Source organism: Numenius arquata, chromosome Z (assembly GCF_964106895.1).
Source record: "Numenius arquata chromosome Z, bNumArq3.hap1.1, whole genome shotgun sequence".
Taxonomy (NCBI): Eukaryota; Metazoa; Chordata; class Aves; order Charadriiformes; family Scolopacidae; genus Numenius; species Numenius arquata.
This window is the reverse complement of record NC_133616.1, coordinates 70,780,914-70,850,743: the sequence shown is the minus strand read 5'-3', so window position 1 is coordinate 70,850,743 and position 69,830 is coordinate 70,780,914. Positions and strand designations below refer to the sequence as shown.

Genomic DNA, 69,830 nt, shown 5'->3' with positions numbered 1-69,830 from the left:
GGAAAGCCCTGCCTTTCATGGCAGGGATGATGCCACCTCCTTGTGCAGTCCCAAGACTTTCCCTGGAGCAGAGCAGCTCCTCAGGGGTGAGAAGATCTGGCCTGCCTCCGGTCTTTGCCAGGCTCTTTTTTTTAAAATGTACAGTCTTTGCTCTCTGCATGTTTGGTCTCTAGGTCCCTGGAAGCCCCAGAGTTTGAAATTCCATGCATCTGGGTTTCTTAGGACGTAACCTGGGGTCTGTGGTCATCTCTGCTGCCTTTCTGCTTATCCCTTGAGTTACCACTTCTCTCTAGGGCTCCTCCCCTGTGTCCACTGCAGATTACATGGTACCTCCAGAGAGGTGGGGCAGGTTAAGCAGCCCCAAAAGAAGCAGCAGGGTGGTGGCAGCAGAGAAGATAATGGGAAGGCTCTGATACGGCAGGGTGGGCCAGGAGCATGGGTGGCATAAAGAGATGTGAGGCTTCCAAGTCATTCACAGGGGAGTTTCTCAGTCACAAGTGAAGTCAAAGTGTCCCATGCTGGTGAGGGTGTCCATGTTCTAGCACTGTGTGATGCTGCGTGGCCCTGGGGTCACTCTGCCTCATGCAGACATCCTGAAAACTGTATCTTACAGGATGCTCTATCATGCAAAGACAGTGCTTGGGGAGGATGAAAACCTATCGCACCTTGAATACTGTGTTCAGTTTTGGGCCCCTCACTACAACAAAGATATTGAGGTGCTGGACCACATCCAAAGAAGAACAACAAAGCTAGTGATGGTTCTAGAGAACAAGTCCTATAAGGAGAGGCTGAGAGAACTGGGGTTTTTTAATCTGGAGAAAAGAGGCTGAGGGGAGATCTTATTGCTCTCTACGACTACCTGAAAGGAGGTTGTAGTGAAGTGGTTGTCAGTCTCTTTTCACAGGTAGCAAGTAATAGGATAAGAAGAAACAATCTCAAGTTGCACCAGGGGAGGTTTAGATTGATTATGAGGAAAACATTCTTCACTGAAAGGGTTATCAAGCATTGGAACAGGTTGCCCAGGGACGTGGTTGAGTCACCATCCCTGGAGGTATTAAACTTACGTGTAGATTTGGGGTTTAGAGACATAATTTGACTTGGTAATGTTAGGTTAACAGTCGGACTCGATGGTCTTAAAGGTCTTTTCCAACCTAAATGATTCTATTCGATGATTGTCTGACCATAGGGGGATATCATGTCTGGAAACACCTCTACAAAGAGCTTGACATATTCTGGGCTGCTTGTAGGTGATATGAAACATGGAAGAAAGGGTGGAAATTCCTGGGTGTTTCAGTGTGGAACTGGGTGTGTGCTCAAGCTGTGACTGACTGACTCAGCTTCTCACCCTCGTGTCCGCCGCCCCCCCCCCCCCCCCCCGGCATTTACTCAGTCACTCCAAAGCCTGGTGAGGTCTGATAAATCACTCTTGACTCAGCAAAACATTGCTATATGACACTGCAGAGCTGGTACTGTGGATGTTTCTTCATTCCAGCCATCTCCTGGCGAGGTAGAAACTGATAGATTTGTAAAGCAAATTTGTAAAAGAAAGAGTCACTGTGGACTCAGAGTCTTTAGAGGTGCTTAATGGAATAGACTGGCTTTAAAATCGCACAGAGCCTGCACTTGCATCTCTCAGGACCAAAATCTTTGTAGAGATTTGGCTCTTGTGTGTGAATTACTTTAAATCCCAAGGAAGTGATTTTATTATCCCCTGGGAAGCCTTTGGTGAGGGGTAACAATGTGGAAATCACAGACACCAGCTCCTAGTTTTGAGTTGTCTCTGTCCTGAAGTGGAGAGACTAAGAAGCAGAGACTTGCCCACAATGCTCATTTTAGAGCCCAGTGTCACTTCCCTGTCTCCCACCAGCATCAGCAACACAGCAGACTCTTCTTCTCCAGCAGGGCTCTGGAGCAGGTGTGAGCAAAGCTGCATCCCCTTTGCTATGAGTGAATTTGTGTAAGTAGGTTAAACTTTCCGGGCAGTCTCAGTTGCATGAACTGTTGCAGCTGGACGTTTTACAGTGTGCCAGGTGCTGCTTTTCTCCCCTTTATCTCCACATTTTGGTTCAGCTAGCCCTGGCCCACCTCCACTGATGCATCCAGTTTCCTAAGTGAAGGCCTGGAGGAGGTGAACCAGGTGTCCAGCAATCTCAGCAGCTCCAGTGTCACAGACTCCTGGAGTGTCACTGGAGCCGCTCGGTAGGGGAACACCCCCAACCTTGGGTACATCTCACTGTGCTGGCCCCCTACGTGGCTTTCACCGCCCAAAAGCCCTGAGAATGCTTTGTCCAAGGGACAGCTGGACCTAGGGCTGAATTCTGCCACCGGCCCGATTTCCTGGCACTGCTGGGACTGCTGTCACTACAGACACAGCCATACTGGGCTTTGGATCTATATCTAAGTCAAAGCTTTTTACAAGCCTCAATGATATCTGTATTTACCCCTGTCTGGCATTGCTACTGCAAGGCAATATATGGAGACCTGCCTATCCCTCCCTGCAGTCAGGGACATGGCCCTGAACCCAAAGTTGTCTGGGGGATCAACACAGGCAGCTGGGGGAGCTACGCCGCTGTCACTCCAGCAGGATGTGGGAGGCCACTTCTTCCAGTTTTGTCTTGCATGAAAATGACAGAGAAGTAATTTTCAGGCTTGTCCTTCACTCGCTGACTTGAGGCAGGTCTGGGGGCAACTTGCCTGGCTGCAGCATGCTTCTCTGGGGGCAGGACTACCAGTAGCTCTGTGTGACGAACTATGGTGCCTGTGAAAGCAGGTAATCCTTTCCTCCCCCTGCCTTGACTGAAACACGAAAAGATGGGAAACGGATAAATTCTACAGGCAAAACTGTAGGCAAAAGTGCAAATCCATGTGCACGCACCCTGCCACAGACCAGTGTGTTGCAGTTTTCTTGACGTCCACCAGCTGCTTCCCGAGTCTTGCCTGGCCTTGCCTGGATCTGCCAGGCTTCAGAATCAGGATCCCTGCACCAGGCTGGATCCAGCCCTCCTGCACCAGCCCCTGAGGTCTGTGGTGGTGTTAAATCGCTCCCTTCGCCTCCCCTCAGTTTGCCGCTTGCTCAGCAGATAATAATAATAAACAGGCAGATCCACTGGTCCCCGGGGAGGATGGGTATCTCTGAATTCACTGTGTGCAGAGTCAGCGCTGACCCCGTCCCAAGGCTGCCTACGCTCTGACCTTGCAGGTCTGGCCCGCAAGTGTGTGCTTTAGCTCTGCAGTTCCTGAATAAACACTCCACGTTGTGCTGGAGGCGTGCGGTTTCCCTCTTCAGAAGAGCCCCTGAATTGTCTGTGTTGTTTTTTCCTAGCCTCTGCAAATAAATAGTCATGGCTCTCCGGGGAAATGCAGTGATGGGCTGCAGCCACTCTGCCTGCACGGCTGGAGGCACTGCGTGGGGCTATCCTGGTGTCCCCCCAGTTATACATGCCTCCAGCACTCAGGCAGTGCCCTCTGATCTCTGCCACAGTGAGCAAAGGGAACCCCTTGCATACTGAAGTTGTACAACCTCATTACAGATATTTCATGAAAGGTGAGTTGTATCCTGTCTGGTAGACATGGGAGATGAAAGAGCAGAGGGAGCACCAAGGAATGCTGATGCACACTTATGCGGTTGCCTTGGTGGGACTGTGCCCTGCCACCAGAAGAAACCTAGACCTGAAATTTGGCAACTGGATGGGAACCTGCAGTTCCCAGAGAGCATTGCTGGGTAATTAATTCAGTCTAGGGGTTGCTCTCAAGTGCTGGAGCAGACATCCAGTGTCCCTTGCATTCAAGGTCTCAATTCAGGCTCTTTCCATGCTCCCATGTGGTATCTGGGCTGCTTTTTGTTGTGAAAGGCTCTTGGATAAAAAGCTGAATGTGAGAAGTGCATATCTTACTATTTTCAATTTACATCAGCTCTGGAAGTGGTGGTGTTTACAGAGCCAGGGAGTTGTCTTCTCCAACGCTGAAGAAACTTTGCTTTCCCCTTGCTGGATTGCCTTCAACAGAAAAAAGAACTGCACTTGTTCAGCACCTTCTTCACCAGGATCTGTGTGTTTTCTTGCTATTCCCACATGGCCTTTCTCACAGGAACGTGGGTGAAATAGTACTTACAGTGCAGAGCCCTGGTATGTGATGTGGATTTGAAATGAATGTTTTGACTGCACGCTTTTAGTAGCCCTTTGTGGGAACTGGCTTCCTCAGCCTTGCATAAAAAACTGGTGTTGAAATAAGATTGTGCATGTCATTTTATTATTCACCCATCACTAATTTAAATGTGCAATCAGCACAGAGAACACAGGATCAATTAATCACCTGTTTCTAGGCTCAGGAAAGCTACCAGAAAGCTCAGATATCTTGACACTCCCCGTCTTTCAAAATCCGGATATCTTGCCTGGTTTTCCTAGAATAACATAAGAAAAAAGAGTAAGAGCTCAAAAAAATATTCCCCGAGCCATACTTTGGCTCCCATCCAGCCCGTGGAATGGAGCTGACTATTGTAAAATTGGCTTGCTCATTTTCCTGTCTAAAAAGCTGAGGTGACTGCAAGCTGTCCTGGCCCACAGATGTACCCTCCCCAGGCATGCAGCACTGGTCGTGGGTCTCCAGCCCAACCTGTTCACAGCAGGGCTGTCCCCAGGGTGAGGTGATGGTGGCCATGGCTCTGTCTGAGCCCTAACCACCCCCACTAAGGATGGAGACCCCTCCTACCTCCCTGGGGCATGACCCTCTTGGGGAAGGGGTTTCCCCTGTGTCCAACCTGTACGCTCTGGGACTGCTGCTTGCAGCTGTTGCCCTGTGTTGCATCACCTGCTACCACCAAGAAGAGTGTGGCTCCATCCCATTTGCAACCATAGGTTGCTGCTAGATGCCCCCAAGCCTCCCCTTCCCCAGACTAGCTGGATGCAGCTCCTCCATGCCTCCTTGCATCTTCTCTTGACAAGCTGGTCATCCCTCTCCTCCTGCAGCCCAGCACACAGTTTGTGTTATGTGCTGTGAAAGTGCACTGCTGACCTGTGTTCAACCTTATCTTCACCCTTGGTCCCTTTCTGGCAGGAACCCCTGCTCAGACAGTCACTTCCCAGCCTGGATGAAAACACTACCAAAGCAACCATGCACTGCTCATGAGGTCCCTGTTGCCCTGGTCCTCAAGTTTATGGTGGTACCTTTGGTGTGAAGTTCTGCCAAAAGAGCAGTGAGGCACATAACTGGGCATCTGCATTCACAGAGGTCACTTTGAAAGAATTAGTGGTCCCATTTGACTGTCCAGACTAGATGCCTAGTAGACCTTTTTGCCCATTAAGTTCAACCATCCCTTCTCTAATTGCAGGCAGCACAGACAGTGAGACTTTTGCCCATCCTCTACATAGTGTCTGGTTTGTTGCCAGCTTGCAGGCATTGTGCTGAGAGGTCTCCTGCCATGGACTCCTGACCTCACCTTTTGGATCTGCTGATCATGAAGCCACAGGGTGGTCTGATTTAGCAAGCTGATCCAATAGATGAGTATTCAGCTCTTCTGTGGGATTAGTCCCCTGTCAACACAAACAGCTAAATCCCTCAGCCTGCACCTGCACAGTAGTCACCAAACATGGTGCCAAGGACAGCAGAAACCCGCAGGGAAGGGCTGGGACCATGCCTGCACCTATCTGCAGGCACTGCCAGCTCAGGAGTGTAAAGCTCACAGGCTTCACAGCCCAGTGCCTGGCTCAGCTGACGTGAAAAAGTCCTCTTCACTTTGCTAGCCGGAACACCTGTGCTTCCTGTCTGCCATGGCTTTTCCCAGGCATGGAAGAGCCTGAATGACAATATTTCGCAAGCGTCCAGTTTCAGATGGCCAAAATGAAACTCCTAGTAGTCTCTGCCAGGGGCATAAGCTTACATTTTCTCCACACAGAGCTGGCATTCATTGGCGTAGGTGTTCCCGTCAGTCCCACAGACAGGCAAGTGCAGAAGGGGGCAGGCCTGCAGCTCAACCATGTCTCCACACACCGGCTGGAAAGGAGAAACACAGCACACATTTCAATGCCAGCAACACCCACCTCTTACTCCCATGGCATCTGGGCAGGAGCAAGTGCCACTGGTGACCTGGTTCCCTCTGCCCTGGACAGGGGGAAAGCAGGGAGGAGAGGTCACTGCATCCCTCAGTGGGACTCCCACCCTGGGCTTTGATACGGGTTTGATGCTGGAGCACCAGTACCCATGAGGCTGGGGATGACTCCTGGGAACAGCCTTCCTCCCAGGCATGCCAGGCACTAAATCCCATCTCAAGCCATGAGCAAGGAAAAAACCAGAAACCTCTTACCCTTCTCAGGCCATTCCCTTCATTCAGCTCTGCCCCTGAAACAGACCAGAGACCTGTGAGAGTGGCACATCTGTGACTGGCAGCAGGAGCATGAGGCATTGACAGGGGGTCACATCTCAACCAAAGGGAAGGCAGGGCTGTGCAGGGCCCCCTCAGGACCCAGATCAGCTGTGTGGGTTTGATGAGAGGGGATCAGTTTTCTGCATGCCCCTGACCCCCTCCCTTCCAGCAGCACAGTGCACAGTCTCCATCTGCAGCTGAGCCAGCTGGGACAAAGCTGGGAATGCCTGTTCCCAGCCCCTATTCCCTCTCCTGACAGCCTTCTCTTCCAGTCTCTGGACCAAGAGCTCCACAGAGCATCCAACACATCCCAGGAACTGTGAACCCATGCAGTGCTGCACGGGGGCATGGGGTGTCTTCAGAGGGCTGAGGCTGGGTGACGCTGCACCGTTGGACAACAGCTGTGCCCAGGGAGAGCTGCTTTCAGTTGGTTCCATTTCTGCAGTCAGGCAGAGCATGTCCTGGGAGCATGAGGGCTCATACACAAGACCCTGCAGGACCAGCACTATGTGCAACTAGGTAGCACTGGTTTGCCAGAACATCTATGGTTTAGTGATGGTTTTTATCGGAGTTAAGTTGATGTTTGGACTAGATGATCTTAAAGGTCCCTTCCAACCTAGACAATTCTATGATTCTATGAATATGCTGCAAAGACTTAAGGGAGACAGGAACAACAGTAGCTGCCACCCCAGTGTATGTGCTGCCCTCCCAGATCCTGGTTACTGTTTGCATTGTGGACTGTCCCCTATCCCACCCATCTCTGGAGTGGAACACAGTTGACAAACCAGCCAGTAACTCTTGCCTTGAACTGCTGAGAAGGCATGGTGTGTTTGCTCCAGTCCTTCTCCCACACAACACTGCCACTGTGTTTGCTCGCCCTCCTCACCTCCTCTCCAAACCAGAGTTTCTGGGTCTTTCTTCCCTCCCACCCATTTTTGGTCCCTCCATGGTTGCCAACCCACCACCAAAGAGCTGGCTGCCAGTAGCAGAGTGGACTTACCACCGGTGGTGACAAGAGTCAGCAGTGCCACTGCCACCACCACCACCACCAGCTCCCTTGCAGGCATGGTCAGTTCAAGCACACGCGCTCGTGTACCTCGCTCCACTCATGGCTGCCTTTATAGGGGAGGGCACCAGCTTATCTCAGAGACGCTGGGAAAAGCAGCATTTTGAGCAGCGTCTGATCTGCGCTGGGAACAGCTGGGCTGTGCACCTAGCAGGACCACTTGGGCGCTCTCATGCAACTGATAAGCCACCCAACTGCCACCTGACAGCTCCAGGTGCCATCACGGGAGGCTGCTTTATAATCCCTTCACACTGTAGTCTGGGTTGGGCAACTCTGTTTACCTCTGCTTCACCCAGCCAGTTTACCTCCGGCAGTATCCTGCCTGAATCAGCCCTCCAGCTTTGCAGCGGCCGTTCTTCATGCATGGCAGGTATCTCCATTTGGGTTGGGAGACTTTTACTGGGGTGCATTAAAAAGAATGTGGCCAGCAGGTCAAGGTAGGTCATCCTCCCCCTCCACTCTACCCTGGAGAAGTCACACCTGGAGTACTGTGTCCAGTTCTGGGCTCCCCAATTCAAGAAAGACAGGGAACTACTGGAAAGAGTCCAGCAGAGGGCTAAGGAGATGACCAGGGGACCAGAGCTTCTCTCTTGTGGGGAGAACCATCTGTTCAACCTGGAAGAGAAAAGACTGAGGGGGGATCTCACCAATGCTTTTAAATATCTAAAGGGCGGGTGTCAAGAGGATGAGATAATGCGACAGGGGGCAACAGGCACAAACAGGAAATTCCATCTCAACATGCGGAAGAACTTCTTTACTCTGAGGGTGCCAGAGCACTGGGACAGGCTGCCCAGAGAGGCTGTGGAGCCTCCTTCTCTGGAGATATTCAAAACCCACCTGGACATAATACCATCCAATCTGCTCTAGGTGAATGTGCTTTGGCAGGGGAGTTGGACTAGATGATCTCTGATGGTCCCTTCCAAGCCCTGCCAGTCTGTGATTCTCTGATTCCGTGACTTCACATGAAAAAGCCAGGAGATTTAGGCTGATTTGGGTGTCTGCGCTGTGGCCACTGTGTTAGCCCATGAGACCCAGCCAGCCAGATGCTCAGCTGCCTGATGCACTGCTCAGGCCCCAGGAGGGAGATGTCAAGCACACAGGAGGCCTGCTGTCATACTCTGGCAAGCCCAGCCTGTCACTGGGTGGGATGGGACAGGCTGGGGGCACAGAGGGGCTGGAGGGAATGGAATTCAGCTGAGTGGGAGCAAGGAGCTGCAGGTGCAGCCCCTGCCTGTGCTTCTCTACCCATCCTCATGGGCCACTCACCAGCTTGGTCACATAAGCGGTTGCAGCTGAGATCAACAGAGCAAAATGATGTTTACGATAAGATTCAGTGTGCCAACTCCTCAGTTAAGGACTTCTCAGCAAGCACCACCATCCCAGAAGATGCCGGCTCCTTCACCTACAAGACCGGATGCTCGACATCAGTCTTTCCGTGTGTCCTGGTTTGTCCTGGTCGCTGCGTGACATCCTCATCAGCTCTTTCTGGGAAGCTGAATTTTCCATATCTGTCCCCACTTTCATCTGGTGAATCAAAATCAATTGCTGAAGGATGGCGTAGAGTACCACGAGGTGGAAAGCTGGAGATGTAGCTGAAGACTAGTGCTGACCAAAAACTCCTTTGGGACAGGCTTGCTGAGATGAAGTCTGGGCCACAAGTGACAGAGGGCCTCCTTCACCCTGGGAGCAGGCAGGAGATGCACAAGAGGCAGGTAGCTGTCGTACAGGAACCACCAGCAGGCTGGGAGAGCTCCAGACACCCGCAGCGTACACATTTGCCCTTGCTGAGGAGCTGAGCATGACCGTGCTGAGGACATTTCCAGCCCCCGGTCTTGCCTGAGGCTTAGGAAGGTACACGCTGGCCCCAGCCGGCTGAGAGAAGAGGGAGCAGCTTGGTGAGCATCCCCCATGGCCAGAGGCGTACGGGCCCTGCACGGGGCTGCTTCCATCCTTGCCCTTGGGTGGTCCTTCCACCCAACTCGGCAGAGCTGTGGCTGGCTTTTGGGAAGGGGGAAGGTGACCAATTCAGCATTTACCTTGCGGAACCATTCCTCCCCTCTGCTGAGGTGGCTGCGCACATGTTTTATATTTCTTCTTCACAGAGTTTACACAGTTCAATAACCTTTGGCTTTCATTATTATTCCACTTTGGAAATCCCTCATCTAAAGTAAATATTTAACTGCATTAGCAGTTGTTCCTGAGGCACATGGGGGCCTGTTGGGCTTGTTTAGTCTAGTACAGGGGAGGCCAAGGGGGGATCTGATAGCTGCCTACAACTGCTGGAAGGGCAGCTGATGGAGCCAACGTCTTTGTAATGCCAGATGACAGAATAAAAAGCAACAGGCACAAACCACAGTCCTGAGATGTTCAGGTTGGGAATTAGGAAAGAAATCTTACCCAGAGGGTGAGCAACTCAGACCAGCAGGGAGGTGAGAGATACCCATCCTTGGTGGGCCATGTACAAAGCCGCAAATGCCCTCACCAAGCCTTTCTGTGCATGAGGTTTGGTGGGTCCTGGCGACACAGCAGCTCTCACTCTCTGGCACATGTGGATGTATTTCCTTGGGCACCCACCTTGCAAATCTCATCCCAGTCAAGACTAGACTACATGGAAATCATGGGGCCTGCAAGCTGCTGCCACACCAACATCAGCACAGCCTTGGGTGAGGGCTATCATGGGCCTTTATGGCCTTCTTTAATGTTTTTACTACCAACCCCCCCACCCAGATTCTGATCATAGTGCCTCTGGTACCACTGCTGTGCAGAACCATGCTGTGCCACCCGACCTGAGAATGGCCTGGCTCTTTGGGTCATGCTGGTGGCAGTGCAGGAGCAATGGGCTGGGGCTGTGCAGCTGGGACACACTGTGTGCTCCAGATCGCCCTCCTTGGATGGAAGGGAGCAGGAAACATCTGCATCCCCTTAGTGGTGGAGGCAGCAGGTTGTGTGGTGCTGGGGAGAAGCTGTTGGCCAATATGAGGCTTGATCTCCCTCCAGCTGGTTCCTCAGTGGTATTCAAATGCCGCTGCCTTCACAGAGCAAATTAAAATGACACATCAAGAGATGACAAAGGGGAAATCACCTCTTGCAATCTAGTTTTGCCTTTTCCTGCTTTTCTCTCAAGCACAGGCTTGCAGCCCCTGATGAAAGCCCTGCCTGCTCTCCCCCTCAAAGAAGGGGTGGGGAAATTCTTCGTCAGGTGGGACAGGAGATGTTCTGGTGGCTGCTTGACCTCACACTGGCCACGCAGCTCCAGCTGCCTGAGAGAGTCGTGCATTTGAGCCTGGCTTTTCTCCTCTGTGTTGCAGGTACCACAAAGAGGAGCACCCCTCTGCTGTATCGAGGGTCCCTGGTTCCCAGAGGTACAGCAGCACATTGGGGAGCTGCTCCCCATCCCCTGTATCTGGGGCTGCCTTTGGACTCCCCTCCAGCTTCTCCTGGGCCAGGAGTGAGGGTCCTGGCTCTGCTGCCTCCTCCCCACAGCCCTGCCAGCTGCAGCCCTGCAAGGAGGGCAGGAGGCGCAGCTATGAAGGTCCTGGGCTCGCCTGCAGAGCTGGAGACGTAGTCTCACTGCAAGCAGGGCAGAGAAGCTCTGCTGCAGGTGGCGAAGACAAGGAAGGAGACTTCTACTTCCAAAACTGATCTCAGGCTTGTTTCCTCATGGCATTGCCCCTGCCTTTGTGCTTGTTCCCCCCCAACCCCACACACACCTGCCTGTGTCCACAGCACCCGCCCGGGATCATTCATCACATCGTGAGCTGTTATCACGCCTTTGCCTCCCGGGTGACCACGGCGCTGTTTGCAGGCTTCCCATCTGGCTGGGCACCGATGGCAGGAGGCCAAGCCGGATTGCATCACATTGCTCTTGCTCCATGTCAGCCTGGTGGCCTTATCTGTGGCGTGGCCTTGGTGGCGTCACCGCTCCGCCCAGCACCTGCCCATTCCTTGCTGTTATCTGGTGCCTTTCCTGGATTTCACAGCTGTTCTTGGCCTGGTGGCTCGCTGCACTTATACTGATCTTTTAACTCCTGTTCTGCTGCTCCCCCCAGGGCTCTTGTATAGCAGCAAATGCCAGGGACCCACAAACACGGCAGTACACAGGAACAGAGAACTGCCTTGCTCGGGCAGCCCTAGCCCAGACCCCATAGTCTGTCCTCCCGTTGCATGAGGGGGCAAGTCAAAAGTACCACACTCATTTTCATCCTTAACTCCCTCCCTGCCTCCAGATGGGTTTTACAGAGACAGTGGTAGTCTCCGTTCTGCCTGTCCGCTCACCCCACGAGTAGGAGGGAGAAGGAGCGATTTGTTCTTCTCCTTTGCATGCAAAAACACGTGGAGGTGCAGGTGACCAGAGATTTTCCTTTGGATATACAGGGGAGCCAAAACCTCACACCCGAGGAATTCTCCCTGCGTAATTGGGGCAGGGATCAGCTGTCACCACTTCCTGGCAGTTTCACCAGACTTTCTGGATCCAGACCACACCTTTGGCTGCCTCCTTCCTCTCTTTATTACTGTGGGTAAATACTCCCACATGGCAGGCAGTGTGTAACGCTCATTACTTCTTCGACGATTCAAAAATTTCAGAGTGACACCTTTAGCTGTGAGGATGCATGGACAGGTCCTCCTGCCTGCTGGCACTCCCACCAGCAGAGGAGACAGGGCCACGGTGGAACCGATCTGGAGAAGATCAGAACTTCCCACCAAGCTAGGCTGGACCTCAGAGGTGCAGCAGGCTAGAGCCAGCAGCCACTGCACACCATTTTGCCCTGCTTCAGCTGCCAGCTGGAGTCACTGCAGCTGGGCAGGAGTTGCCACTGCTCACCCTAATCCAAGGACACCTACCTCTCCTCTGCCTTGCGTTTGCCTCTGCCCATTCAGGCCTCTGGACTGCGAGACACACTCTGATTGCACCCACAGTCTGCAAATGCCCTGGAGCTCCTTGGCAGCTTAAGGATGGTGTTGATCTTCCTTTTCCTATGTGCTCCCACATGAGGGATGGGTGTCCAGATCCTCTGTGCAGCAGATAAAACAGCAGAAACCTATGGATTTTACTTTTTTTACGCAGTAAATGCTCAGCATGGGTGTAAGGGAAGGGGTGACACCATGCTGGTGTAAGGGAAAGGGTGACGCTGTGTGCCTGGTCTGGATGGGCAGAGGTCTGAGCTAGCTGGGCTGGGACCACTGTAGGACTGTGGCCTCTTACTCTGAGCTGAGACAGTTAACCTGGATACTGGCAGCAGGGGTAGGTATATGGCTGTCCTAAGCATACCAATATTCACTCTTGTTTATCTGGGAACTTGCACCCACTGTAATTTACCAAAAAAACCCCAGATTTTGGAGTCTCTTTCTCCCTGGAGTTTGTTTCTGGGTGAGCAAAAGTGTACTGGGCCTCAGTCTTTTATACCTTCTCCTTTCTCAGCTTGTGTAGGACTGAATGCCATTGTCATCCTGCATTTAGCACCATGCTGGAGGAAAATGGGTAGCGCATATGCCACATATTCAAAGTGACAGTTGCTCTTGGCAAGCATTTGCGGAAGAGGTCCCTTGGCTTTTGCAGGAAAGGCTTGGTCTTCCCAGTCTGCCAGTTGCTGAAGCCCCTGAAGCTACACCAGGATGAATTAATGTAAAGAGGGATGCAATGTAAGAGAATCAGGGAAGTATTTTTATCTCTCCGTGCACTGAGGGGATGTTGTTCGGTGACGCTGCATTTGCATGGATCTTTGGCAGCAGGGTCCCCCAGTCGTGCCCAGCCAAATTTCCACATCGCTGCTGCAAACGTTCACACCTGTCTCCACTTTCTTTTACACATCCAGGGGTGCAGCATCCATCTGAAGAAAATTCAAGGAATGAAATGCTCTCCAGTGCACTGTTTATACAGTGAGTGTGCAGGCACACACACTGCTCAGCACTTTCCCTTTACCTAAGTTGCCAGGGAAGAAGCAGGTCTTACATGTAGATACTAAACGCAGAATTGTGTGTCCCTGCAGTTGCCTGCTACTTCTGACTTCAGAGTCCATCCCCTGTGCAGGTATCATTTTTTCCAAATGACCTATTAACTACGTGGGTATGTACAAATTAACACCAGGAGGGAGCCACAACAAAAATCATGGAACAGAAGGGCACCGTCACCCCCAGCGAAACCCATCCTGTGTCTTCCAGCGCATGCCTGCAGCTTTGGGTTTCTATTCCTCGTAAAAGCTGCAGAGTGAACTTTGCAGTTTGCAGACCAAAGTTCTCTCTGAGAAATCTCATTTATGTTGAGATAGCAATATCCTCAGTTAACTCATATCTTTGCATTAGCGTCTGGCTACTCAAAAGTAAGCTGCTTGCAATGCTTCTAGTTCTGCTCTGATCTGCCAGGATGGATATAGATGGTCATAGTGTGAGAGTAAAAAAATAAGCAAAGTTTCTCCTTTGTGGACCTGTTGGGCAAAATGAGCTTAACAGTGGCACTAAGTCTCATCTTTGTGCCTAATCATCAACCCAGATTCTGCTCTGGAAAATACACTGTTCAAGGGCCCAGCCAGGTCCTGGCACCTCTGGACAGGTGCTGTTCTTGCTGCTGTCTGTCCCAGGAGGCAAAGCAGTGCATAAAGTAGAAATGCACTGCTGACAATGACAAGCACAAAGCCTGAACACCCTTGTAATGGATTTATGTTTAAATTGCTGTAACACCCGATTCGGGCTGTATGTTACAGGAATTACTACAGCAGGAGCCACCCAAACCAACTCACAAGAACTGGGCAGGTGCAGCAGTGACCTAACCAGAGCTGGCTTTGGAGCCAGATTTTGGTAAGGCCCATTTAACCTTATTTTGGTGGCTAGAACGGGATGTGTATGGAACCATTCAGGTTAAAAATGCCAGAGACTGTAACTAAGAAATGGTGGAAGTTTCTCTTCACTTGGATGAATGTAACTGCAGGTAGAATATGGCTTCTTGCCCGGTGAAGAGTTTCTCTGCATATAAAGTTATTTTTTTCTCTCCTTGTGCTTCTCGACCCACATGCAACCGAAGCTTTGCAGGCTCCTCCGTGAACTCTGACAGGCCTGACTGTGTGCCTCTTGCAGAAGATTATCCTCACTTCTCTGCCAAGGTGAGCACACAAAATGGGACCTGAGACACGAGACACAGCTTAGCACCATCCAGTTAAAAAGAGGCACACGTGCATTTGTCACAGGACTGGCTACAACTGAAATATAAAGGTGATTCAGGCCCAAAGGGCTGGTAAGGAGGGACAGGCTCCTGCACCTTTCCTGCCACAAGTGTGGGACACCCTCAGCATGCAGCAGGACCCTCTGGCACCATGCAGGAGGCAAGGAGCTGGTCTGTGTCAGCACCTGCTATTTCAGGGCTGGTGGCACCCTTCCCAAATGTCTGCACTGTGCAAAACCACCCCGCAAAACTGATTCATGGCTGGCAGCAGAAATTAAAGAGGAACTGTGCAAAAAGACTTCCAGGTTTGTAAGATGATGTCAAATGTGAGTCTTGCTCTCTTCCAAGCTGAACCAGCTTCAAGCCTTTATTTCAAGAAACAAGCATTGCAAATTGTAGACAAAGCTTGTTGTCTGGTCTCTCATGAGAATTTTTTTCCATGGAGACAGTGCTGTTCCTGATTTGACTCTTCCGGGCTTTCAGCAAAGGGCATCTGGATGTTGCTGTTGGATCTCCAGAGCTTTCTGCCTCTCCCCACTTGTCCCTCTGCTATCTGCCTGTCTTGTCCGCTACCTGTCCTTCCAGCTGAGAGGAACAGAGGAAAGTGCCTGTCTGGTGTGGTGTTGTGCAGCAGTGATGCTCGCCCACCCACATGCTCAGCATGCCCCAGAGTCGGGGAGAGACGGGGGGAGAGAGAGACAGACACTAGGGATATCTGTGGGGTTTTGCATGCCTTGAAGGGAGCAATAACCTCAAAGAGGGTCCCCCCCATCCCATGCCGCTGGAGAGGGATCATATATCTGTCCCGCTGGCACTCTGGGAAGCAGCATTTCCATTAAGGAAGCTGCACTAAATTGACTCAAGAGTGTAGCTGCACAGAACAGTGCAGGGGCTGGAGTCCAGAATGTGCACGCACAGGCAGGGCCTGTCACCAGCACTCAGGGTGGTGACTTGTGAACTTGGGCACCCCATGCAGTGCACGGCCCCACGGCCACCCACCACCTGCCCTCTTCACCTGGCCCTTCCCCAAATCCTGACCTTCACTTCCCAACTCTCATCTTGCCTGCTTCTTGCCCGAGCTGTGCTCATCCTAGGCACCACTTTCTTGCCCTGGGAAGGTGCGCTGCATGTTTTTTGCTTTTGTGAGCAAACCAGGCCTGGGTACTTCATCCCTGTGCAATCCAAGGCTGCTCACATGTGTGGAGCCTGCCTCTGTCCCCAGGGATGCTCAGGGCTGCCACATCCACAGTGAAGAGCGGAGTCACAAGCCTAAACCACTTGCCCTGGAGAAGCCAACAGCATAATGCAGGCTGAGTTTGGGGTAAGCTGATAGGAGACCTGCTGCAGGGGCTGTGCTTCTCTGTGCCCTCCCTGACCAGAAGAGGGCTTGTGAGGCTTGACACAGAGGTACTCAGAAGGGCTAGACCAGCTCCTGCATCCCTATTTGTCCCAGCCACCTTCAACTCCACAAGGCCACAGGCTCACAAGGGTCACATTTTGCTGTGGACGAGGGGACATGGCATTTCCATGTGGATACAACCCTGCAGTGCTGCTGATGACCGCACACTGCTCTTCAGGGGAGGAGTGGTTGCCCCATGGCAGCAGTTGGTACTACCCCCATGGCTAAAACGTTGACCTCAGCATGGACCTGGAAAGCTAGATCACACTGAAACAAATCCTTCTGTGAGCTGCAGGATTCATTAAACCCTGTTTGGCACATATTCACACCCTTTCCTGGATTCTGCCATGCTCCTTGAGAACTTTGCTTTTGTTCTAAGAGTACAGGGCTTATAACCCCCCTCTTTCCCCTCATAATTTGATGCCCAGCTACAAATGCCTCCCACATTACCAGTGAACTTTCATTCTGTTGCACCATGATGGCATGTTTCAGCAAGTATTTTGGATGTTTATGATCTCTTCCAACTGCCAAGTTTAATTAAAATCAAACTTACAAGTCATTAGGCATGGTGGATGGACAGATGCATTCATGTGCAGCAAAGCAGTATAGTCACACAGCAGGCTTTTTGTAGGGAGAAAAAGGCTAAAAATTACCTTCACCAAAAAAGAACATCACCACCACAAAGAGGCCAGGGTTCTAGAAGTTGAGTTGGGTGTGACTGGTAAAGCGAGATCTCCAAGGACTCTTCACAGGCTGGGCTGGGGTGGAGACTGCAATGGTAAAAAGCTGGAGAGGGCTGACGTGCAGTGCGCGCAGCCAGACCTTGCCTAAGGACATGCACGTGTGTCCTTCCTCTAAGGCCTGTATTTCTATTTCCTCAATCACGGATTCAGTAGGACATCTTACCTTTATACGAGGAATAGGTGTGCCATAGTGTACTTAGATTTCTACTTGTATTTACCCATGCCCACATGATTGCATGCTTGTGTGTGTGTAGAGTGCAAACGATCCCTGGCTGTGTCAGAGGCTTCTTTTATCAAAAGTCCGGCTCCACTTCCAGAGCCGTGTTGAGTGCAAGCAAGACAGTGGTCCCACGGAAAAAAATGGCAATATTTTTATACCATTCACACAAAACTTACCAGTCATTCCTGGTAGGGTGCTACAACAGAAGGTGCTACAGGGTGGAAAACAGGGTGCTACAACTGGAAAAATGTGTTAGACACTTCCTAACCCTCTGATGTTTGTACCAAACACTGTGCTGTAACTTCTTTTGCTATTGTTTGCTAAATTTAAGATATGAGATACATAATAGCATCATGGGAAATCAAATTGACTCTACCCTGTGTCACAATCGAGGTCTGACTCTCAATTCACCACAGGGAACTTTCCCTACAAGTGCCCAATTCAAAGCTGAAAGAAAGGAAAGACAAATTTAACTAGCATAAGTCCAGATGTTTGCTGACAGCAGTGAAACATGGAAACTGCAACCTGCAAGTTGTGAAGGGTGGGTTGTCTGCCTAGAGTCACATTCCTGGGTTGCCTTTTGCTAACTGATCCGTAAAAGATGTCTGGAGAGCCTGGAAGCTTTGAAAGCTGGGTTTGCTCATTAAAGAAGGTAACTTACAAGCTGGTCTTTAGTTGAATGTTGACTGAGAATATCAGCATTAGCATCATGGACACCAGCATTGTCATTGTGATGCTCACAACACAAGGTGATTATTTGACTCAGGTGTCAGAAAGAACTGAGAAATGTGTAAGTGAACAGAAAGGAGGAAGCAAACATCTCTGGTCATGGTCATGCACCTTGACTGCAGGATAACTCTTTCTCCTTGAGCTTCCCCACAGCAGAAGCAATGCCCATCCCAAATGCAGCTCCCAAAGGAGCTTTCAGGTGGTTAGGGGAAGCTGCTTGGGAAGGGCAAAGAGACACTGAGACCTGAAGTCAACTCCTTGTCCTGCCAGAAAAAGGAAACTCCTTTGTCCCACAGCGAGGTAGGTTTGTCCAGATTCAGGATTGCTGCCGTAGATCACTCACCATTTCAGTTTTTAAAGATGAGTGCAGACTCTCCCACTCGTAGCAACAGCCATATTTTGTGGGCATTCTCTTCCTGTTTCTGCTCTGTCAGCACAGCATCACAAACCGAGACCACACCCTGCTGGTTTTCACCAGAGCCGGTAATGAAAAAGCATGCATGCTTACTTCCGTGTTAAACAGCTATAGTCTGTGTGATCAGATGACAAAACATCGATCTGGTGGGGTCCAGCTGGTCCAAACCTCAACAGAAACCAAGAGGAACAGCCACATGCAGCATCTGATCTCAGAGAAGAGGATCAGTCTTAAGACTAGGAAACAGCGGTGCTGTCGGAGGTCAAAGGATGGGAAACGGTACACTTCTTCAAAGACCACAGGCGGCATCTTCATCTGGGAGAGTACCTGCAAGCAGTCATTGAATGAACATCGAAGGAGCATCCAAGCACATTGGACCAGAGCCCAGCTCCGCAGACCAGCAATTTGGCAGCCCACCAAGCAGCACTGGAAGCTGCTGAAATCAGCAGACCACGAGGGCTGAGGGAAGTGGGAGTGGTGACTGCCTGTGTTGGGAAGTAGTTTTAACCAATGAGAAGAACATAGATTCACTTCTCCTTGCAGTGACTTTGTTTTCATGAGACACAGTAAACACTAACATTAAATAGTAGCATCAAGGACCACTGGCAGGAGTTATTTATTGCACTTGAAAACCACTTGAGTGTCACCCGGTGTCCCTGAAGCACTCGGGGCTAACCAGATATAGGCAAGTCTGCCAGACTGCCAGCAGGATTTTGCCTGGTCAGCCTTCAGCCTCACCCCGTGAGTCACTGGTGCCCACTGACCCCTCTCCAGTCAGCCATGAGGAGGTTGCCTGCAGTGCCCAGATGAACGGCAAGGTTAATACTGGCTTCCTGACTGTCACTGCTCTTACGAAAGGACAACACTAAACCCTCCCACCATCACCACTGCTGGCTGAGACAGGGTTACAGGGCTGCTCCAAGGAGGTTTCTTTCCAGGTTCATGGACTTGCCACTCATAATAAACACATCAAACTTTATGGGACTTTGGATGGTGCCCAGACCTGCTTGTCTAGGCACTTCTGCTGGCTTGAAAATGGACATGAGGAGACTCCTTCCTCAGGAATGTGGGACAGCTCTGCAACAGGGCACTAGAGAGGTGGAGATCCCCATGCTGGGCAGCTTTCAAGGCTCGGCAGGACAAAACCACAGCTGACCTCACCTACTGCTAGCAATAGCCTTGTTCTGATAAGGACATTTGGCAGAAGACCTCCAGAAGGCCCTGGTGCTGGCACTGCTGGGCTCCTGTGATTTGTTCCACAGAGAGGTGCTCCTGGCCTTTTTTGCTTTTTCAAAACAGCCTCCACTGGGCTGGCAGAAAACTACAGTTTACGCCTAGCCGTGCCAAGTGAAGACTACCTGCAACCCCCGCAACCCTCCAAGGGGAAGGAACCCAAAATACAGCCTGCGCTACTCCGCAGCACTTCCCAGCCTTTTTGCGTGATGCCACAGTGACCCGCATGAAGCTGCAGCCGCCGTTACGAGGCGGTAGGACCGGCTACCGTGCTGGAGAAGAGGGATGCGCTCCCAGGGACCATCCCGCTCCGGTACAGCGGGAGACGCTGCTCAGCCGCCGCTGGCGGATGGCGGGGGCGGGATGCCGGGGCGGGATGCCGAAGGATGAGGCGGGGGGTGGGTGGTCCCGCCGATGCTCCCGGAGGTGGCGGGAGGACGTGGGCGGGGCTCAGGGCCGCCCCCGCGGCGGGCGGAGCCGCCGCCGCCCCCGCCCCGTCCCCGTCCCCCCCGTCGGCGGCGCGGCGCGGGGCGGGCGGCGCTCCCTGGCCAGCGCAGCGGCATGAAGGAGCCGTCTCTGCCCGGCACCTCGCTGCAGCGGGCCTGCCGCCTCCTCGTCGCCTTCTGCGCCCTCCACCTCTCGGCCACGCTGCTCTACTACCTGGCGGGCAGCGCCCTGGGGCCGCCGGGCAACCCCGATCCTCCGCCGCGCCGCCCGCCGCCCGCCAACCTCTCGCTGCCGCTCTCCCGCCCGCCGCCGCCCGCTGCCCGGCCCCGGCCACCCCCGGCCTCGCCGCCGCCGCCGGGACCCTGCCCCGAGCCCTCCCCGCTGCTCAGTGAGTGCCGCCCCGTCGGGGTTTTTGGGGGGGGGGGGGGGTCGGGGGAGCTCCCAGCCCTCCCCTGCCGCCGGGTATCCGCCGCCGTCCGCTCGGCGGGGAGGAGGGGGGACGGGACATGGCGGGCGGCTGTCGGGTCCCGCCGCCGCGCCTGGGGTCCCGATGTCCCTTGGTAGGTGTCCGTCCCCGCGGGGCGGGTGCCCACGCCTGACGGCTGGCAGCGCCCGGCGGAGGGGAATTGTGGGAGAATCTCCGGGGAGACGGTGTTCGGGGGGAAGCGCTGGGCGGGGCGGGGGGGGACGGGGAGGCGCGGATGCTCTGGCAGGAGAAGCAGCGGCGAGCGGAGCCCCGGCGCTTTCGGGGAGCGTTGCCTCCCCGTCCGGCTGGGCGTCTGTCTTGGTTGCCGGAGAGGTTGGGTAATTTCCTCTGGGAGCTCTACCCAAAATACCGCTCTTGCGCAATCTGGCAGGAAGGTTCAGACGGGCTGTTTGTGCTCGGCAGGCTTTTGTGTGCGTGGACCTGCTGGATGAGCGGCATAGGTTTATTTTTTTTATTATTTTTTTTTTTAAAAGGCGCTGTGAGGCAGGGTCATGAATACGGTTGATATGCATCCCAACGGCGCTTCCCACATACTTGGTTCTGTGATGCCGTATCCTGATACGTGGCAGCCTGGCGTGTGTTTTATCTGCACTGGAGCCGTGCTCCCCACAGGCCCTTCCCAGGACTGCTTGGGTGCTGGGAGGCTGGCAGGCTCTGTGCGGGTTTGCAGCCTGCTGGTGGTCTTAATTTTTGCATCGATCACCTGTAGCTGTGTTGATCCAGGGGCTTTGTCACAAGGCAGAGGTGGGGGTGAGGTGAATGTCACCTTTTTTCCTACTCTTACAAGGCTCTCCCACCTGGATGTTTGTAGCGGCTGCTCCCTGAATAGACCCTCCTATGGTGTAGGAAGGGTCCGTTACCGTGACCTGCTGGCATCCCAGTTGATAGTGGCCTGGCCACAAGCTGTTCGTGTCCTGGAGCCTGAGGGTCATCTCCATCCTCATCAGTGGTGCCACGTTAGCACAGGCCACCTTTATTACCAGAGATGACAATGGGGGAAGTCTCTTCAAGCGTTCAAGAAGCTACCTGTGGTTTTCAATTCATGAAACCGACACAGAAATTCAGTTTCTCTCTGCGCTTGCTGGTCAGCTGTTTATGGATCAATGCATCTGAATAACAAATGACTGGTTTGTTATTTTAGGAAGGCAGTTTTGAGGTCACTAAAAGGAACCGTGCTATGTTTTTTTTGTTGTTGTTTTTGATTCGCATCTTTCACTTTTTTTCCCCCTAGATCACTTTAAGTTGAAAGTGGCTGTGCAAGCCTGTCCTCACGGAGTGGATGTGGGAGCCCTTTTACGAATATGGCTTTGCTTTAAATGGTCTCCACTTACTCTGATCCTCTCAGGAGTGAGTCATGTGCTTTTGAAATGCCCGGAGTCTAGAGAAATGCTCTTAGTGTCCCCAAGATTCAAAGCGTTATCGGAGTTAGTCACTGAAAGATCAATTAAAATATTTTATAGCTTCTTTGTAAGATCTTCAGTGCAATTTATGGAATCCACCACAGCCCAAATGAGGCTGTTGGAAGTGGTTAGAGATGTTCAGAGAGCTACCAGGCCGTGTAGAAAGTAGCTCTTTATCATGCAGTAGGCAAATAGTTTCCAGCTGTGTTACCTTCAGTATTTGTGGGGTGGTGCCATCAGATGCAGGCTGGCATCATCATGGCTTCAGGGTCTGCAGCCAGCATGTAGGTAAGGAACCTGGTGGGTATTTATTTTTTTCCTGCTGTTACCAGGTTTTGGTAGCAAACAGCATTTGTAAAACAATCCTGTTGTGCCTCAGATGTTGGTCAGAGCTGCATCCGCTCTCGTCAACATCTCATGTATCTCTAAGGCCGGTGTGGGGGATGGAGAGGTGTATACTCCGCAGACATTTCTGATAATTCACTCACCCAGAATTCAAAAAAACCTCTTCTTCTGGTGCACAAAGCTCCTTATCAGTATGAAGATAGCAGGCAAGAACCTCCCTGTGATTCCCACCCTTCCCATGAAGTGCTTTGATGGGAACAGGTGACTCCAACTTCCCTGTTCCTTTACCATAAGTCTATATTTATTGAAATGAACTTTGTCTTTTTTTTTTTTATTTATTGTTTATTTTCTGCTCCCTTCCTCCCCCTGCCCTGTCGTTGGAAGCATGTGCTGAATCATGTAAGGTATGTGTGACTGAGCTGCTCAGGCTTTTTGAACGGTCAGATAGCCAGGTACTCGTTTCAGAGGCCCAGAGTTTCTTTCTAGCGATGTTTAGAGAGAGTGGTTTACAATCCCTGCTGTCTGGCTCTGCAGCAAACGCATTAGCTGAATTAGGTGTAATCTCTGCAAGAAGCTGCCAAATTGAAAATGCTTTTATGGTTCACTTGCCTTTATTTATAATTTAAAAGCATAAATAAGAGCTGGGGAAATAATACCGTAATTCAACTTTGAATTAAAAGTCTTTAACAGCTATGAAATTCTCTAATGCCAGGTAATATAAGCATTTTGGATTTATGTTTCGGTTGAGAGCTGTGTGCCAATGAGTATCGAGAAGCAGAGCCCACTTGAAGCTGTGAAATTTCAGCCTGTGAGAAGCTGAAAAGCAAGTAAATCCTGATATATCCTGCAGGGGTCCATTCCCCAAACTGTTATGTTCATTAGGAACTGTAGAACAGTATTGTTGGGTTTTTTTAATTAAAAAAAAAAAAGTGAAAAAGGTGCTCTATAGAAGTAGTATATCTGCTAGCCTGAGTGCTTTCAAAAGAATCATGTTTTTCTTTTACCTTTTCTGTGAGGTCTTTGTGTTTTGGTGATGGGGTAGTTTTGTGCCTGCTGTTTTTAGGAAGGAGGGCACATTCTTTGGTAGTAAGATCCCTCTCCAAAAGAGCTCATTGTAAAGCTGCACTTATCTTTTGGTGCCAGAAGTCTGCAAAGGAGAATCTCATGGACACGCTTATCTGTATTTCAGGGATGTAATTCTCAAGTCCTGCCTGATAGGGAGCATGTGTTGTTTGCGGAGGTTATTTTAGAATACAGCTGTCTCCTTAGCTATTTTTGACCATAGTTTAGATACCAAGTGCGGCTGGTAAGGGATAGCAGACTGAAGAGATATGTTCTTACCCTCTGCTCCTTGTGCATCTCATGGCAAAGACGACCCAAGTGCACTAAACACGTTGCAGTCAGGCGTCTGGCTTAATACCTTTTCACCCCCAGCATTAAGTTTAGAAAACTGACAACCCCAAACCCTAATAATTAAGGGATATTGACAAAACAATAAAATCTAGGTTCATATATGAACCGGTGAACTGCCCAAAGCACAAACCATTAGAGTTGCGCTCATTTTCACTTGTGTGTAAAAGGAAATAAAGTTTCCAAGTAGCTATTTGCTGGAAGATCTTGGGCATGCAGGGAAAACGTCTGTTTCTTCAAGATGCCAGGGTCCTGGATAGAAAGTGATGCTCCCACTGTTGGTGAGGCATGTTTAAAGAAAACAGGGATTGAGAAAGAAGTTCCTTTGGCCAGCTTTATGGGTGGGAAGCCGTCAGTCAGTTGGAAGGAGAGGGACCTATGGTGTGGACTTTATCTTTAATGCACTGCTTCTCATGCCTCTGTAGTCGGTGCAAGCAGTCGCTCTAAACTGGAGATGCTGAAGATAAGTGATGAGAGTATTCTGATGCTTTGAGGTTTGTTTGGAAGAGACAGAGGTAGCCTGTCAAATCGATGGTGATGCTTAGTGCCTGTGTTACAGAAGTTTTTAGAGGTTATGTGCTGCCTGAGAGGTCAGTGGATGCACAAATAATCTAGTTTGAGGCCCCTGTATATGTGGACATTGCATGGGCAGAGGCAGAGGATGCTTTAGCACTGGCAGAATCCTAGCAGAGCATAGCTGGGGAGGAGAGAGTGAAAACCTGAGGTGAAGAAAACACCATTTTTTTTAAGAAGACTTCTGGTGGTGGCCATGCTGGAGAGGTTTGGTAGGTTTGGCATGCCTGTGGTCTGGTTCTTGTCGTGTTGCCCACCTTGCCCACCAGGGCTGTGGTCTCCCTGGAGTGGGTTTCTGCCCCAGAAACCGGGGGCCTCTGAATCTGTAGGGTCACTTACGATACCAAGCAGTGGAGAGAGCATTTGCTTTATATGCAGCATCTCCCCCTCCTCTCATCTGGACTTGCTGTTGTCTGCTTTGCTTTTTTTTTTTGTTGTTGTTGTTGGGGTTTTTTTTAACCTTTTTGATACAGCCTCTGTCTCTCCTGCTTCCCCTAAAACCTGGTGCCACAGGCGTTACTTTGCTCAGTGGCCACAAGCTGGGGTTGTGCTGTGTCCCTCCGCTGCCTTCTTTCAAAAAAGTAAAATAGAAACTCAGAGAAGAGCATGGAGAGGGCTAGGGGAGGGGGAGCTAACACGTGGACCAGTTTGCTCAAAGTTAGGCTTTCTTGGCCTCAAAAGAGAGGTTGAGAAACTGCGTTAAGCTTTGCCAAAGAATATGTTTAAGATGTTTGGCAGGGAGCAGATGCGCTATCTTGGCAACACCACCGACAGCTCTGCATCTACCCATGTGGTCGGGAGCACGGTGTACCTCTGAAGCACAGGCTTTTTCGGCGGGCAGGGAGCAGCCTCTGTAGTGAGAGCATCCCCAGCATCCTCTTATCTGGTCAAAGTGAAGGTCAAGGACCGTTAATTGAGCTTACAAACTAACTTGGAAAGGTACCGTGCCTTCCTGGAGAGCAGCCGTTCCATGGACGCGGCCCAACAGATGGGAGGTGCTGGGGAGAAAAGGAAAAGTTTTCTGTCTTGTGCATCTAGTGTTTTATAACATGGTTGTTTCTCTGCCAGCATTGATCTGAGGCAAGAGCTAGTTTCTTTGGAAATGGGGCCAAGTTTGTGTTTGGAAGGAGACAGATGCTTGCAGCTTCCCGAACCGCACTTGGATGCGGAATTTGGTTAAGCCCTCAACTTTCCTCCTCTAGTGTGGAGCTCCTTAGTCTGATTTCACTTAGCAGATGGAGGACATGGTTGCTGTGTTGAAGCCCCGTCCCCCCCCCAAAAAAAAAAAAAAAAAAAAAAGTAGCATGCTGGGGGTGCATGGCCCTCAGCAGGGAGGTGCTCTGGGTCTGGTGTCCTCATGAGCAAGTCCAAGGCGCTGGGTTGCTGTACTCCACCACTCACCTCCTCTCCTCCCTGGTAGACCCTCCTCTCCAGCCAGCATCCTCCAGCTACTGCCCCCCTCCCTCCCTCCTGCACACCCTTCTTTGCGGGGCAGGAGGGGTTTTGGTTGCAGAGGTTTTTGGGGCAGATCTGGCCAGTCCGCAGCACTGCTGCAGTGGTGGGGCTAAAGATCTGGGGTTTTCTGGAACATGGATGGAGCAGTGTCAGTATCCAGCTCGCCCCTATCTCTCTGGGCTGGAGGTGGTCTCACTGTTCTGCCTGTCCCCAGCAGGACAGTGTTTTCCTTTGTGCAAATCAGTGCCTAGAGCCCCTGCCTGCAAGGAGAGGTGCTTTGTGACCCAGGTGTCGATTAGCACCTCCAGACAAGCAAGTGATGGCCGTGGCCACTGCTGATGCTTGGCAGACAGCCTTTCCAGCTGCCTCCCGGCCACAGCCGAGCTGCAGGAGCTCGGGGCAGTCCCCAAGCCCCTGCAGATGTATGCCTGAAAGAGGGCTGCTTTTGTCACCTTCCCTACCACCCATCCCTAGCCGGGGTGTCACTGGGCTCACTTTGAGGGTGCTTACCTGCAGGGACGTCTTTCTGAAGCTGGAAAGACCCCTATAAAGACTTTATGGGACTGGTTTCTGCAAACCTGTGTGCTGGGGGGTCAAGGGGGTTTCAGCAGCAATGCCCGGCTCCTGTTCCCAGCTCCTGTGCTCCCCACTGCTAGTGGCACCCCGTGCTTTCAGGGGTGCACAAGCCCTGGCTGAGTTTTGGCCATACAGAGGCACCTCCGCCCCACCTGGCACCCGGCACTCGCCCGTGATACTTGGGGAACACACCCCAGTCCTGGGGCAGCGCTGGGATCCATCCAGGTGCAGCTATCACGGATGGGATGGGGCAGGGCAGGGGGCTGCCTTGCAATCTGGGACTACCCCTGGCAAGGCCATGTCCCTGGGATGCCACTCAGCCTGGGGGGAGCTCCCGTCTGCCCATCCCATACCGCAGCAGGGTGGGGGGTTCCCGATGGGGGGCAGCTGAGCCTTTTTCTGATCTGGGCCTCTCTGTTTGTTTGTTTTGAGTTTGCTGTTTGAGGGCCTGGAATTTAATTTTGCGGTGGCAGCAAGCAGGGCTAATCGCATGCAGATTGCCCGGCTCAAAGGGAGACGGTTCAAAGCCGCTTCAGTGAGCGTGCGCTGGATTTGAGCCACCGATGAGGACTTTCCTTCTCTCCCAAAAGTACCTCCTTGTAGAAACTACAGTCTTTTTTTTTTTTTTTTTTTTTTTTTTTTTTTTAAAGACGCCATGCAGTGAGACCTTGTGTTGGAATAGGCAGCGTTTGGTGTTGGGTTAAGACATTTTTTCCTCTGTCTGTAATCACTCAGTTAATCATGCAAACCCGCCGTCCTCCAGACCCAGTGTTGCCAATGTGTGTGATGCACCCTCGGGTTTTTTCAGCCTGTTTCCCTTTGGGGTCCACAGTTGGAGGTGCCAGGCGCTGTGTGAGCCTGACCAGGACAGGGCATGTACTGGTGTCACAGGCTCAAGCCTTGCTTTCCCAGAGCTGACGTCTGAAATGGGGTGCAACTCTGCAAGTGTACACCAGCCAAAGAAAACGTATCCCAGTCCTTGGGAAGGCTTTCTTTTCCTCACTGGGATATTTCTAGCCAGACCCAAGGATGTTGTTTTTTGGTTTTTTTAAACGCTGATGGGGGAGTGAGAGCTGCAGGCAGCAAGGGGCAGCAGCTCCCAGCCCCTTTGCACAGAGACAGAGATGTCCCCATGTCCGTTTTGGCTGGTGTGTTGTGTGCCAGGACGGGGGTGGGGTGCTCAGGGGACCCAGCTGGGTGAGGGGTGCTGCGGCTGTCCCTTCCACCGGTCGTGTCCCCCCACCACAGGGCTGAACCCCAGTTTGAGCCTGGCTGGTGCTGCCCGTGTAGGCGCCGGTGCAGCTCTGAAGTTTGGCTGATCTTAGTAAGAAACGCTTGCTCTGCTGAGCCGTGGGATGCAGCTGCCTGCCTGCCCTGAAGCTGCCACGTGGGTCTGGGGGCTGGAGCGACCCCTGCTCCACAGCCTGGGGTGGGACCCAGGGGGGACTTGCCCCCGCGTTTTCTGGGGTGGAGCTGGTTTTGTTTTCCCCAGCCAGGGCGGACTCGGTGCAGCTGACGGGCCCTTCCCTTTTCTTCTGGGCCCCTGCAAAGAGCTATTTTTTTATATACATATATATTTATTTTTTTTTTTCCTTTCTGCGAGTTCTGCTTCTCTTTTCCAGCTTTCCTTTTGCATGAGGTTTGTCTGAGCATGGCAGTGCACGTGGCTGGGCAGCTAGAGAGCAGCGCCCGGCTCTCGGCCAGGGCGATGGAAACGCTCTTTTCTGCTCTGTTTGGGGAGAGGTTTTTTCCAGCCTCTGTGCTATATGCTTTTGCTTTCATTCTCACTAAACTAAATATCTGAGTTTTGCACCCGGCTTAAAGCACAGAGGTGAATTTTGCTGGTTTTTCCAGTGAATTGCTTGGGAGGGTGATTCAGTCTCCTGGATCACCTCTCCAAACCTGCCATGAGCCCAGCTGCCCTCCTCATCTCCTTCTGCTGGGGCTGCACTGCCCTCCTAGGGAAGGGGTTTCTCCCCCCCCACCTACCCCATCTCACCTGACCCCTCCCCCCCACCAAGGGCTGTCCTTTGTGGCTGCTGCCCCATATTGTGTCACCCACTACCACCACCTTGGATGGAGCACGGCGCCGGCCTGTTCGCAGCCCTGGGGGTGCCCAAGTACAATTCTGGCTCTGTAGGGCGTTGCTGGTTGGGTTTTCCCAACGACTCTAGCGTCTGTGGTCCAGAGAGGCTGGAGCAGCCTCTAGATTTATTGTAGCATCAGCCTAAGCCCCCCCCCAATGGGGCTTTTTGTGTGAGTGTCCTCTCGTTTGGGCCACCAGGATGAGCACTGGGGAGGACACGTGCTGGCATGGAATCATAGAATCGTTTAGGTTGGAAGGGACCTTGAAGATCATCTCGTTCCAACCCCCTTGCTATGCTCAGGGACACCTCCCACTCGACCAGGTTGTTCAAAGCCCCATCCAACCCTATCTTCAACACTTCCAGCGACGGGACATCCACAGCTTCCCGTTCCAGGGCCTCACTGCCCTCATAGTGAAAAATTTCTTCCTAATATTTAATCTAAATCGACCCTCTTCCAGTTTGAAGCCATTACCCCTCATTTATCACTACATGCCCTTGTAAAAAGTCCCTCTCCAGCTTTCTTGTAGGCCCCCTTCAGGTACTGGAGGTCTGCTATAAGGTCTCCCCGGAGCCTCCTCTCCCCCAGGCTGAACAACCCCGGCTCTCTCAGCCTGTCCTCACAGGAGAGGTGCTCCATCCCTCTGATCATCTTTGTGGCCCTCCGCTGGACCTGCTCCCAAACAGGTCCCAGCAGCCTTGAGATCCACGGCAGCCTGAAGACAGCAGGAGGTTTAGCTGTCGTGGGAAGTGTGTGGGGGGGTGCGGGTGGCGAGGTGATCGGTGGGTGATCGGTGGGACTGCGGTCCAGGTTCCCCAGCTCCGAGCCTCGCCTTTTGCTTCGTGTTTGTGGAGCTGCTTCCTGTTTGTGTGCAGCGCCATGGCCCCCCGGCACCTACGCCTGCACGACGCCTTTCCTGTGCACCCTCACCCCCCCACACACACCTCCCACCCGGCTGCCGGCTGCCGGAGGGGGGTGGCTTTTGTCGGTGTGTCTCTCTCTTACCCTGCCACTGATTTTTTTTTTTTTTTTTTTTTTTTTTTTTTCAGTCTCTGAAGTGTGTGTGTTTGTGTCTCTTGCAAGCTTCCGGCAGTTGCTTATTCACGTTTTCGAGGTTTTTCTTTTTGCTTAAAAATGTACAGTGGAGCCTCATGAAGCTGCTCCGTTGGAGCTTGGCAGCTCTGAACCCCAAAAGTTGTCTGCTTACAAATCCTGGGCTGTATGGGTGACCGCAGCTGCGCGTCCACATAGCTCTGTCGTGCCCGACTGTTTTTAGCAGGGCCTCCTGTGTCAGGCAGGCAGTCACCTTGAGCAGAAGCAGAAGAGATTGAGATGGAGTGAGAGGGGCTGGGAAGTTTACCTAGGGATGCTTAAACAGGGATAGGGATACAGTTTTGGACGGCGGGACAGCACTTGCAGCAAACTTTGCGCACTTTCTTGGCGTCAGCCGGTCGTGTCCTGGGTCAGCATCCCTGGGAGACAACAACCTTGGGACTGCTTGCCATCCAGGTGGTCAAATTTTGGTCAAAATGATTTAAAATTAGCGACTGGAAGTGTGACTCTGGTCAGTGGCTGCAAAGCCTGTGTTTGCAGATACGGCTTTGGCCTCACCCTGCTTGGGAAGTGAACTGAAAGCGCCAGTTCTCAGCAAGTGGCACGTTGCTGTTGCTTTTTGTCGGCCACATAGCTTTACAACTTCTAGATTATTTTAGCCATTCTGTATTTGAAAACAGCCCATTTGAGTTTTTTACATTTTTCATATTCTTACCGATGCCGGCAAATGTATTAACTGGGTGATTTGCATCAAGCCTGCCCCAGGAGCGGCTCCTGGGATCTCCTCGCTGACCTGCATGTTGGCTGCCTCCCTCGGGGCAACGTTTGCAAGGTGGTGTGATGCCTTTAAAACTGAGTGGATTAACAGGAGGGTCGGAGCAGTACAGGTCACTTCTCACCAGTGTCCTTCAAGACTCCAAAACTGTAAAATCTCTGGCTTTTGTCAGCTGGCTTTTATCATGAACGTGTTTTCCCCTCCCGTCTCTTCCTGGCTGACATTCCAGCCTCCCGAAGGCAAACAAGAGCAAGCACTGGCAAGATCAGGGGTCCGCGTTTGGCCCGGGACGCTGGTGGGTGCCAGCCTGCAGAAAGCTCTGCTTGCCGTGTCCGCACGCTTGTGGCTTCCCTTGCCCAGCTGGAGCTCACAAGCCGCCAGCGGGAGATTCCCCCTGTAAATTCGCCTAAACGGCAAACTTTCTTTTCCTCCCCACTTAAGGCTATGCGAGGCATTAAAAGAGCCTTTGTTCATTAAACCAGAAAGCATCCCCGGGGTCTGATAGGGCTTATGGTTGTTTCTCGGGAGCGGCGACCGGGAGCAGAGCATGCGGCGACTGGGAGCAGGGTGGGCAGCCATCCCCGGCAGGAAGGGAAGGGATTGCTCGGTGGGACGGCGGCCGCCCGGCGCCAGGAGCGGGCTGGGGCTGACAGGGCCCCATGAGGGGATGTGCTGCTTCCTCCCCGCTGCTTCCTGCAGCGTCCTGCTGGGTCGGTCCCGCGGCAGGGTGCGAGCAGGGCAGGGGAATAGCATCCCCGAGCACAGATGGCCAGTGTGATGCCATTCGGTGGCCATGACCGGTTAGGTGAACCGAGACACCCAGTGTTACCACGTTCACTGGCCATGAGTGGTTAGGTGAAGTTGATGCCCTTTGCCATCTTACGTGCACAAAAGTGTAGGTAGCATTGTGGTAACTGTGAGTGCCAGTCTCCTAACGGAGGTGACACTGGGGGCAGAGGGGAGGGCAGGGGGAAGCATTAAAAAGAATGTGGCCAGCAGGTCAAGGTAGGTCATCCTCCCCCTCCACTCTACCCTGGTGAGGCCACACCTGGAGTACTGTGTCCAGTTCTGGGCTCCCCAATTCAAGAAAGACAGGGAACTACTGGAAAGAGTCCAGCAGAGGGCTAAGGAGATGACCAGGGGACCAGAGCTTCTCTCTTGTGGGGAGAACCATCTGTTCAACCTGGAAGAGAAAAGACTGAGGGGGGATCTCACCAATGCTTTTAAATATCTAAAGGGCGGGTGTCAAGAGGATGAGATAATGCGACAGGGGGCAACAGGCACAAACAGGAAATTCCATCTCAACATGCGGAAGAACTTCTTTACTCTGAGGGTGCCAGAGCACTGGGACAGGCTGCCCAGAGAGGCTGTGGAGCCTCCTTCTCTGGAGATATTCAAAACCCACCTGGACATAATACCATCCAATCTGCTCTAGGTGAATGTGCTTTGGCAGGGGAGTTGGACTAGATGATCTCTGATGGTCCCTTCCAAGCCCTGCCAGTCTGTGATTCTCTGATTCCGTGACTTCACATGAAAAAGCCAGGAGATTTAGGCTGATTTGGGTGTCTGCGCTGTGGCCACTGTGTTAGCCCATGAGACCCAGCCAGCCAGATGCTCAGCTGCCTGATGCACTGCTCAGGCCCCAGGAGGGAGATGTCAAGCACACAGGAGGCCTGCTGTCATACTCTGGCAAGCCCAGCCTGTCACTGGGTGGGATGGGACAGGCTGGGGGCACAGAGGGGCTGGAGGGAATGGAATTCAGCTGAGTGGGAGCAAGGAGCTGCAGGTGCAGCCCCTGCCTGTGCTTCTCTACCCATCCTCATGGGCCACTCACCAGCTTGGTCACATAAGCGGTTGCAGCTGAGATCAACAGAGCAAAATGATGTTTACGATAAGATTCAGTGTGCCAACTCCTCAGTTAAGGACTTCTCAGCAAGCACCACCATCCCAGAAGATGCCGGCTCCTTCACCTACAAGACCGGATGCTCGACATCAGTCTTTCCGTGTGTCCTGGTTTGTCCTGGTCGCTGCGTGACATCCTCATCAGCTCTTTCTGGGAAGCTGAATTTTCCATATCTGTCCCCACTTTCATCTGGTGAATCAAAATCAATTGCTGAAGGATGGCGTAGAGGACCACGAGGTGGAAAGCTGGAGATGTAGCTGAAGACTAGTGCTGACCAAAAACTCCTTTGGGACAGGCTTGCTGAGATGAAGTCTGGGCCACAAGTGACAGAGGGCCTCCTTCACCCTGGGAGCAGGCAGGAGATGCACAAGAGGCAGGTAGCTGTCGTACAGGAACCACCAGCAGGCTGGGAGAGCTCCAGACACCCGCAGCGTACACATTTGCCCTTGCTGAGGAGCTGAGCATGACCGTGCTGAGGACATTTCCAGCCCCCGGTCTTGCCTGAGGCTTAGGAAGGTACACGTTGGCCCCAGCCGGCTGAGAGAAGAGGGAGCAGCTTGGTGAGCATCCCCCATGGCCAGAGACGTACGGGCCCTGCACGGGGCTGCTTCCATCCTTGCCCTTGGGTGGTCCTTCCACCCAACTCGGCAGAGCTGTGGCTGGCTTTTGGGAAAGGGGAAGGTGACCAATTCAGCATTTACTTTGCGGAACCATTCCTCCCCTCTGCTGAGGTGGCTGCGCACATGTTTTATATTTCTTCTTCACAGAGTTTACACAGTTCAATAACCTTTGGCTTTCATTATTATTCCACATTCAAATATTATTACTCCATATTCAAAACCTGCCTGGATGCGTCACTGTCCAAGCCTCTGTAGGTGAACCTGCTTTGGCAGGGGGTTGGACTAGAAGATCTCCGAAGGTCCCTTCCAGCCCCTAACATTCTGTGAAGCAGGTGTGGAGGTGGGTATAGTCCAGAGGCTGTTCTGGAAGAGTGCTCGCCACCACTGCACAGAAGAGAACCAAATTTGGAGGAAACGATGCACCCCCTCCCCCTCCTGCCCCTGCTGGCCTCACTGCTCTGGCGTCTGATCCCTCTCTGCATGTCCCATCTGTCCCACCAGCACTGGGGTGGCTGTGCCTGTCCTGATCCTGCCACCACCAAGCCCTGGTCCTGGTCGTGCTGCTGCATGTTCCTTCCTGCCCCGGTTCCTCCCATTCTTGCCTCTTCCTCCCACTGCAGAGCGCCCTTCCAGCCCTCCCTGCAAGCTGCTTTTTGGCTAGATGGGCTTCGTTCCTGGCTGTGCAGCCACAGGGCAAGCATCCGCCGTGGGGCAGGGGTGGTGGGGATCCAAGCAGCCAAGCTGGGGCTGCAGCTGGGAACTGTGGTCGTGCTGAGAGCACAGGCAAACTGGTCCCAGTGCCCAGGTGCTGAGAAATCGCTGCCTTCTCCTCGTGTGAGAAGGAAGCATGCAAACTTGCCCTGTGCAAAATGCAGAGATGGAGAGATCCCTCTGCATCCTGCCTGTGACGCCGGTTTGTTGCAAGGTCCTGCCTCCGGGGGTACAGCGAGCAGCACCTCTGCTGGTTTGGCTGGTCTCCTTGCCATCTCCAGCCTGAGTGAGCACAGAGTCTGTGGAGCAGCACAACTGAACTGAAGTAGCTTCTTCTAGAAAAGTAATTGGGGTATGAGCCTGGAGCAGAATTTCTGCTCTTTCAGTAGTCACCTGTTGGGGTATGCACAAGGTTGGTTGTGGCGGCCGCTGTCTTTTAGAGCTCTAAAAATCACTGGTGCCCCCTTCGCAAGGGGCTCCATAAGTGCAGCGTACCCACACATAAGTTGTGCATGCTGTGCGTGACCTTTGAGGGACTGGGTGTCTCTTCAGCAGCTGTGAAGAGGAGATGGTAGCTCGAAGACACGTGCAAGTGTGTGCATGCGCACACGTGTGTGTGTTCACGCCTGGATGGAGAAGAGGGGGAGAGCACAGCAACAAAATCTTTCTTCAAGGAGTGATCCCCAGCCTAGTGCTTGCGGTGGAGACCACCTGCTTTATGCTCGGGGTCCTCAGTATCCCCACCCGCTGCAGAGGTTTTTGGGGGAGTTGAGCATCCATGCAAAGCCCAGCTTATTGGGCTGCGAGAAGGACATGGCAGCAAGAGAGGTCCTTCTGCAGGCAGCTACTGCGCTTGTTAGGTTTTTGCAGCAAGTCTGTTCCTCAGGGCTGGAGCAGCTGGAAGCAGATACCGCAGGAAGGTATGTTAAGAGAAGCCTGGATGTTAAGAGAGGGCATCCACAAAAGGGCTGTGGCCAGCAATGCCGTGTTTAGCCCCGGACCCATGTAGAGCTGTATGGGAGGGACATCTTTGGAGCCAGTGTGGCAGAGCCGAGGAGCCCTGGCAAGCAAGGATGACTTGTGCAGACGCATGAGCCAGGGTCTTGCACAGTCAGTCTCATTGGCCGTATCGGTGCCCAGGGCTGTCACTGCCCTCTCTTCCCGCGCTCGGTGTTGAGCAGCTCAGAGGGTGCCGTCCGCTCTGTGGGGCCTGGGGGTCTTCTCAGTTTGACACACCAGTTTTGGCACAGATTATTTTGGTGGTTTCAAAACCTGCCACTGTTGAAACCACGTGCAGGAATTGCCAACCTGTATGCAAATCTGCATATGTTGTTTTTTTTAGCAGTTCTTATACAGGACTTTTAATAAATAGTGGGCATGCCTATAGAACACTGAAAATATCTATAAGAAAAAAAGAAAAAAAAAAACAAGAAAGGGGGTTTTGTTCACTTTGCATGTGGCTTGTTGTAAGTAATTATGTCAGTAGGAGATCAGGACTATTTTTGAAGACCTTGATTACGCAGTGCAAGCTGGGTGAGAGCACAGAGGGCAACGCTCTTCTCTAGGCTGGTTTTGTGGCACACCTGCCGGTGGGAGCACAGCTGCTGGTTTGCCATGCAGATAGGAGGATTTTCAAGACGCGTTTGGCATCAGCAACTGGGTTGGGGTCTGGTACCAAGAGGGTAGAGCGTTTGCGAGTTTGTTCTGAAAGGTGGTGTGCGGTTGCTTTGGGTATGGCTGGTCCAAGCTTCAGCACTTCGTTCCATTTGGACCCTAACCTCTGTTTTTAAAACACAAAACAAAACAAAAAAAACCCAAACACATAAAGGATGTGTGCTCAGCGAAATAGATTGTGTGCGCTAACTAGCTCTGTGCTGTGCCTCTCTTCCAGTTGGTGCACTACGTGTGGAGTTTTCGCAGCCTGTGAACCTGGAAGAAGTGGCGAGAATAAACCCAGAGGTCAAAACAGGAGGTCGTTTTGCTCCACAGGACTGTATAGCACTTCAGAAAGTAGCAATAATCATACCGTTCAGGAACCGAGAGGAGCACCTGAAGTACTGGCTCTATTACCTGCACCCAATTCTCCAAAGACAGCAACTAGATTATGGAGTGTATGTTATCAACCAGGTAAGATGCTAAAGACAGCATCATTTAAAAAAAAAAAAAAAAAAAAAGGCTGTAGCACCCCGAAAAATGTGAAAATGAACACAAGCAATTTTGCTTCAATGGTTTTGATGGAAAACCTGGGGTCCCCTTCTCCAGTCAGGCATGATTCACTCTAAAGAGCTTCTGTTTAAAGAAACCACTTGGTGAGGAGGAAAAAAAATCCCTTATAGCATAACCGCATCTATTTTCTCTTTCCAAATATTCCTTTTTCACATCTGCTGTGATGATGCATAAAGAGCTGCATAAAGAGATCTTTTAAGGTGACAAGGTAGCATTAATGCCTAATCTGGCATTGCGTGTGCCATAAAGCTGTAGGATTTCACTTACTTTCTCAAGCAGCTTCTGTTCATGCTAGTAATAGTGCACAAAGTGTCAGGATGGAGAAAGCAAAGCTGTGGCAGTGAAGCGGGTGAGTAATTGTCTTCAGGTGAATAGAACAGAAAAGAAACAAGTAGTGACGGAGGTTTTTGTTGTTTTTTTTTCCTCGATATCTGATGGCCTTAGACCTGTCTTTTAAAAAAAAAAAAAAAAAAGGCATGTTTCACTCCAAACAAGCTGTCTTAATTTATACCGTAATCATGGTTAAATAAGTGGGTGTTGTTCACACTTGGAAAAGCTTAAAAGGTGTAGGCATTTGCATGGGCTGCGTGTGAAAGGGCAGATGCAGTCCTGAGAGCCTCAGCAGAGACCGATGGCTGGACAGTCTCACAGTGCAGTTTCTATCTTGGATATGTATTAATATCCTGTTTCCTCAACTCTGTAAAAACTGAGATGAAACAACATGCTTCTTTAAATGGAACTCCTTAAGTTTGCAGATCAGCTGATGTGTTTGGGCATATCAAAGACCATTGATATTTAAAATGGTCGCCCAAGCGATAAATTTCCTCACAGAACTGAAAGTAAAGGGGAAATCTTTTTCTAGAGAGAAAACCAATACTCTGTTAGTACTATTCCTCTTACTTTGCTCATTTCCAGGGTGCCAGAGATCTGGGCAAAAGTGATTTGTGGGGAATTAGGGGTAGCTCCCAAGCACTGCAGCTGAGACACTCTGGTGTCTGTGGCCGCGTTGCTGAGGGCACAAGGCGTTTCTGCAGCGTGTGGACTGTCACGCTGTGCCCTAAGGTGGAGCCCTGGGAGGAGACCCTTCCTGTGTAATGCAGAAAGCAGCCGGTGCCGCTGCGGTCCAGCGACGTGGGGGCCAGCCCCAGCCCTTCGTCCTCCTCGCTGCATTTCCTTGCACATGCAGCGTTTGTCTGGACGAGTTACCGGTGCCACAGGGTTGCTTGAGCCACGGTCCCCACCGGTCACTGGGCTGCAGGTGGGTGAAGGTGGCCGAGCAGCATGCCTCCTCTGTTCTGAGCATGGCTCGGAAGCGAGGGTGTGATGCGGCTCCCAGCAGTGATCATGCGGTGGGGGCTGCTGCTTTCCTGGCCAGGCATTGCTCACTGGCCAGCTCTGGAGAGATGCTTGCCCATGGTCCGGGGGTACCACTTGTGGGCCAGCAGCTGTCTCCGTTGCAAAGAGCTGGTGGTGCAGCTGGGGCTGGTGTTTCCCCATCAGTGGTGTTCAAGGGTAAGGAAAGCGAGGGGCCCGGCCACGTGGAGCTGCGCCGGCGCCCGTAAAAACAGACAGTGTCCAAAGCCCAGCTGGAGTTCCTGCTGCTGCTGCGATGGTGCATGCTGGCTTGCATTGCCCTGTGTTGCTGGCTCCTTCTCCTCTCTGGTCCTGTACTCCAGTGCTAGGGCTGTAGGGCTGTCTGTGTGGTCTAGAGCTAACCCTCAAGACAAAAATGATTTATAAGTAAATGCGTTTCTCAGAACGCATCCCTTGAGCAAAGTTGGAGTGGGAGTGACATCCAGTACACAGGGTATACGGTGTCCTGGGCACATCCAGCAGTCAGATGCAGGTTAGCAACGTAAGGCTACTTGATCTGTAAAATAAACACGCTCCTTCTGCATGCCTCTAACAAGCTGTGTGAGGAAGAGGCAAAGTGGTCAGTGGTAGTAAACCCATGGGATGCACCTCTCAAGGGTGAGTGGGAATGCTGAATAGAGAGAATTGCAGAAAATGTATTAATTCTGCCAGAAGTAGAGTAGGAAAATGGTCTTATTTCTCTGCTGTCTTGACAATTGCTTTTCTCTTTTTCTTGTCTGTCCTTCCCTTTGCATCTGCCCTCCTTTTTTTTTATTTATTTTATTTTTCCTTCTAGTGGGGAAATATTACCTTTACTTGTTAATCCTGTCTATAGCAAAGCAATCACTGAAGCAAGGAGAATTACTGTGTGATCTGGTTCTTACACGCTGCCTACGTGCTCTTCTGTGCTCTGCATCTCATAGAAAGAAAGAGGAGCGCTGAGCCCTGCTACTGCTGCACTGGTAATGTCAAACTTCTTCCTTTCAGCGCAATGTGTTTCCGTCACGAGTCCGTTGTGTCTCCACCATGCTGTTCTTGCGTGCCTGAATGCCTTGGAGCAGGACTTGGTTGGAGTCAAGGGGATGATGTTTGTAAAATGTCCAGTGTGTAACAGGAGCCAGTGGAAAATACGTATTATGCTTCACTGTCTGCACCCCAACACCAGCAAAACCCAAACTCAATGCATGGAGTAGCAGTTGTGGGAGCTTTCAGATAAATCTGAGATGAGGACACATGGCTGAGCGTGCTTTTTGTAGCACCCATTCGATGCCATGCAAGCTTGACTTCATCAAATGAGAAGGTAGTGGTGAATTTGTGGTGTCTTCCTTGGTCCTGCTCCTGCTGTTACCCACGTGCTCTCTGGCACCTTCAGCCATTCCCACCTGGGTGCTCAGGTCTAGAAATGAGTTTTCTCCCAGCTGTTCAGCCTGTGCAAATGCCCATGCAACCAGACTGAAGTTTGGGAAAGGGGAGACTTAGCAAATCCCCTGAAAATGGTGCAGTTGTGCAACACTTTTCCACTGGCCCCTGGCATTACCTGCCATGTCCTCAGTAGCAATTTTCCAGAGTGTTAGTGTGTGCGTGTGAGTGCAGAGTGCTTGGGGCATCGCACCTATTCATGTTATTTTGCAGGGGGCGTCAGGATCCCCCAGGTGTGTGGGCAAAGGAGGGGATTGTGCTCGGCTCCCGCTTACCCTCGCAGTGGTGGGGAAGGCGAGTTTACCCTGTGGCTGCTCTCTCTTGCTGCCCGATGCAACGGTGCTGAGGCCTCAAACCACCATCTGACAGAGAAACAGCAAAGTTTCTCCTAGAGTCTCAGTATGGCCCTGGAAATCTCTTTCTGGAGAACAGACTTTCACATGGACGCTGTGCATGTGGTTCAGGCTGTCTTGGGAGATCCCTGGCTTAGCTAGCAACTTCCCATTGGAGATGGTGGTTTCTCCTAGCCAGCCAGAAACGCGTATCCTCACCATTACCTCCCTGAGACCCCGTGAGTTGAGGATCCAGGTGAGAGAGATGTCACATGGGGTCCTCTGCACTGCTCCACTGTCTGCAGGAGGAATCACAGAGCTGCCTCCTGTATGGAAGTGGATGCCAGGATAAAATTGGGACAGATGGTTTCTTGCTGGCTGGCAAGCGCTTCAGCTTGAGTGGCAGTTCCAAAACCCTCCATTTTATCTGTCTGGCACTAAAAAAAGGTAGCGTCCTGTGGTAGGGCTGGCTGAGCAAACTAGATTCAGCAAAGATAAGGGATGGGAAGTGAAAAAGCCTGGATGTTCTTTTGCTTGGGCTAATCGCCTCCTTGTGCGAGAAGGTCAGACCCTGCAGGACTGAGGCAGCAGGTTGTCCCCCTTCAGCCAGTGTCTCACGGACCAGTGAATGACTTGGATGTGCTGGGAGAGACATAGGGAGTAAAATCAGGAGCCAGAAGCAGATACTGGGTGCTGGCACTGAACTCAGACACGAGTTAAGTTTCAGGACAGGAGAAGATAGGGAAAAAATTCTCAAGAAAAAAACCAGCAAAAATGTGCTTGGAATACGTCTTGTCTGGTTGAAAGCCTAGGAGATAAGCATGAAGGCTACATCTAGAGCTTGGGTGCCTTGTCAAAACAGCAGTCCCCTGTGCGCTGCCTAGCTCTTCAGGATGATGCTCCTCTGCCCAAGGAAGTCCAAACCGATCCATTTCCTTGCGGATACAATCCAACAGGGAGCCTCTGTGGGATGAGGAGCTGCCAAGCAGGAGAGAGCTGGAAGTGCCTTCAATTCTGCTTTATTTGCTCTCTTGAAGGTCATCTGTGGTACTGTGCCCTGTGCTGACCTGGAAGGGACAGCAGCATAGAAAGGAGATTTCCCAACTCTGCTTTTTGGTTGTTTTTTTTTTTTTTTCATGGCAAAAGGTTGGGGATTAGTCAAAGATGGAAGCCTGATGCACATTTCTGAATTTTGGGAGATTTGAATCTCAGATACTGCAAGCACGCCAGGGCTTCCACATTGCCTTAGGTAAAGAAACAGAGCTTTCTGCAGAGAAGCAAAACCTCTTGTCAGAGCGAAAAAATAGACTGATACAGGCTGTAAAGCCCTGCATAAATCCTGGGACAGAAAATCTGCCTCCTTCCCTCAAAGGAGCGGCAATTGGTAATGTCATTGCAAGGTTTGCTGCATGAGCTACCTGCTCACTGTGAAGTTACTAAAAAAACGTCTTGGAGAGGGTTTTTTGGTTTTGTTTTTTGGCTGTGATTTTCCCCAGCCCCCCAAGCCTTCTGGATCCCACAGGGTGAAGCTGTGTGGCCATTGAGGAGGAGAGCAGCAGTGCCCATGTGAAGTGTTTGCCGTGTGTCTGCTCCCCCTCCACACGTGGGACCCCGGAGTGGGCTCTGTCGGGGTCGGTGGGTGAGGCAGCAGGAGGGGTCCTGTGCACAGCTCTTGGTCTGCTGCTGTGCTGTGGGTTTTTTTTTTTTTCGGGGAGAGGTTTAAAAACACAGCTCCTCATAGCATTGTTATCCCCAAGTGTCACCCAGATGAGTTAGAGGCTACCTGAGTTAATTAGCCTGAGCCTCCGGTGTTAAGTGCCCTTTGCCTTGAAATTTCACTATGAAAAGAGCAGCCAAAGGGTGTGAAATGAGGACACTCCTCTGCTGGACTCAGCAGGGGCTTTGAGCTGTGAGCACATTGCACTTTGCACCAGGAAAGTTCCTCTTGTGGGGGGAGCCCCCCTTCTTGGGGACCCTCTTGCACCAGCACTGCACTCTGCACCAGCACTGTAGTCCCTCTTGGGACTGGCTTTGGTGCTGTGGGACTTGAGGAGTAGCTGGGGCTGGGCAGCCTTCCTCGCCCGGGGAAGAAAACCCTCTGATCCCACAGCCTCAGCCGCTCCTTCTCCCCAGCCTCTTTGTTCGACTTGCCTTCATTTTCTGCGCAGGTTTTCACTGCTCTTGCTTATGCATGATGGTGATCATCTCCCCACCACCTTAGTTATCACGTGAACCCTTTTGTTTCGGGTGAGGATGCTGAGAATTTGCTCAGATCCTCCTCCACGAAAGCTCACTCCTCCCTGTGAAGTCATTTATGCCTGAGGCAGGTGATGAATGCTTTTGAAAACCTTGGTTTGACACTTGCATGTTAAAACCTTCATTTGAAAGATATTTGTGGCTGTTTCAAGAACCTGCGTAGCTCTCCAGCCGCAGGTCCATTAACTAGTCTGGATTAAACATTTTCCAGACTGATTATTTATTAATCAGGCAAAGCTGTTTGGAAGGAGGTGATGTTTTAAGCTGCTGCTCCTTGGGCACAGTATTTCACCTGTCCCTGATTCGTGTCCCACGCTGAGTGCAGGTACCGCAGGGTCAGGGGGTGGCTTGCACGGTGGGGGAATCCATTGGCTCGACACTGCTCCGAGGGTGTGGAGGGGAAAAGGTAGAAGAGAGAGGATTTGGCAGCCTTGGTTTCCAGGCTGGCAAAAAAACCCCTTCAGCATCCTTCAGTGATGCCCTATGAGTTCCCTTCTGCCTGCTCTGTTCCCCTGCACAGGGTTTAGGTTTGAAGCTGCTGCTGCAAAGTCGGGTCCTGGATTGGAAATCCTTACTTTCAAACCACTGGTATTCTTGGGTTTGTGGGTTTGATCCTGTTGTTTTTCGAAAGTACCCAAGCAACTTGCGAGCCCATGCTTGTGCTGAAAGCCACGTGGGCTTTTGAAACGCTTCTGCCTGAGGGAGGCCAAACTGATTTCTCCTTGGGCGCCTCATTGCTCAGGGAGGAGAGTGGAGAGTTTCCTTTGTTAACTGTGCCTGCCCTGGGATGAATGTGCCCTGCTGCAATGTCGGCTCTCCTTCCCATCACGGTGACAACCATCCTGGTTTCGTTTTCCTGGCAAGCCCCCCCGGGACAGATGGTGGGTCCTGCCATGCTTGGACTGGCAGAGGACCAGCAAAGAAGGGGCTGTGCACCGCAGATGTTCAGCAGGCGAGCTGGAGGCCTTGCAGGAAGCATCTCTCACCATCCTGCCATCCGTGAACAAGGCTGTGTGTGTCACAGCCACGTGCTGGACGAGCAGCACCCTTTCCAGGGCCTGGGGAACATCCTGCCAGGGCTTGGTGTGGGAGCCGGAGTGGGTGGCAGAGCGGCAGACCTTAGCTCATGGTGCCACCCTGTGCTATGCAAGTCGGGTCTGGTGCGTGCTCAGGGTCCTGCAGCTGTGTTGTATCGGAGCTTAGGAAGAAGGTGCCAAAATTTGCTCTGTGGTCCTTGTCCTGGCTGCAAGCTAAAGCACCGCCAAGGTTTCTCTCTGTACCAAAGGTCCCTTCTTTCAGAGGAGCTCATCTCTTTTTGCTTTTCTCTGCTGCTCCAGGAAGCCCCAGCTGCTTGCCCCAGCAGCCTGTAAACTTCATCACAGAATTGAATCCTGAAATGCCCATGTGTGGGGTGGGATGGGATGGGAGGGACCCCTCAGCATCACATCTATCCTCTTGGAGCCTCCCACAAGGAGAGGGGGAGCTGAGCTGGGTCCAGCTGTTTTGGCTGCCCCTGCGGTTTGCAGCTGGCTCAGATGCCATCATCCTATGGCAGGTATTCCGGGGGGGCCTTGCTGCAGATGTCCCATGGGTGCTGCTGGGGGGGAAGTATTTGGGCTCGAGTTCAGTTCATCACAGGCACGCCGGCCCAGTATGGTGACACCAGAGTCCAGCCACAGGTAAGAAACTGCTGATGTCAACTGTTAAATTTAAGTCACTTAACTGTTTTTTTTATTTGTTTTTAAACTAGGATGGAGAAGAAGAATTTAACCGTGCTAAACTGATGAATATAGGATTCACAGAGGCTTTGAAAGAATATGATTATGATTGCTTTGTGTTTAGTGACGTAGACCTCATCCCAATGGATGACAGGAACACCTACAAATGTTACAGCCAGCCACGGCACCTCTCCGTTTCCATGGATAAATTCGGATTTCGGTGAGGAATGCTTTTCGGAGGGGCATTTTGTTCCTAATTCCACCGTTAGCCTAGCAGGCCAGGTGCAGCATTGCACATCCCCACCCACCATTGAAAGCCTGGGAAAATGTCTCTGGCAAAAGCCTGTCTTGGCGTGCGCGTCCCTGCAGGGAGCGGGTGGCTGCGAGCAGGATCGGTGGAGGGGAAGAAGGGGAAGAAGCACAGCTGAGTGGGTTATTAAAATTCACGGCTTCTGGAAAGTGGAACGTTGGGCGAGGAATAACTAGGAGCCTGTCGTTTTGCAGGTGCCCGCGTTTCCCTTCTTGTGTTTCAGGCTGGAAGCTGGAAGACAGCTAGTGTTTCCACCCAGTCTGAAAAGTGAGACACTCTCACACAGCAAGAATTATGTGCAACCTTAAAAAGACTACATCAGATGCTATTTTAAGAGCAAAACGAAATATTTTTGGCTATTTGATTTCGGGCCTGCCCTGGTATCTGAGAGCAACACAGAATGAAATACCTTTCAACCTACATTTGCGTTCAGCAAGCTGCTGCAAACAAAAATGTGTCTTGCTTTTCCTCCCCCCCCCCCCCCCTATTTTTTTTTTTTTCCCCTTCTATTCCAAATCCCCAAGGGGGAGTTTGAAAGCTCATCTATAAAGTGAAAACTGGTTGTGACCCCATCGTGGCCAGCAGTGCCAGAGATACAACGGTGGTGTTGGTGGCCAAACCCCTGCAGGTCTCCACTCCAGACCCAAGCCCTGCTTGGACCAGGACTATCACCAGCACCCCAGCAGCTGCAGTTTTTTTCTTGCAGCTTGGTGAAGCTTAGAGCAGAAATGCAGGCCCCAGGGGTTTCTTTTGCTTGCTGAAGCAGAGATAAGGTCTGTGGTAGGTCCTGGTGACCCTGAGTGGGCCCTCTCCTGATGCTGTGGGTCTGAATTTGGTCTGTTCCCAATCCCTCAGTGAATCGCCCCCTGTTTTGAGCAGGAGCTGGTTGGTTTGTGCGTGCAAGATCATGCTGCTGGCTCAGTTTTAGGCTCCAACCTTTACTTTGGGCCCCAGGGGAGCGTGGAGGTGAGTGGTGGAGCTGCAGGAAGAGAAGGCTTTGCAGCATCTCTGGTGCCTTGCCCGTTCTTCCTGCTCCCAGGGCATGCATGTCACCTATCTGTCCTTGGGCGAGGTGATGTGCATCTCAGTGGCCTGTCCTTTGAGGACAGTGCACTTCTTAGTGCACTGCAGCCATTGCCAGTTGCGGAGTTCTTCCCAGCTGTGTTTGGGACTGAGCCCACCAGCTCCCTCTGCTTTGCGTGAGTCCAGGGCACCAAAACTGTTCCCTGCTGCATGGAAGCACCGTGTGAGGGATGCTGGCTCATTGTGGGATGGGGGTGGAGCGCAGCAGCAAGCCCTTTTTGGGTGGGCGGGCTGCTCCTTGGCTAGCACCTCTCCTCCTCTAATGGCCTTTTATCCCCGCTTCCAGGTTGCCTTACAATCAGTATTTCGGAGGTGTGTCTGCCTTGAGCAAAGAGCAGTTCACGAAGATCAACGGGTTCCCAAATAATTACTGGGGCTGGGGTGGTGAAGATGATGACATTTATAACAGGTAAATAAATCACCCCCTTGGCACTTGGAGTGACTCAGGCGTGGGGATGAGCACGGACCGACTGTGTTCGCCCGAGTGTTGGGGGGCATGGGGTGTCCTCTCCCTCTGACCTCCGGAGCCTCCCCTCCGGGTCGGGGGCAGAAGCGGTGCGTGGGTTACCTGCTGGCTCAGCGAAAGTGTGTTCCCACTGGGTGCTGGCACCCCCTTTCGCAGCTCCCACGGTGTGAGGGGGAGTTGGTCTGGATGGGAAAATCACGCCTCTGCCCCAACACAGGCATCGCTTGCTTGCTGCACAGCCTCGCAAGCATCCACACCTGTGTGTGGGTTGGAGCACCGCTCTTCTGGGTCTCCCAGCACTGGGAATTCAGGGCACGTGGTGGGGTGGAGAAGACCTTGACCCACCTACCTAGCTTAACGTAGCGTGCTTGGGTCTGCAGCCTGGTGTTGGATCCCTTTGTTCCCAGGAGAGCTTGTTTTGTCAGGCTGCTCTAAATAATGACCCACGTGAGCTGTCGCTTCCTGCCTGGAAGGAAGCCTAGCAAGGCTGATAACTGCAGAGAGGAGGAAGGTGTTTGCATGGGACAGGCTGGGACCACCCCTGCCTGAAAACCGGGGCAGAGGGTGGTCATGGGGTTGTGCTACCTTATGGCTTTGCATCCCCAGGATGCTGTGAGAAATCATCGTGGGGAGCTCAGATTTGGGAAGCCCTCTTGGTGGCAAAACTACTCTTGAGTGGTCTTTTCTGAATTCAGGAACGGTCTTCTAAAAGTGCTTGTATCTTCCTGGGGTTCAGCACTTCTGTTTAATAAGCTAAGCAAGGGACACCCTTCCTGTGGGGCAGGCCATTCAGAGCAAGCTGGCAGTCCTCTCTTTTTGGGGCACTCAAGTTTTGAGGAGCAGAAGTTGCCATATAGAAATGAAAAGGGAGATGTAAAGAGGAGGAAACCAGGTACTTTTCCTGCATCGTTGTCCATGAACTGTGGGTGCTTTGCAGAGAGTATAAAAATAAAGAGAGGCTGCCCCTCGCCTGGTGAGTCCCGGCTGGGACCGTTTTGGGTCTGATGATATGCGTCCCTCCCTGCCCCCCATGCTGCTTTGCTGACCTTCACTTCATCTTCTACCAGCACTGCAGCTTTCACATCCAAAAAGATGAGTGCTCATCTGGCTTCTTTCCATATGGGTTAAAAACTAGATGCCTCCCTTTCAAATTCCAGTCTAAAGCCTGGAGCAAGGTTGATGTGGGTGTTGAGCACTGGGGGGGCTGGCAGCGCAGCTGAATTAGCAGAACCTTGGTGCTGGCAGGGTGATGTGTCCGTACTGACGTGTCCAGGTGGAAAGGGAGACTGGCTTTCTCCCCTTCTGGTGTTAGCAAGCCTGCAAACACACTAGCAACATCCTCACAAAAAAAAAAAAAAAAAAAAAAAAAAAAAAAAAATCAAACCCCCGAATAGTCATTTGTGGAAGGTGTGGCAGAGCATCCCACTTCCATCACCTGTCGCTGGTGTTTAGTGAACTTGTTTGTTTTTTACAGGCTGGTGTTTAAAGGCATGGGGATATCCCGTCCAGATGCTGTCATTGGGAAATGCAGAATGATTCGGCATTCCCGGGACCGGAAGAATGAACCCAATCCCGAGAGGTGAGTCTCCCCCGTCCCACAGCAGGCTCCAGGGCTGTCTCCCACCCATGCCGCTCCGGCTGCTTGGTTTTCTCCTTGCTGTGCAAAAAGCCCCATCAGGGAAAGCCTGTGCCCATGCCCTCCCTTTCCGACCCCTGTTCCCTGCACTGTCAGCTGCCTCCTTACATCCCCTCGAGAGTTTGTTACCTTATTACAGACTTTTGCCCCAACATACCACTACAGCACGAATGCCTCTCGCCATTTTTTTATTTTTTTTTCCCAAACGCAGCAAATTAAGCTCCGAACAATTGTTTCCAGCTTGTCTTTGGCATATAAAACCAGTGCTCTAGTGCAGAGCTGGAAAAGGACCTGTGTAATTTAAAAGCTTGGCTGCTTTTTCCTGGCTAAAATTCGAGCCCATGGGGATGCCTTTGTGCTCTGCTCAGGCTGGCCGAATCTGGGAGTTTATGGGACCCGTACTGATACTCGGGTTGTTCTTAAAACACCGGAGATTCTGCCTGAGAGGCTATAAAAATGTTATGTGACATTCGGGTTGTTTAAACTTTTTTTTTTTCCCCTTTCTTTCTTCCTTCCCGCCCCGCTCCCCCCCTTCCTTTTTTGTGTGGTTCCCCCTGCCCCTCTTTCTGCAGGTTTGACCGAATAGCTCACACAAGGGAGACAATGAGCTCTGATGGCTTAAATACACTATCCTACAAGGTGTTAAGAACTGACAAGTACCCTCTGTATACAAAGATCACAGTGGATATTGGCTCGCCGAAGAGCTAACACCGCAGGCACAGGAGAGACTTTGCCTAAGTTGCCCAGGACATCTGGCCTCATTGATGCTTTATATCTGCTGGTTTTGTAACAGTTGCAATGGAAAAAGAAGAAAAGAAAAAAAAAAAAAAGACCTCTTTTGGCATGCCAAAGCGTCTCCAATTTGGTTGGACAAGTGCTTTTTTCTTTTTTTTTTTTGTTTTGTTTTTAAATTCCAAACTTGACTTTACACAACTTTCTAGCTCTCCATTGTTTTGTAAGTCCAGAAGCTGTACATAAGAGTTGTAAATATTTACTTTGCCAGAAAATGTTGAATCTGATCTATTTGCTGCAGCACTCCCCATGTTAAGTTAATTGCTGGACCCAAATTTTACTGATGACAACTGTGATGCATCAGCAATTACTGCCCGTGATATTTTGATAATTTAAATGAGGTGGATGAAAACATTCCTTTTCATTCCTGGTTTTACCTTATGAAGGATTGTAAAATGCTGCTAAAATTGTACAAGGTTTACGCTTTGCATTAGGTTTTGTTTTTTTTTAATGGAGACAATATCATATTTTTTTCTCTTAACGACCAAAACAAACATCTTCTCTGTGTGCAGAGCAAGTATTGAACAATCAAGTCTGGATTCGATGAATGTCATTATTTCTTTTAGTCTCAAAGGAGGCTTTGAGTTAGTTAAGCCAGAGTTTGCCAGAATTTGCCAGCGAGCTCTCTGCATAGGGTGGGAGCTACACAGGTGGCATCTGCAAAAATCCCTGGCTTTAGGTAACCTTACTTCTGGATGTGATAGTGACTTTTTGCCTCAGCAGAACAACTCCTGAGTTAGGGGGGAGAGGGAAGAGGGTGTTTTGTTTCGAGGTTGGTGTTGGGTTTTTTTTTTTTTTTTTTCTGAAATAAAGATGAATGGATTTAGTTGCGCCGTGGAATTACGGCCTTAAAATTTGCTGACACATGATAACAGTGGTAGGAAGTTACCGCGCTATTTAAACGTTGTCTGAAGGTTCTTACAATCAAAACTGCTCTTGCAACATCATGCATAAAACTTGAATTCACTTATTACGTCTGTTCTTGTTGTAACATTTTAGTAACTTTTTCTAAATAATTTGTATAGCATAAGCAGTATATTTAATACCAGATTAAACTAGGGTGCAGCATAATAGGATATGATTCAAGGCCTCCTTTATCTTCAAACTAGTAGGCTTTTTTTACGTGCGTCATTACATATAAAGCTATGTGTTATATTTGCTCTGCTTATTTGTCCATGAAATCTCTTGCGGTGCTGAGATATTTGCAGCAGGGCTGACATTTAATCGATATTTGTTCACCTGTTGCAAATGTGTGTCCTCTATCGGGAAACTCCCTTCTGATTTTTTTCTCAGGCTTTGAGGGACATGCACGTTTTGGAGTACTACTTTTCCTGTCAGTGCACCAGGGCACCATCTGTGTGGACACCCTGCTTTTCCTTCCCCTGACCGTAAGAAAGCCTCAAGCGCTGACACCCTCGGAGCTGGTTTAGGTGATTCAAAGCTCTCAGCCAGAGCTGAGAACTGAATTCCTTCTGGCGAGTGCTTTGCCACCAGCTCTGACCACAGCAATTTGCACTTCCTTGGCCTGTGCTGAAGGCTGTTGAAATCAGGGACACTTGTTGTAATGGGGATCATCTTCAGCACTGCCTTTTTTTTTTTTCCCCTTTTTTTTTTTTTTGGCAGGTTGGTGGGGTTTTTTTAGGGTGGTTGTTTTGGTTTTTTGTTGGGTGGTTTTGGTTTTTTTTTGTTTGGTTGGTTTTTTTTTTTTTTGTAGATACCTGAAGGTTTCGCCGAGCCCTTGTGCTGCAGGGGTGGGATCCTGCAGGGCTCGGCTGACAGTGCGTTTCTTTCTTAGGCCAGCAGCGGTGGCTCAAAGCATGCACGGAGACTTTAATTACTAGGGAGACACCCAGCTGCCTTGTCAGTCTCGCTTTGGAGAAGTATTCACCCCCTTCACTTAAAAGCCGGTGCTGGTCAGACTTGCTGCTTCGGTCACACTGGTGGCAGCCCAGCAAAGGTGGGCTTGTGTGGAGCAGGAGCAAAGCGCGAGGAAGCAGCACTGTGGTTAGGAGCTGCTCTCTTATGCTTATTGTCGCATCAAAAAAATGACTCCTTTTTGGCAGGTCAGGCTCCAGCTGCTACGGATACAAAGGGGTACAGGAAGAGGGTGTGTTACAGAAGTCAGGTCAAGTGTCTGCCTGTAAAACATTGGTGTGGCTGTGGTCTGCACCAGTAATGGAGACACAGGCGAGGACTTTGTATTTTGTTCTTTCAAAGGTGCCTTAGAAGCAGGGCCCCACTCCCACAGGTGGCAGATCAGCACCAAAACTCATGGAGGCTCCGCTGAAAACCCCAGGTCTCTGCAGAGGGCACCTTGATTTTTGTGCCGAGCCTTTCATCAGTTGAAGAGTTGGGTCTGTTTGCTAACATGCTATGCAAAGGGGCTACCTGCTCTAATTGAGGGGTTGGTTTGGGTTTTTCTCTTTTTTTTTTTTTTTTCCCTTGCCTTGAGGTTCTCTGAAGATTAGAAAAAAAGATAGTGTAACAGCTCGTTGTTGTATTTCGCTATATGCCGAAACCATTGAATATCACAGAGGTGGTCTGAGCACTTGTTTCTGGCCGTCACAGTCAAAAGTTTCTACACATGTGCCTTGAAAGAGGAGAGGAATGGAAACTGGAAAACCAGGAAACCTGAAAACCATTTTCAGCAGAGAGACACTAGCAGTGGAAGAAACTGCCACTTGGTTTCTCTTCTACTGCTGAAGCCACAAGCCATGTAAAAGCCGAAGCTGCCTTTCGTTGCTTGTTTCACCCTTCGGTGCTGACCCGTGATTTCCAGACCTTATTGTCCCTGTGTAAACTATCGGTCAAACTCGCGAAACACTCTTGACTCAACCTGGCCATGGAATTTCTCTCCTTGGGATTTTTGGGGGCCTTTTCTGCAAACACTCACGTTGCACAGAAGTGAACTTTGGCCATGACCTGTGGTGGGTGGTGTTTTTTCCTCTCCTGTACTGGTAGCGACATTCAAAGCGATACTGTGCGTAACGGTTGAAACCCGGAACAAAGAGCTGCAGAGGAAACGGTAATGGTTGGTTTCTTTGGGATTACTGTTTGCTTGTTAGGATGAGGGAGGGTCCTGGCATGCAGCTTTTCCCTGGGATGTGACGTGTGAACTGGACTGCATATGGGTTTCCTGTAGATGGTTTTGCTTTTGCATTTTTATCATTTATATATCAGTGGATGTATAATCCAATGTTCCTACTTTACTATTGATGTCAAATAAAATATTTTCAGTTATGATGTCTGGCAGTGTTACTCTGAATTACCCCATGGGTTTCTTGCTGATGGGGACTGGGCCATGCCTTAGCCTCCTTGCATTAACATTCCCCAGCTTTTCCCACCTCTGGCAGCCTGCTGAGTGAATTTCTCTGCACTGCAAAATTTTTACCAGCATTAGAGAAACAGGTCCAAGAGTCCCAAGATGACACCGGAAAACTGTAGGGTGGTTCTTGTACCTGTGGGTAGTGGGACAGCATGCAAATCCCTCCTGAAACCAGGCAGGCGGCTGCTTGGTGGAAACAGGCTACTGCTTGCTCCCTGGGTGCTTGTGGGTTTGGCTAGAGTGTGGAAACTGAGCAAGTCATTCCTGGGATGCTGAAGCAGATGTTTGCCTGTGTTCCTTGGCACTTTCTCATGAAAACAGTTACCGTGGAAGAGATGTTTCCGGCTGCAAGACTGTGGCTAAGGCCAGGCAGCTGGCATGAGGTCCCCAGTGCTCTCCAGGGAGATGTAGGCTTGCTCCCAGCCCCTGGGACCCAGGCTGGCACAGGGGGTAGGACATTCCCAAGCCTCTACAGTTGCTTGGAGGTATGCTCTGAGGACCATATTGACAGAGGGATCTGGAAGAGGACACTGGCCTCTGCCTGTTTCATTTCTCCAGGGCTGGCTCCATTACAGGAGCATCATTGTATGGAAGTTGCTGGCAGACTGGGGTGCAGCAGAGGGCTGGGACAGGGACACGGTGGAGGAGGGTAGGTGGTCTCTGTGACACCTTTCATTGGCGTTTGGACCCTGAGAGGCGTTGCACAGGAATTCTGGACATTTTCTTCTCATGGTTGAAAGTTTGGTATCTGTGGGCAGAAAAATGGTTGGAGAGGGACCTTCCACTTTTTCTTAATTCTTTCCCAAGAGTATTGAGCTGTTCTTCCCCTATTCTGCTCAGGGCAGGCAGGAGTCACGCCACTCAGGGGCTGGAAGAAGCCCTGTGTGGAAATTTTGTCCCTTGCTGAAAGAAGCAGCTGAGAAGCATCAGTAGGATTTCACCCTTCTCCCCACTGGTTGCCACGGCTTCCCTGGACCAGATCAGCATGTAGCTTGTAAAGGATCCCTTGGCTCTTTTGTTGTGAGACCATACTTGCTCTAGCAGAGCTTCCTCTCCCACCTCTAGCTCCACCTGCCTGCCGATGGCCAGGATGGCTGAACAGAGGTCTCTGACATTTATCCCACATTTACCCTGCTAAACCTTCCTGTTCTCCAGTCCATGGGAAAAAAAGCAACAAAAAAGAGGCTGCTGTTAGAAGGAAGAAAAGGACTGAGCTGGAGTTTGCTGACCCCTTTGGCCCCCTTGGAAGGAGTCTGAAGTGGGTGTGATTGCCCTTTGCTCTTCCTCTGTAACTTAGCAGAGCAGTGCTGGCACTGGCTCCATTCTTAATTGTACGTGCCCCGTTAGCAGGATGTCTATGCACTCAACGACAATGCGCCCCTGTGAGACCTCTGTTTTCTGTCTGCCTGTGGCAGCAGCCCCACTCCTGGAGCCTGTTTTCCTTTTCCATCCACTGCTCTCAATGTTACTACCAGCAACCCAGACGTTAGTGCACAGAGAGTAGTTCTCTGCAGAGCTGGAGGTGACTGACTTATCAAGCCTGCACTAGATTTTACAGTGAAAAGCTGAGTGGGAAAAACAAGGGACTGGGGTTAAGTCCAAAGCCTGGACCTGTGGACTCTTCCTGGTTACCTGCCTACCCTTCACATGCTTGAAATGGATCTCCATAAAGTCTTGCTCCGTGATTTTTTCCAAGGATGGAGGTATTGCTTACAGACTGCTATTTCCCAGATCTCTCTCCTTGCCCTTCTTAGAGGTGGGCATAATATTAGTCTTTTCAATCAGCCCTTTCCCAGTTGCCATGATATTCCACTATGACTGACAGCAGCTACATTCAACAGGGCACTGTTAGCCCCTATGGGTGAGTGCCATCCATTCCAGTGGATGTATGTCCAACACTTCCTGGAGTATGTCCACCTTCTCTAAGCAGTCCTTAACCCCTACGTTTGGCCCCCCCATCTTTCCAAACCATGCTGGTGAATGCAGAGATGTGGGAGCAGGCCTTACCTGTGAATATGCTACAAAAATCCATTGATCATTGTATTCTTTTCCATATTCTCCAGCACCATGCTGTCTCCTCCATCCATCAGCGGACATGCATTTTCCCCAACTTCAAGTATGCCTGTAGAGTGCTGTTGTACTACCCTTGATGACCCTCACTAATCTGAGCTGTAGGTGGTCTTGGGCCTGCCTGATACTACCTCTAAGTAACCAAGCAAGCAATGTTTACTACATTCTTTTGCTGTCTATTGTATTTCATAGAATCACAGAATCATTGGAAGGGGCCTTAAAGATAATTGAGTTCCAACCCCCCCTGCCATGGGCAGGCACGCTTACCACTAGACCAGGTTACCCAAAGCCCTATCCCAGCCGGTCTTAAACACATCCAGGGATGGGGCATCCACAACTTCCCTGGGCAACCAGTGTCTCAGCACCCTCACAGTAAAGAATTTCTTCCTGATATCTAATCTAAATCTACCCTCTTTCAGTTTAAAATGGTTACCCCTCATCCTCTCACTACATTCCCTGATAAAGAGTCCCTCCCCACCTCTCCTGTAGGCCCCCTTTAAGCACTGGAAGGCTGCTATAAGATCTCCCCAGGGCTTTCTCTTCTCCAGGCTGAACAACCTCAACTCTCTCAGTTTGTCATAGGAGAGGTGCTCCAGCCCCCTCTGATCATCTTCATGGTCCTCCTCTGGACTCACTCCAACGAGTCCATGTCCTTCTTATGTTGGGGGCTCCAGAGCTAGATGCAGTACTCCAGGTGGGATCTCACCAGAGCGGAGTAGAAGGGCAGAATCACCTCCCACGACCTGCTGGCCACGCTTCTTTTGATGCAGCCCAGGATATGGTTGGCCTTCTGGGTTGTGAGCGTGCACTGCCAGCTCATGTTGGTCAACACCCCCTAGCCATTCTCCTCAGGGCTGCTCTCAAACCATTCTCCGCCCAACCTGTATTTGTGCCTGGGACTGCTGTGACCCAGGTGCAGGACCTTGCACTTGGCTTGGTTGAACTTCATGAGGTTTAAACGGGCTGACCTCTCAAGCCTGTCCAGGTCCCTCTGGATGGCATCCCTTCCCTCCAGTGTGTTGACCGTGCCACACAGCTTGTTGTCATCAGCAAAACTCAGTCCCACCGTCCATGTCTCCGACAAAGCACTGGTCCCAGTACTGACTCCTGAGGAACACCACTCATCACTGGTCGCAACTTGGACACCAAGCCATTGACCGCGACTCTGAGTGTGACCATCCAGCCAACTCCTTATCCACTGAGTGGGCCATCCATCAAATCCATGTGTCTCCAATTTAGAGACAAGGACGTCATGCAGGACAGTGTCAGATGCTTTGCACAGGTCCACATAGATGATGTCAGTTGCTCTTCCCTTATCTGCCAATGCTGTAACCCCATCATAGAAGGCCACCAAATTTGTCAGACACGATTTGCCTTTACTGAAGCCATGTTGGCTGTCTCCAATCACCTCCTTATTTTCCATGTGCTTTAGTATAGTTTCCAGGAGGATCTGCTCCATGATCTTGCTGGGCACAGAGGTGAGACTGACTGGCCTGTAGTTCCGCATGTCTTCCTTTTTCCTCTTTTTAAAAATGGGGGTTATGTTTCCCATTTTCCAGTCACCGGAACTTCACCAGTCTGCTTCTCAAATATGATGGATAGTGGCTTAGCAACTTCATTCACCAGTTTCCTCAGGACCCACTGAAGCATCTCATCTGGTCCCATGGATTTATGGTTTCCTTAGATGGTCTGAAACCTGATCTTCTCCTACAGTGGAGTTTCCCATTCTTACATGCATCTTTTTTTTTTTTTTGCATTTTAGTGCAAGAAGCTCCCTTTTTAGTCAAGCAAGACATACTGAAATTCCCTGTCTTCCTGCAGAAGGGAATGCTTGGGAGATTCAGGATGGATACTGTGGGAAAAGGAGGGTGGTGCAGCCCTGGGCGACTGTACTGGAGTGGTGAGGGATCTTCATTCTTGGGAGGTTTCAAGGCTCAGTTAGTGTTTCCCCAGCTGTGTGACTGATAGAGCAACAAACCAGCCCCTTGGGAGCACCAAGCTGGAGCCAGTGGAGCAGCAGAAGATTGCAGTCCCTGGACAAAAGGACACTGCTGCTTTGGTGGCCAGGAAATAGGGCCATGGATGGTGCCAGCAAGCCTGGAGATGCCTGCAGAGTACTGCCAGGAGCATGGAGCCAAATGGTTGCCTGTGCTTTCCAAACCCACTTTGCACTGTGTTTCAAAAGCCAAAACTTGGCATGGTATTTACCACTGTGAGCATCTGCCCGGCTGCAAGAGACAAAGGGAGGAGCTGTGAAGCTTTCCATGCCTGGGTCCAACTCATCTGAGATGAGGGATGCTGAGCCCATGTCTGGGAGCATTTCTTCCAGGCATCTGTGGAGGTGCTGGCTGCTGGCACGTAGGACATTGCAATAGGAGCTCACTGGCTGGCGTTTTTTTACACCCTCCAACTTTCTCTTGAGAGGGAACAGCTTGGTCAAAAAATGCAAAACATTGGCAGACTCCCACGTGAAACAGAGACAGGCTGAAAACTCATCTGTCCAGCAGCACCCCACCTATCAAATGCTGCAGTTTTCTTTTTCCAGACCACAATCTGGAACAGAGAAAAAGGTCTTTGAGAAAGAAAAAGGAAAGGAAAGGAAAGGAAAGGAAAGGAAAGGAAAGGAAAGGAAAGGAAAGGAAAGGAAAGGAAAGGAAAGGAAAGGAAAGGAAAGGAAAGGAAAGGAAAGGAAAGGAAAGGAAAGGAAAGGAAAGGAAAGGAAAGGAAAGGAAAGGAAAGGAAAGGAAAGGAAAGGAAAGGAAAGGAAAGGAAAGGAAAAAGAAAAGAAAAGGAAAGGGAAGGGAAAAGAAAAGAAAAGAAAAGAAAAGAAAAGAAAAGAAAAGAAAAGAAAAGAAAAGAAAAGAAAAGAAAAGAAAAGAAAAGAAAAGAAAAGAAAAGAAAAGAAAAGAAAAGAAAAGAAAAGAAAAGAAAAGAAAAGAAAAGTCATTATCACCTTATCTTTTTCTCATGGGATTTAGTAGCTGCTCTGAGGGAAATGCACTGATGAATCCTCACAGGGAGAGGCAGGGCTGATGAAGGGGTACTGGGGTCAGAGCATCACTCCAAGGGCAAGATGTGCTCTGGCTGCCTGGGAGGAGATGTCTCTGCAGCATAACTATTGTCGTCCCCATTTCCAGAAATACTCTCAGAGATATGTGAGCCCAAGGAAGAGTGTGACGTGCCAGAGTAGAGGCCAGCATGGGAGAAAATCAGCTTTGAAGGGAAAATATATTATTTTTGTGTTGATGGTCCAATTTCTTCGCCTTTCTGACTGCTGTAGGACCAGGGCAGATGTGTTCTCACAGAGGAGGCAATGCTAAGCTCAGCCCAGGCACTGGGGTCTGCGAGGTTCATGCATCTACTCATGAAGCATCAATGCCTGGGGACATGCTTGAGACAAGGAAGCGCGAATGCTGTGTGTCATGGTTTAACCCCAGCCGGCAGCTAAAACCACACAGCTGCTCACACAATTCTCCGTCTTTGCCCCCAGAAAGGCAAGAAGAAGAGGGAGAAAAGGTGGGGGGAAAAAAAAAAACACCAACAACCCAAACTTGGGGGTTGAGATAAAGACAGTTTAATAGAACAATAACAGAAAAAGGAAAACAATAATAATGACAATGGTAAAAGAATATACATGATAAAGTAATACAACATGAGTCACCCTCACCGCTTGATGGATTGGTTGCCCAGCTCAGTCATCAGGGATTTGTCCCCTCCCTGGCCTGGCAGAAATGCCAACCCGCATTTCTATGGTACAGAATATTCCATGGGCCATTCCACTGTTCTGTCTATGCTCCTTCTCAGTGTCTATGGGAAGCTGAAAAGAGTCCTTGAATAATATAAACATCACCTAGCAACAACTAAAACAATATGCATTACTGAAATTCCTTTCATACCAAATCTGAAAACACAGCAACCACTAGAAAGAAAATTAACTCTATCCCGGCTGAAACCAGGACACTGTGTAAGGACATCAACGGCACAGGTGAGATGGAGTGTGGAGGTGAACTAAGTCCACGGATGCAGTGGCGCTCTCAGAACGTCTTGAGTTTTGCCCATTTCACATAGAAAACACTGACTTTATGCCTGTGTCCTTACAACTTGCTTTTTTCACCCAGTTGCTAGAAGTTTGTACCACATATTTTCCAGGTCTGGGCGTTTTTCCAAAGTTTGGTCTAAGCAGGAGTATTACTACTAGTATGGGCTGGGTATCTCTGGAGCATTAGGAAAGGGAAGACAGCTTCCAGGAAGACGACAGCTTCCCCCTCACATGACAACTCCCCAGGTGACCGAATGTAAATTCAGATTTACCCCAGCTTCGAGCAAAGGGATTGAGCAAGAACCCTCCAAAGATCCTTCCCTGCCTAAGTCATTCTAAAACACTGTCATTCCCTTAGAAAACACAGTTGCTAAGGCAGCAGTCAACTGTGGTTTGGTTACCTCTAACTTGCATGAGCATTGTGGTACTTCTCACCAGAAACCCTATAGAAACAAGGTCCCAGCATGCCTCGTTGACATAATGTGGATTGCCAGATAACATGGGGAACATGAGTGGAAATTGGGATTGCTCAGGGAGGTCCACCTGGCAGCCCTCAAAGCTGTGATCTTGCTGAAATGAGAATTTCTGGTGGATAAGAAGCCAGGTGATCGCAGAGGTGGTATGAAATCAGTGAGGGTACAAATCCTTAATACATGAAGGGCAGCTGAACATCAGAGTCAGTGGCGGCAACTGAGAACTGCAGGGCTGTACCCAGCTGACGCAGCAATCTGCCTGGGAGTTTGCCCTCTGCAAAATTAGCTGCTTCAAAAAATCAGTGTGTCTAAAACACTGCCACCAGCCCACTTTTGAAGCATTTTGCTAAGGAGTGCTAGATTTATAACGCTGCCCAAAATTGCAATTAGACACATTGAGCTGATACGTAATGAAGCTTAATTGAGGACTGGAACATTAGATAGGAAAAATGTCCACAAAAACCTCTGCTCAGACACACTCATAGCACCATGCACCAGCCTGGGTGACACCAGCAGTTCAAAAGGCTTTTGTCAGGGTTTGCAATCAGGCAGATGGAGGTGTCCATCTTTGGAGATGTTCAAATGCCATCTGGACATGGTGCTGGGCAACTGGCTCTGGGTGGCTTTGATTGAGCAGGGGGGTTGGACCAGATGATCTGTAGAGGTCCCTTCTAACCTCAGCTGCTCTGCGGCTGCATGTGGTCCCCAGGAGAGCAGGGCTGCATGGAGCAGGGGCACTCAAAGCCCCACAGTCATCCTGCAGCAGTGATTCTGGGGACAGAAGCCCTGAGAAACACACTACATTCAGTCTCCTGGCACTTCTTCATGGTGTCTGAGTTTCTAGACAGCCCTTAGCCCTTGTCCCCCACCCCCTTCCCTGCACAGCGCCGGCGGGTGTTGCTTTCCCACGCCGCAGCAGGTGCCTGACCCTGTTGCTCAGATGTGTTTCTCATTGCTCAGCTGCTGCTGCTGCCACTGCTTCTCTTTGGTACACTTAACACAGGCTTTTCCCAGCTTTTGAGGCTGCACACCTAATCAACCGCCAGCAAGCTATTTATAGTACTGGAGCCTCTGCTGTTGACCTGTTCCAAAACTTTCAAGGGCTCTACTGCTATCGCACTTGCACCGCACATTAATAGCAAGAGACACCTGGTACCGCGGGCCAGTTCACACACCAGGCACTCGTGACAAGCTGGCAACAAGTACGACAGGCCAGGACGGAGTCCTGCTGTGGTGAGCATCCACTGCTTTAATGTAAGTACCAGGGCTGTTACCAGCAGCAGGAATATGTCCTTCCTGGTAGAGCCCCGGGTGACAGCAGCAGATGGTGGAAAAGAAAATCAGCAGTCTCAGAGCACCGTGAAACCGCTGGCAAAATGTTATCTCACAACAATGCAGCTAAGCTCACTCTGGAACCCTATGGGAAGGGGGAATACTTATTTTGAAAAGTGAGCTGGTTTCCTCACTGCCACCCCCTGCATCCCCTTACTCACAAGTATGGCCGAGATGGGAGCATCCAAGTGGTCTGTCCAGAATGCAAGCATCAAGATGCCAAGCAGTCTGTCCAGGGACATTTAACAGCAACGTAGAGTAAAAAAGGATACTTGCTACAGAGGTTTTACCATGGCTCCTGGGTTGTTACCTCAGGAGCTGCATGCTGCTTTTGAGTCTTGCTTTTTTGTACCCACTAAGAGATGATGGTGATCATGGTCTCCTATCTCTCCATTCTGCTCCTCTTGTGGGAACCACTAAGATGCACTCACTGCCCTTTGACTCCTTATCAGGATGCTTTATGTCTGCCCTGTTCCCTGTCTTCCCATCACTATTTTTAGTGGCTTCAGTATGGCCTGCTTTAGGGTGCCGCATGTTTGAGACCATTCCTGGTCTTGGTGTGGTCTGGAAAGCAGTAGGACCCCTGCAATCAGCTAATGTAGGTGCCGTCCACAGCTGCCCACCCTGCAGCCACTCCTGCCACTTGTTCTTGCAGGTGGTCCCATACCCACACGCTCTCTATCCATACCAGTCAACGTTTTCATTGCAGCCCCTTGCAGAAAAAGAAAAGCAGCACAGTATTTCCAGCATGAAGATAAAAGAAGTAAGGACAAGGGAACAGTTGGCCACTTATCCAAACACCAGTTTGGCACTCAGGATCAACAAAGAGGCTGAAAAATGCTATTGAAGTCAGCGGTGAGGCACAGCTTTGTCAAACGCACACACTTGTTTTTTTCTATTTTTCTTCCTTGAAAAAAAACACAGGATTATCGCTTCAATCCAATAAAGGGAATGGTGTTTCTGTTACATAATCGGATTTCCTCAAACCATTTTTGACTCAGTATCACATGATGCTTTGGTAAGACCTATGCCTTATGCAAAAGAAACAGGGCTTAAAAAGTGGTTCGGTGACCTTTCAAAAAGTAGCTGTTACAAAACCTTTATGAAGTTTGCAGATGGCAGAAAAGTGGTGGCATAGGAAATAATGGCTCTCTGTTGCAGGAGGCTCTGGATCTGAATAAATCATTAGAGTCTGGTGAAATTAACTTTAATAAATAAATGACAGAAATGAAACTGGAAGCCAATAGTGCCAGATGTGAGATCTGTCTTGGAAAGCAGTGCTGCAGAGAGACTGAAGTGTATCTGTGGGTAACACCATGAGCTCTTTGTGCCGCAGTTAATAGGGATAATGCAACCTCCAGCTGTAAGCAAGAGGCTAACGGCATTAGAAACAGAGGGATCTTGCTTCTGTGCACAGCCCTGGTAGGAAAAGCACTCAGTTGCTATTTGTATTTCCAGAGGAACAAGGAAATACGCATATCCAAAGAGGCTGCAGAAATGAGCATGGAGTACTACAGCAGGAAGATTACCTTGAGCCAACATCTGAAAAGGAGAGAGTGTCTCTGAGCCCTGCTCAGAGGTACAGTGTAGCACAAGAGGAAGGCTCTGATAGTCCCCTCTGGCCTTCAGTCTTTCCATCAATAAAATCTCTGCTTTGCTCCTTTTTTTTTTCCCCTGACACTGGGTATGTCTCTGGGGAGGAGGCATCGACAACTTTGCAGGTAACTTCTGTGACTCTGCATTGTGACAGAGACTATAAGCCAGGGCTCCGGCTGCAGAGCTGGTTACCTGCAGGGGTCAGGAAGTCTATCCCCTTTCCTGGCCAACTGCATTTGCTGTTTTAAATCCTTATGATAGTTTTATCAGAGATGAAAGCGCTGAGAAAGTTTGGCATGGCAGTGAGAAAAAATGACCAAAGTGTGCAGGATGCTTGAACAACACAGGGTGGACACGAAAAGCTCAGCATGCTTGCGAGCTGGGATAGACCTAAACATCTGATGCCATTCCTCTGGGTGGTCAATTTCATCTTGAAAGGCTGAAATTTTTAATTCCTAATCTTGTCTGCACAGGCTCTTGCCTGATCTCAACACTCAGAGCATCCCCTTCATTTCTGGCTGCACAGCATAAGCCTCATGACGTGAGTGTGTCAGGAACAGCCAGGTGAATGCCCTGCATCCACCTGCCCAAGCACTGCCCATCCACTGATCCTTCTGCAGGCTATCCAGCCAGGGGACCTATTTTATCTTACCATTTATTTTCCAAGCCACAGATGTGCACAGTCTGGGACAGTGACCTCGGCTCTGCCAAATCCCTTACCGCCTGTCAGCGAGAGAACAGCCTTTCCACAAGCGTCAGGTGCGAAAGCCCCAGAGAGGGGTCAGCAAAAGTGGATGCAGACATCTGGTTTTAGCAAACCAGTTCTTCCTGAACTCCAAGCCAAGAGAAATGCAGCTTTTTCTCTGTCTCTGGGAGGAGGGGGACCCTGGACCTCGGATGTTTCCAGCAGAACATTTATACAAGGCCTTCAGCAGTCTGCCAGAGGAATGCCACGTGGCCAGATTGATGTTAAACAGAGCTGGTCCCCGAGGGGAGCAGTGGTGAGGATGGGGGGATCTTGGCAGCTGAGTGCAACACAGCCCAGGACAGGGGGGGAAGGCAGACAAGCCCCCAAAAATCCTGCTGGGAGGATGGGGCAGGACAGCTGCCCGGCTCTCCGTGGAGGTGCTTGAAATCTGCATGTGCTCCTTGTGAAACAGCCTTGTGACCACAAAGCCAGAGGGAAGCCCGGTCACGGCTGCCGAGGAGAGGAGCTGGGGTGGCTCATTCGCAGAGGGGAGCGGCGATAGATGCCCCCCCACACCCCCTGACCCCTCTGGTGTGTTTCTTCTTTCCCTTCACCTGCCCTAGAGCTGCCTCCCCAGCCTCCACCAGCAGAACTGATATTAATGCAGCACCGGCTGCCTGGGGCCGGGGCAGTCAGGCTGCAGAGTCCCATCCTAAACCAGCCAGAGCCAGAGGAGCTTGCCTGGTGCAGTTGTTAAGTCGACCGACCGACTTTTCCTTATCTCTGTTGTGATTATTTCCTCCCCGCCTGCTGCATTCCTTGAATAGCAACATTTGTTTTGGAAATTCCTCTCCCAGTTTCAGGCTGGAAATCTGGGAGCACGCCGGAGTGGGGATGGGGACAGAGGTTGCACTTGCCCTGGTCCTCTGTGACCGGCTGCCCTTGCTTACATGTGTGGCACCCACCAGGGTGGCTGGGGGAGGCAATGCCCCAGTCCCGCAGCTGCTGAGCATGTGGTTGGTGTAGTCCCATCACTTACGGTCCCCCTGTGGTTCAGCATCTTGCTGCACAGCACTGGTGGCACAGCAAAGCAGCACACTCCCTCCACCCCTGCTGCCCACAATCCCAACCCCTGCCCTGGCTTCAAGAACTGTGCAAACCAGAAGAGAAAAGTGCTTCCTGTAGCAGAAGGATTGCAGCTGCCAAGCCCTTCGGTGTGTTTCGCTCTCTCTGGTGGTCACCAGACACTCATAGCTGTGCTGGTTGAGAGAAGCCATGCAATCACAGGTGAGTCTGCAAGCACGGGTGTTCTGGAGGACAGATGGTGGTGAAGGGGCTCCTGGCCTGTGTTTGAGCACACTGAGAGGGAGACTAGTCTTTGGGCTGAAAAACGGACCCATGCAAGTCAAGAATCAAGGGAGGGAAAGGGGCTGTGGCATGGTTGTACATTTTTCATCCCTGGACAGCTGCTTGGCGTCGTGGCCCCCTCCAGAGACAGTTGGAAATTAAGTACACAGGGAAGGAACATCCTGACCCAAAGAGGACTTGACAGAGGAAAGGGTTGTTGGCACTGAACTGAGCAGCTGTGTTCTTAACCTCAGCCTGATGCCGGCAACAGCTTGCCTGACTAGAGAGCAGATCAGTGTCACATCAGGGACTCCTCTGCCACGTTGCCACCTCTGAAACCATGGGCAGGCTGAAGGAGGGACATCCAGGTCTGTCACTATAGGTGTGCAGTGAGTGCACACCTCTTGCCAGCAGAGACCATGCAGATGTCTACATGCCAGACAGTCTGGAGGCACTGCTGCTGGGACCCCCAAAATCTGTACTGCTACAAAGCTGTACTGCTTCCAGCAGGCTGTGAGCTTTTTCCTCAGCCACAGAGGTGCTTCATCCACCAGGAAGGTCCTTTAAGAGGGCAAGTTCTTTGAACTGCAGGCTGACCCCACCAGGTGATTGAGAAGGGAAACAGCCTGTGGAACATCCAAAAAGCCAGGCGGCATTGGGTGGGTCACAGTCTGAAAACCATTGGTCATGCCCACACTCTCACCTGCCCAGATATTGCATCCTGCTGTGGGTCCACACTATGTCTGGAGCAACATCAGTGTGTGTGTCTTACCCTAGATCTACTGTACCTTGCAAGACATCATCCCGAGGATCATGCATGTCTCTGTTCACATATGCATTTCTGCAAGGTCCTACTGTATTAAAAGGCAGCAGAGACATCTTGCACTGGACCACAGAACAGAGAATAAGGCTGCTGGGCTAGGGAATTGACATTTTGATGGCTCCAGGCAAATCTGGCTAGTTGTGGAGGGTCAAACCCCCAGACAGGAGGGTCCATCCTGTGGGTCAGTGCATAGAAGAGAAACACCACCCTGCACAACACCAAAATCCTATGGCAGAGAAAGCCCGAGTTGCAACACTTTTTGGGCAACGTCCAGGAAATAAATTAGCCTCACTTCACTGCAAACACAGAGATTTACAAATATATTGTGAGATAGCTGATGAGTCCTGGGAGCTGTGGCTGTACTGTGGAGAGGAGCTCGGGCTGTTCTAGCCCCAAGGACAGGCTCTGCTGTTGTGTGGGACAGATGTTCTCTGTGGCAGATGGGGCAAGGAGACTGCTGGCAGGCTGCAGGAGTTCAAAGGAGCTTGGCCACATCTTTGGACACAGAGAAGCCTGACGCCAGCAGGCTGAGGGCAACGGTCCCTTAGAAGCAAGGCACCAGTGCATTCATAGCGGAGAGGGACAGGGACCACATGGCCCAGAAGGGTGGCAGGGGGGTGGAGGGCAGCAATGCTTTGGGGGATGGATGTGGGACAGGTTTTTCCACCTTGCACTTCTTCTGGGCCGGTTCCTGCTAGCAATCCCCTCCATGCAGCTGCAGGGAGCACACAACCTTTCTCAGAGGAGTTTCATGTTTCAAGCACAGCTTGCTCCCAGCAGACCAGTATTTACACAGCACTTACTGGTCTCAAAACACAGCACTTAAAGAGACACCGGGGGGACTTCCCCACATCCTCACAACAGCCATTTGTCACCCAGACCCACTGCCCAGGTGGGGACAATGAACTGGCAATTTGAATCTGTTCACACAGTCTGTGGATGGGGACTGAATACTTCAGCCCCCCTATGAGAAGAAAACATATTTTGCCACACGTGTAAGACTGAAGCCTACCTTAAATGCCAGGAAGGTTGACGGTGGTCACATGAATAGTGGCATTCTGCCTTTTCCTGGACCAGGGAGCAGGAATAACCTCTCCATTTCTTACTGACTTGGCTATAGCTCCTTGCACATGCCTGAGCAGAGACCCAAACCCTGAACTGTGACTGCTGAGAATACTTGCTGGGTGCACAGCCTGGGCAGGGAGGGGTAAAATCTTGCCTTCCAGCCAGACTTTCTCCTGACCCTCCTGTTCCCTTATTATAAGCAGATACTCACTACTCCTTCACAGGCCAGGACTGTGTGCTGAGCTCCCAGGAGCTTTTATGACCTCTGACTCCCACAGATGCAGAAGGTAGAGAGTTTGCATCGCTGCCGCTAATGGTAATTTGCTGCTCCGTGCTGCAGCAGGTCATGTACAGAGCACAAAGTGGTGCTTGGCAGTCCTTCACTCACACTGGTGGCTCCTCATCCCGAGTTGCAGCTGCACAGACCATGACAGTTATCTCTGTGCCTAGGGAAGGACCATGCTTCAGATCTCTTGTTGCTCTTGCCTTCGGGTCTGAGCCAGAGTGTATGGTCACAGCATTTTGCACACTTGCCCCAGCCCAGCCAGCACATGGCATGAGCACAAGCAGATATGCTTGGAGGAAGCTAAGAGGAGCTTCATGCTAAGCAGAGCACATGGCCTTCAGGTGGGCATGAATCCCCATTCTGCAAAAGGGATCCCCACGTTTAGCCAGCAGGAAAACTGATTTGATCCTCTCTTTGACCTATTTCCTGCTCTCAGGGCAGCTCAGTCCTTATACACACACTCTCCACCCCTGCCCCAGCATTGCCTTCTCTGTGCCATGCCCAGAGCGAAGCTGGGGACAGGCAGCTCTGTGCGCTCCCGGCCACCGCAGCAGGGAGATGCTGACTCACACCTGCAGGTTGCCATGGAAACCGCAGTCATCACGCTTGAAATGCCATCACACTCCCTTCTGCAAACCCCGGAAAAAATCAGCCATGAGCCAAACCAACAGCTCCAACCCACCGCTGGCAGCTGAGGCCACAGGGAGAGACTCATCCTGGCACTGCTGCCTGTGGAAGGCAGTGACAAAGCCCCATCCCCGAGGCCGTCTCTCCTGCCAGCCCCACAGCGGCTGGGCAGAGCAGGAGGGAAAATGAGGCAGGCATGAGCCTCAGGAAGCCCTTTTTTTCTGTTTTGGCTCCAGCCCCACCACAGTCTCAGGGACTGGGTTTCCTTGCTGTTTCCCCATGCAGTCAGACAGCATGTAGCTGCCTCCCTGCCCCAAAGACCCTTTCTCAATGGGCACACAGCGCTTCTGGCCTCACGTCTCGCTGCTGTCCCTGTGTGCCCAAGGAGGAGGGTGCCCATGGGAAGGTGGAAATACATGGTTATTTTACCATCATTTGGTACCATCTTGCCACAGGGGAAAAGCTGTTTGGACACAAGGAAAAGCTGCTTCCCTGCAAGCGGGGCACAGCCAGGGACCAGAGGGTTGGTAGGGTCTCTGGTCCTGGAGATACCCCAAAACCAAATTGATAAAGGCTCACAACAAGCAGACCTGACATTTGGGCTAGCCTGCTTTGAGCAGGGTATGTGTTAAGAGTGCTCCAGAGTTCCCTTCTGATTTAAGTGTTCCTCTGATTTCCTGCCAGTATGAGCCAGTTGGTTGTCTAAGTCTCGCAGGACCTCTGAAGGACATGTCCTGTGGAAGATCCCTGTTCTCTACACGTAGAACTGTAACTTACACAACACTCAGCTGAGCTGTCGTCCCTCCCACTGCGGTGACTAAATGCTGCGTGAGTCACTTGTGCCACTTCACCACTGCAAAGACGCAGGACACGTACTGTCAAGTAACTATTCTCTAGTAGCTGCTGGAAGGTGCCACTACAGCAGACCTACCAGGAGAGCCTCATGAGGGGCCATGATTTAGCCTGGTGGCCTTCCCACACGAGACAAATGAGAGATGAGACTAATGTCAGATGACATAATGTTTTACCGTATGAGAATGTGGACAAGAAAGAGAAGTGCCTGACAGAGGCTGCAAAAGCCCAACCCACAGCGTCCCCCAGCTTCAGGACCTGAGGTAGATCATTAACACCAGATCTACTTAGTATTGACTGCCTCTGGCAATCTACCGTGAACGATCTGCAAAGGTGAGGGTGGAAGGAGAGACAAAAGGCCACAAAACATCACTTCCAGGGGCTGAGGCTCTGAAAAGGCAACCTGGGCACCTCCCACAGACAATTCATCTCAGATGCAGCCTTGGGCAGACTGAACCTCCCCTTCCCTGTCAATTCTGGAGGAGCTGCCTCCTGCCTGAAAACACAGGAGATGGGCAGAGGTGGTGCTGGGTGAAGCCCCATCTACGGGGTTTCTCTGCCCCATTTCTGGAACAGTGCATGGAAAGTGGTCTGGCCCCAGTAGGGTCTGGCCCTTAGCCCCAGGGTGGTTCCCGTTGGTGCGTCCCAGGCTGAACTGTCTCCATGCAGCACCCTCCACCCCTGTACCTCACCACGGGTCCACTTCATGCACCAGACCCGCCTGGACCCAGCCCAGCCCCTCCACCCATCCTCCAGACCTGCTCAGCCACCACCTAACGTCTCCCTGCATCAGTATTTCTTCCTGCCATGTCTCCTATGCTCCAGCTGTGCCCATGTGCCCACCCCTCTACCCCAACTCACCATAGCTTCATTCCCTGCTGGGAAGCTGTCTCCTCTCTGATTGCCCCTGCTTCAGGCTCTCAGTCCCAGGAATCCTGACCCAGTCCAGCTCTGGGCTCCAAGGGATGCCTGAGCAGATGGAGGTGCTGGATGTAATTCACTACTCATGTTGGTTATGCATTCCTGGTTGACTGACATCCCCAAAAACAAACGCCCATCTGTGTTCATATTTAAACATAGAAATGTTTTTCAGACCTGGTGTTAATAAAGGTTGCTGATTTGCATTTGGGAGAACAAGAGGAAAACTGAAGAGAAGAAAAAGGGAGGTGATTCTTGAATAAGCAAATCTTTCTGTCATAACAATGCCTGCATAGCTCTTGAGTCCTCTTGGATCTGAGTGCAGAGAAGAGACAGATGTTGCTGATGCTCTGCTGTACTAGCTGTTGGTCCAAAATTTGTGCCTGGACCTGATTAAACTGAAATCCTTCTCTTATATCTTCTCCAAAGTATTCCATCTATGGTAATGTGAATGCACTAAACAAATGAGTCCAAAGAAGAAAAATCTTCCACGTTCTGACATTTCTGGACTAGGAATAATTACCTACAGGAAAAACTTCAGACCAAGGTCCTTATTCTAAGACCAAAGTTCCATATCTTCCATCCCCCCACTGAGGTTGCTTGTAAGTGAGAGCAAATACAAAAGCCAGAACAAAGGGAGAAATTTAATTACTTTGTTTGCAGAATTTGGGTTGGAAAAATAAAACAGAAAGGAGTTCCTTTGTTAGCAAAGGCTGTGGCTTCTTTTGTGAGCGGCTTCCATGTGGTCGTTGGTTGCACATGAGTAAGTGATTATCCTGTTTCAAGTAACATCCAGGAAACTCTGAAAAAGCACCAGACATAATGACATTGCAATGTCTTAACAAATCAAATTTCTAACCCCTGCTGTCAGAGTTACAGTATTGCTGGGACTACAATACAAAATAAGCGCAGAGTTATAAAGATCCTCCTTTAGGGGAAATAAGTAACTTCTGCTAACATTTAACTCCGCAGGCTGCTCTCGCACCAACAGCTCAGGGCGGAGACTGCTCCAGCGCTTCAGCAACCCCTGTTCCACTAACACTAGATGGTACGATAGTGAGAAACCGACCCAGCAAAAACCACAGTGATATCGGCAAGAGCAACACTGGAAACATGGTGTGGCAAAGGATCCCAGGCCTCCAGAGAAAACAACGCCTAGCAGAAGCAAAACATAAGGACAAGCCAAAGGACAGCAGACAGAGCCAAAACCCTCACATTTTCACTGAGAAAAGAACAGGCTGTGTCGCAAGACCCAGCCCAACCTTTGCCTTTCCAGCATGCCGGGGAGCAATGGCCCCGGGAGGAAGCAGAAGGACCGTGCTGCCAGCACCCCAGCGTGGCTCTCATGGCTGCCCCATCCAGGCAGTGAGTTACTGAGGCCATGCCAGCAAGCTGCACAGTGTTCACTCCAGTGCCTAACATGCAGCAAAACACCTTGCCTGCCGCCTCCTGCCAGCACGCCTGCCCTCTTCGGTCTGCCTGCCGAAACACTTGGGTTTCTGCCAGTCTGACAACCTGCGACCTTGGCAGGTCTGTGGAGGGTTGCGAATCTTTCTTGCACCTTACCAGCATCATCAGGCATTTCTCCTTACTATAATGTATCGTCCTGAAGAGATTTTTGGACTCACATACACACAAGTGTCTTCAGCCACCGGGCTGGACCACTGGGCTGGCCATGGTCGTCCTTGTACAGCCCAGTGAGCAGTTTGCATTATTTGCAATGAGAATTACTTTTGGCCTGTGTTCAAGCTTATGTTCACAGTCGCCTCTGATCCCTATCCAGCAGCTCTACCAGTCACTTCCCAGCCTGGACCAATGGTCAGGTTTTCCTTCCCTCACCCCCATGCGCCAGGCACCACTGGGACTTCTACTTGCTAGGCTTTGTGATTAACCTGGTGGTCCAGTCCTCCCATTTAGAGAGGTCCCTCTGGACTGAGGCTCTGCCGTTTCACAGAATCACAGAATATTTTTGGTTGGATGGGACCTTTGAGATCATCGAGTCCAACCAACAACAACAAAAAAAAAAAAACAAAACAAAAAAAACCCAAAACCCACACAAAACAATAAAAAAAACCCCACCACCACCAAAAAAAAAAAACCCAAACAAAAAACCACAACAAAAAAAAACACAAAAAATCCCAGAACACCAAACACCAAAACCAAACCAAACCAAATGCCCACAACCACACACCACCCCACCCACAAACAGACACAAACCAACAATCTCAGGCACTAGAGCATGCCCTGAAGTGCCACGTCTACACGTTTCTTAAATACTTTTTGCTGCATCAGCTACTCCCTCTCAAGAATTATTTCCAGCATTGTAAAAATAATAACAAGAAAAAAAAGGATATAACTATACATGTACATATATATGTAGGTGTGTATATATATATATATATGTACACGTTCCACCCTGCACATCACCCTTGGCTCAGCCCTGTCCCCCAACCATTCTGTGCACGGACACGTGAGAGCATGACGAGATGTGCACAGACCGCACTGCCCAAGGTGCACTGGGAGCTGCCCTGGGTGGTCACCTCCACTACCCTAGGGCCACCTCCAGCCCCTGCCACCTCTGAGCTGAGCTGCTTCAGCACACTCAGCCCTGGTCTAAATGGGGAGGATGAACTGGAGACACCTAGAGGCTCTTCCACCAGCACTGCTGGGGGTCTGAAACCATTCGGGTGAGGCAAGTCAGTCCTAAACAGCAGTGGCTAAAGGTGCTTTGCTAAATTACTCAATGAAATGTAAAACGTGGCCTATGATACACAACTGAAATTAAATCACTAAGCAATGCCTACAGCTTCTCATGTTGCAACAAATAAAAGAAAATCCTTCTTAGGTGCAAATACCTGTTAAATCTTTGTTAGGAGACATGGGTGCAAGCTGACCTGCCTTGGCAGCTGTGGTGTTTTCATCTTGGCTGAGAGGGTACTCTGCAGGTAAAGAAGACAACTCAGAGACAGCTTTTCTTTTTCTGAATGCCAAGTAGCTGGCTCTTCTCCCTTTCCCACGAGGAGCTGGGCTTCCCCCAACTCAGCTAGGGGTCCTGGCTATAAAAACAGTAAGGGGAGGATCCCAGCAGATATTTCCATTACACTCAAACTTTGACTTCAGCCTTTGTGAGGTGTGTGCTCCCCAGTGACAGGGACAGCATACTAGAGGATCTCATCCAGCCATCCTGCTGCATGCTGATACTGCAGATATTAATTCAAAAAGAAACAAAAATCCCAACACTTTTAATTGGAGGATTCTGCTTGTCTCCAAAGTGTGTCTTGTCCAGTCTGAGGTTTGTTATGGTCAGTCTACACACAGAGCAGCAACAGGACACCAGCTCCCATGCTGCCATCCCACACAAGCCCAGCAGCAGTACAGGCTGCTGGAGTGTCTCTCTGTCCTGGTGGTGGTCCCTCCCATCAGCCCAGCCCCCCTTGCCAGCTGCCGAAAAAGCCTGCCAAGTTTTCCCCCCTACCCAGGCTCCAGCACAGATGGGTGAGAGAAAAGAGTGGTGGTTGTCCTGCACCCACTTAACCTGGGAGAATGCACCCTTCTCTAGCGGGATGCTGATCATCTGAAGGAACAGCAGCTGGTCCCGGGCACTGCACCCCCTAAGAGACACCCAGAGGTGGTCAAATGAAG

The 69,830-nt window shown here is 50.9% G+C and overlaps 2 protein-coding genes across 2 annotated transcripts; one reads left to right on the top strand and one right to left on the bottom strand.

The window, feature by feature from the left end:
- Nucleotides 1–4,344: 4,344 nt before the first annotated feature.
- On the bottom strand, nucleotides 4,345–7,425 carry SPINK4 (serine peptidase inhibitor Kazal type 4). Its single transcript, XM_074166771.1, has 4 exons — nucleotides 7,359–7,425; nucleotides 6,299–6,333; nucleotides 5,876–5,988; nucleotides 4,345–4,399 (listed from the first exon to the last, which is right to left on the bottom strand). The coding sequence occupies exons 1-4, from the start codon at nucleotides 7,423–7,425 to the stop codon at nucleotides 4,345–4,347; spliced, it is 270 nt and encodes an 89-aa protein (XP_074022872.1).
- Nucleotides 7,426–19,784: 12,359 nt separating this feature from the next.
- Nucleotides 19,785–47,175, top strand: B4GALT1 (beta-1,4-galactosyltransferase 1). The gene is made up of 6 exons (XM_074165996.1): nucleotides 19,785–20,151; nucleotides 35,048–35,283; nucleotides 42,493–42,680; nucleotides 44,140–44,262; nucleotides 45,794–45,898; nucleotides 46,528–47,175. Exons 1-6 carry the CDS (start codon nucleotides 19,878–19,880, stop codon nucleotides 46,661–46,663), a joined length of 1,062 nt encoding a protein of 353 aa, XP_074022097.1. The 5' UTR covers nucleotides 19,785–19,877; the 3' UTR covers nucleotides 46,664–47,175.
- Nucleotides 47,176–69,830: the final 22,655 nt, after the last annotated feature.

What these genes read in the sequence shown, in the direction of transcription:
- SPINK4 (XM_074166771.1), bottom strand. Translation starts at nt 7,425, where the DNA reads ATGCCTGCAAGGGAGCTGGTGGTGGTGGTGGTGGCAGTGGCACTGCTG. An exon ending in GACTCTTGTCACCACCGGTG is followed by an intron (nt 6,334 to 7,358) that starts GTAAGTCCACTC and finishes GGTCTGTTTCAG; the next exon opens with GGGCAGAGCTGAATGAAGGG. An exon ending in CAGCTCTGTGTGGAGAAAAT is followed by an intron (nt 4,400 to 5,875) that starts GTAAGCTTATGC and finishes ATGTTATTCTAG; the next exon opens with GAAAACCAGGCAAGATATCC.
- B4GALT1 (XM_074165996.1), top strand. Translation starts at nt 19,878, where the DNA reads ATGAAGGAGCCGTCTCTGCCCGGCACCTCGCTGCAGCGGGCCTGCCGC. An exon ending in GAGTGTATGTTATCAACCAG is followed by an intron (nt 35,284 to 42,492) that starts GTAAGATGCTAA and finishes TTTTTAAACTAG; the next exon opens with GATGGAGAAGAAGAATTTAA. An exon ending in GATGATGACATTTATAACAG is followed by an intron (nt 44,263 to 45,793) that starts GTAAATAAATCA and finishes TGTTTTTTACAG; the next exon opens with GCTGGTGTTTAAAGGCATGG.